The following is a 72,089-nucleotide window of genomic DNA, read 5'->3' as shown; positions in this document are numbered from 1 at the left end:
AGAATTTGGCATCAGGAGACTTAGGAACGGGTGCTTGCCCTCTGAAAGGACTAAGCTGGATTTGGCAAGGATATTTTCAGCTGATCCTATATAATCTTAATTATCCCATCCTTGCACAGCCATTCCCATTAATATCTATTATTTGTTGCCCTGGATCAGAAGGTCATGCCATTTGAAATTATTTACAATGGGATAAGGGCCTCCTAATCTGTTTCAACCACTGCAATAGGCTTTAATCCTGATTTTAAGATTATGTGCTGCAGCTTTTCTGAGGAAGCTTGAAAGTAACATTGATGCCAGAGTTACAAAAGATACAAAGATAGAATACAGGAGATACAGGGGCTAAAGCCCCTTGTAAATCTGTGTCTGCTAATATGCAAAATTAATTTCAAGCTACTTCAGGCATCTAACTCGGAGAGCGATTTAAAAGACTGAAAGTTGTGTGTTTGAATTCCCTCAAGAGTAAACCAAAAGAGATCGATATAATACAGAGCCTCACCACATGCCTATGCAGACTCCCCCATAGACACCACTCGCAATGTAAGAGTGGACTTAGCCTTAGTGACATACAGGCTTTTAGATTTTAGTAAAGGCAGTGAGATTCTTTTATTTTTCAAAAGAGTCTTGAAAACCAAATGACTGGCCAGACATCTGTCCACTCCCACTGAGTAAATGCAAGAAAAAAAGTTCAGCAGCTCCAGTGAGAAAATGTTCAGATGCACAATGAATCAAATCCAGTTTTCAGCTGCAGATAAGCAAACCATTCATTTTGGTGGAGTTATACTGCACAAAATTTGCATGTGAGTATACTGCAATGTAAATCACCTTGACTGCAATGACATATGTCACCTTGGTACTTCGCTTTTATGCAAACACTCATTCATTCTTTTTGTAACCCCACTTTAATCCTCCACACTTTCCTGCACACCGGTCAAAATAAGTTTTCTGGAAATGAATAAGTGGGAAGACTGGTACTTGGTCTATTTAACATACTCAAGTTGCTGATTGAATCTGCAGCTTGCTAATGGAACCACGCTACATGGTTTTCAAATCTCAAATATTCTGCTCTTTGCATTTTATAGAGAGAGGAGGAAGAAAAGGAGGAAAAAAAAGAAATGTCAATATCCTACATGAACTGAAAAGCAGACACTTCTGTCGAACGCATGTATGTGGTTTATTACATGAATTCAGCACTAAGCACCAGAGCCAGCAATGAGTCTGCTTTATCCTCATTAGATGATGTCAATACTCTTTGGGGGAAATGAAGCTAATTCTCTCAGCTAAATTGTATGAAGGAAACAGTTTGTCTAACAACAAACAGCTAACCTGGTTTCCAAATATAGAAAGAGATTCCTGATCAGTAAGCTCAGCAAATCTTTGCACACAAAGTGTTTTCAAGGCCTACACAAAACAGCAATACAATGATGGCAAACTGCTTTTTCCCAGACCAGACTAAGCCACTCCAGCCTTGTTATGGTTGCGTACCTGCAGAGCTTCATGGATATTGCCATTATAATCAATTATCTCTGTTGCACCTTGATCACCCTTCTGTCCAGGTGGTCCCTGTAATATATTTTCCATAAAAATTTTGAGACACCTGACAAAGACTACTCTAGACACTTAACTACTGACACATGCTTTGACTTGATTACACGGTGTTGGAATCTTGTTGTACTTACAGTATATTACTATAAACCACAAAAGTTACCATTAAACTAAAGACTGTTTTTAAAGGAAAACAGATTTTTTTTTTAAAGATAAATATAAACAAGCAAGTCAGTACAGAGTGACTTGTGCTACAGTGGGAAAGCAAACATTAAACCTCTGTGGTTAAACATTTAAGCAGTTCCTGTACTCTAGCTCTGTATTGGCTGTGAACAATGTCAGAACACCTGGTGTGTAACATCCTGCCCATGAATTGTGAACAGGAGACTCCGCCAAATAGTAGCAAGGGCTACTATTAAAGGCTAGTTAGCAATACATGTTCCACCAGAGTCAAGTGATAATTTCACAGGTTTAACTGGAGTTGCTGCTACAATTTCAATTCATAGTGTGGACCAAATCTAAGAGCACAAAACAAACAGCTGAAATGAGAAGCAGACTTACCCGTGGACCTACAGATCCTGCATCACCTCTGTCACCTGTATCACCCTATGTAAAAATAATATTTGAAAACAGATATGCCATTTAAAAATATATCACATAGTTCTTCACTTTTAAATATGTTTACCTTAAATAAACTGGTTTAAAAGGCCTCTCATTATAAACAGAATGTGGATCCTAATTAATTAAAGGAAAAATTCCTTCAAAGTCTTTGTAGTGGCAGGGTTGACAATGGTGCATTTGTTTCTGTGTGAATTGTTACAGAATGCTGTATTGGTTTGAAACAAGAAATTTCAAAGAACCAATAAAAGACAGATTACCAATTAAGTAATTTATATTATTTCTCTATTCTTAATGGCACTACTATAAAAAACTTTAAGAGAAAGCTAGAGAAATGAAACCACTCAGTCTGAAAACACTCAACAACTTCTTCAAAGGTGTGTTTCAAAGAATATAAACTTTTCTTTCTGCAATCATGACTCCACTAACTTTCCAGACTTCCCTGCTCTGAGTTGTTGCCTCCCCTACAAACACAACATTCCTGTCAGCATTAGAGTTCCTTTACTCCCTTACTGCGACAGGCTTAAGATCTTTACTGTCTTGCGCAATGCTTTTTCTTCGTGGCAATCAGTAATATGTTTCAAGTGAAGGAGGGAATTTCAAACATATTTTACAGTCACTTTCATAGCAAGATCTTATATTTTTATATTACTCAAAATTAATTTGGGTAAGAACTGCAACTTTTGCTGCTCTTGAAATCTATGAAACTTTGATACAAGTCAGGGAAGAATGATTAATTCACCACTGAGAATAGAAAATGCAGAAAACTTTAATGGGGCTAATGAAGGAATACGGAGAGCGCGATGGTGGCAGGACATAATCAAGGTTGTGCCATCTGACTTTCCCTTCATTGTTTCCTTGGCTGCAGCTAGTGAAAAAGTAATTGGAATTCTTAAAAAAAATCAAGTTCCCAACCACTAGATAGATTTCTGTGGGCCAGATTTTCAAGACAGGCATGCAGGTAAAATGAAAATTGTATACCCGTTTTTGATAAAAAGGGAATTAAATCCTTTATATTTTGGTGCATTTGGGAGGTGCCCAGGTACTGTATGCAAATGAGAGGCTGATTTACTCTTCCACTGTCACTCCGATGCTTTAATCCTCTCATCAGCTCCCTCACTTTCCAATGTTTCTTTTCTGGTGAGAATCAATGAGGTTAAGTGGCACTTATTTAATCTTATCCTTAAGCACTGTGAATGGGCTGCTCTTCAAGGATCTTCAAGTACTGCAAGCAGTATCCTACCAGCCTACATTGTCTTGTCATCTTTATTCTGACAGTAGACTCAATAACCACCTTAACAAATATATTTTCATTTTGCTTCGACTTCATTATATAACATGAAGGAGTCCAGTAAGCACAGTATTTGCACAGTGGATGAAGTAAGAGAAAGGCATATATTTTATCTCTCTCTACATCTATGTGAACCAACTGTATCTGTATAGAGATGGATGGATGGATGGATATACAGACAGATATAATCAAAGTAGCTTTTTAAAGTAGATAAAACAGTAATGTAACCTACAAGTGTTCCCTTGCAGGACTTGCGGCCATCATATCTCAGCCTGCAGTCCATGGGATACTAAATCAGTGGATCCATAAAATTATTGTGAAAACCAATTAAATCTCCACAGGTGTACTCGGGTGTTGGTTCCTGGCATATGGGAGGACTAACCCACATCAGTTACACAGAGAGAAACCAAGTTGCACAAGGGAAACCAGAGCAAAGTGAAATAGATGTTATAACAGAAAAAGAACTAGAATCACAGTGTTTAAAACACACAAGATTTTACTCTAATAGCTAAAGCTGAAAGTCAGAAGCTTTCACTTACAAAGAACACTCCAGACTGTTACAGGTTCTTTTAAACAGGAAGTGAAGTTTCTGTGAAATGTTACAAACAATTTATCCTAAAAATCATTGTGTTAATTGCTCCACTAAAGACAATTTCTTTACTACTAACCTTTGACCCTTTTGGGCCTCTAGATCCAGGTTCACCTGTTTTCCCCTGTTTGAAGGAAGATAAGAGAGGAGAAAAATGATAGAGACACGGGAGTGCGAAGAAAAAGAAATTAGTAATGACTAAGTACAGTACGGAGCAGCAGAAACACGTCATATATATGACCAAGATAATGAATCTGTAAAGGCACTGAATTTAATACTACCTAGAGTAATATATTCTTTAACACCAGCATGCAAAGGCCACAAATTCCATCCTTCCAAAGGAAAAGTAGTATTAGCATTAGTAAAGAGTAGACAGCATTAACACTGGTTTGCAGGAATGACCTATGTCATTCCATAGCTCCTGAAAAAATGATAGATAAGAGATAGAGAAGATAGTTAAATATCCTGAACCAAGGAGATTAAAATAAAGTGCTACCACAACTTCTTTTCCTAGCGGTTCAGGTGAATACAAACTAACTGGCCAAGGAGCACAGAATCCACCTTATTGTTTTCAAGATGTAGAATGAAAGGAAAACTTGATGGTATTGACACAGTGAAAAATATTAAGACAATGCTAAAATTGTTAGAAAAAAAGTTAGAATGATCTTGTTCTTACAGAATTAGAAAACAGCATGCAAAATGGATTTTCTCTGTATTCAATAGCTACAGTGGTCAAAGAGTTCAAACTGCGATGCTGAATGTTAGGGACCTGTAGGTCAGGACTTTAGCTGTAATGAATTAGGTCAACTCCATAACAGTGTATGGCAGGTAGTGTCTTTACTTTGTAGACCAAATAGGATTCCATTCAGACTGCAGTTCCACAGCTGTGAACACAAAACTGCCATTGTCTTCTGGACTCAACTGGAGTATTTGACAGCATTTTCATTTAAAAGCTCAGTTGCCAAATTTTTGTTCTATTTTTCAGCAGGAAAAGATGTATTCATAGGTGTAAAACTATTAAAACATTTCCAGCGTAAAATCAGACTGACCTTTGGTCCAGGAACTCCAGGTTCACCACGCTCTCCCTTCCCAACAGGGCCTGCCTCTCCTCTGTCACCCTATTGCAACAGATACGGATACAGATAAATAGAATCACAGAATCATAGAATGGTTAGGGTTGGAAGGGACCTTCAAAGGTCATCTAGTCCAACCCCCCTGCAAGGAGCAGGGACATCCCCAACTAGATCAGGTTGCTCAGAGCCTCATCCAACCAGGGATGGGGCTTCCACGACCTCTCTGGGCAACCTGTTCCAGTGTTCTACAACCCTCATTGTAAAAAATTTTTTCCTAATATCTAATCTAAATCTACCCCCCTCTATTTTAAAACCATTACTCCTTGTCCTATCGCAACAGGCCCTACTAAACAGCCTCTCCCCATCTTTCTTGTAGGCCCCCTTGAGGTACTGGAAGACCGCTATCAGGTCTCCCCGGAGCCTCCTCTTCTCCAGGCTGAACAGCCCCAACTCTCTCAGCCTGTCCTCATAAGAGAGGTGCTCCAGCCCTTTTATCATCTCTGTGGCCCTCCTCTGGACCCTCTCCAACTGGTCCATGTCCTTCTTGTGTTGGGGGCTCCAGAACTGGACACAGTACTCCAGGTGGGGTCTCACCAGGGCAGAGTAGAGGGGCAGAATCACCTCCCTCGACCTGCTGGCCACGCTTCTCTTGATGCAGCCCAGGATGTGGTTGGCCTTCTGGACCAAAAGGGCGCATTGCCTGCTCATGTTGAGCTTCTCATCCACCAGCACTCCCAAGTCCTTCTCCTCAGGGCTGCTCTCAATCCATTCCCCACACCACAAAATGTGCCTTCAGCACATTGCCAAATCAGCATGACCAAAGAAACCAAACCGTCAGAAGAAAACATTTTCAAGTTCATCTATGACTTTTAATGGATTGGGGAACCCTTCCCTGAGTAAATACAGAAGAGGGCTGCAAAATGGAAATGGGATTTGTAAGGTTTTTTTTTTTCTGTATTCTGAAAGGACTGGAATAAAGATTCCCAAACTGTAAGACCATTTGTAGGATCCATAATATTCTAACTTTGCCATACAGTGGCAAAAAAATATATATTTAGTAGCTCTGTATTTTCAGATTCTGGTGTGTAGTATCAAAGTTCTAATGCTCATACACACTTTCAAGTTTTTTTTTCTAAAAAAATATTTATGAAAATACAGTTTCTTCAGTCATTCATATTCTGTCTCTTGTACAAATAACTTCTGGGATTATAGCAAAGGCAATGTATGAACTTAAGTTGTGCCTGGATATACATCTGCATTCACATTGTTTCAGAGCATCTGTACAAAGACATATATATCATAGCACTGGTCCATGAGTCATAGAATCATAGAACAATTTGGGTTGGAAGTGACCTTTAAAGGTCATCTAGTCCAACCCCCCTGCAAGGAGCAGGGATATCTCCAACCAGATCAGGTTGCTCAGGGCCTTGCCCAACTTGGCCTTGAATGTTTCCAGGGATGGGGCATCCACCACCTCTCTGGGCAACCTGTTCCAGTGTTCCACCACCCTCAGTGTAGAAAATTTCTTCCTTATATCAAGTCTGAATTTACCTCCCTCTATTTTAAAACCATTACCCCTCATCCTATTAAAACTGCTCTGCTAAAGAGTTTCTCCCTGTCTTTCCTATAAGCCCCCTTGAGGTACTAGAAGACCACCATAAGGTCTCCTGGGAGCCTCCTCTTCTCCAGGCTGAACAGCCCCAACTCTCTCAGCCTGTCCTCATGGGAGAGGTGCTCCAGCCCTCTGATTATTTTTGTTACTCTCCTCTGGATTCGCTCCAACAGGCCTATGTCCTTCTTATGTTGGGGGATCCAGAGCTGGATGCAGTACTCCAGATGGGGTCTCACCAGAGTAGAGAGAGGGGGAGAATCACCTCCCTGGACCTGCTGGCCATGCTCCTTTTGATGCAGCCCAGGATGGGGTTGGCTTTCCACATTGAAAGCTATCATTTTCCACGTTTCAAGCACTGCATATACTGTAATTTAACCTGAACTTTAAACTTCCTGGCCATTTACAAAATCAGATTCTGACTAAGCATTTTATGTTTATGGATAAAAGACTCTTACTCAATCAGTACTGTCTCAGTGTCTGCTGACGATGTTGAGTTTGACATTTGCTCTAAGGGCTTTGCACCAGAGTGTTGGTCAGTTATTCTTACCTTGGTTCCCGGCAGCCCTGGCAACCCAGGTTCTCCTTGTGGACCAATGAAACCTGGTTCACCCTTTAAAAATACAATATGAGAGAAATGTGAGATTATTTATTTAGCAGTATGTAATTACAGTAACACAAGTTCTTTTGGATAGTATTTTCCCTGTATTGCTTACAACTGTCCAGCTGTGATGCAACAGTTACACAGACACACTTTTCATCATGGGTAATTCTCATCAGCATAAATTCTTGTAGCAAGTCATCACACAGTCTATGAAATGCAAATTAAGCAGAAGGTGTCAAACAGTTTTTATGAGGTTAAGGACTGTTAATATGCAACCTGGACTACAACATAACATATCAAACTAACATCAAAGTGAGACTGAAGGCAGGAGGGGAATTCTGAGTGATTCCGAAATTTAAAAAGGGACAGTTCATTTCAGTCATGTGTTATGAAGTAATTTCTATTGCAGCATATGAATGGATGGGCAGACAGGGTGAAGTTATTACAAAGCAATGACAAACGGAGAGGCCAGATGGTACTGTTGCAATGTGTTTTCAAGGGAGGTACTTAGATGCACCATCCCCAAAAAGGAGATTAAATGTGATCTCCTTTCAAGTCAGAGACTCCCAGCACTGTGGTATCTCCCTCCTCATTCTAACAGTAAAATACTTCAGTTTTCTGCACCTGGACAGCTTCTCTGGCTGTGAACAGCTGGGAAAGAGCCACAGTTCTCCTCATTCCCTCTCTATTTTGCCCCCTTCCTGCCCATTCATTTGTACAAACATAACAGACAAATAGCAGGAATCAAGCTGAGTTGCACCAGAAGCAGCATTAAGCAGAGGAGCAAGGACATATTTTATTACCTATCTCCGTGCCTGAAGGAGGATAATGGAAGATTAATAAGCCATATGTTTTCCTACACAAACTCTCCTGAACAAGGTTTCCAGCTATTTAATCTTGCATTTTTTTTCACTTAAATTTGAATCAAGAAGATATACTCACAAGCTACTGTAAATTTTAAAATCAGTAGTGTAAACCAATTAATAAAGATTTACTTATTAGTCTTTTAACAATATCCCTGAACTTAATGACTACAAGTTATCCATGTCTATGAAGCATCCCTCTTCAAATAGCTAAAAGACAGTTGTTTTTTCCTGTCATCAATTGTCAATTACTGACAACATATAGAGACAGTGAATATAAGCAGTTGGGTAATATTTCTCTTCTCTTCACATCCATAGAAACAGGTATGCTGCACGGGCGAGGAAATTAGGAAGTATTCTTGCACATTCATCTGTGCTCTCATCAGCAACCCCTCATTAACAGTTCAAAGCAAAGAAGGTCTCTAGCAAAGACCTCTAGCCAAGGTCTCTATAATCAGAGAAATCTTTCCTGTGGGTACATCAAGGGCCATAGCAAGCTCTCTGTGACCTCAATTTAGATTACAAAAAAAAATACAACTAAATAATGAGTTTTCTCACATGAAGTTCCAGCTGGCCATGGTTCAAAATATGATAACAAAGGAATAAACTAAGACAAACATGTCACAGAGAAGCGTGGTTTTTTGCTGTCACAGGAAAATAACTTTTATGTAAGTCTTTGTATTAGTGCACACCAGCAAGAGTAACATAAGGTTGTCATTGCAGATAGAAGCACTTTAATGTCAGTAAATGAAGAACAATGCAGCTTCAATCACTTACTTTAGAATGAGAAGGTACTTCATAGCCCCACACTGTTTTAATACTGACTTTACAAGGGTTAATTTACTGGCCAGCTAATTATGACTTCAGGCAGAAGAAACATGCAGTGACCGCATCATTCAGTCTTTTCAGCTGTAAGGCTTAAAAGTGTCATTCCGAGGCTGATGCACAGCTTTGGAGTCAAATTCTCACACTTTGCTCAGGACTATACTAGTTGCACACCACAAGAAAACTTCTGGTCAAAGTTCAAAAAGAAATCCCACCTTCCCCCAAAATCTCAAAAGAGATAAGAAAAAGGTGCTTTGCAATAGCTGGAGGAATTGATAATGGAAGAAGCCGGTGGTTTAATTAGCATAAGTAGAAAACAGATATTATATGACACAGAGCTTTAAAACATTATCAAATGTGGAGTGGAAGAAGTGGTGTGGTGTGTTGGCAGAGACTGGGAACTGACTGGCTGAGTAGCAGCTTTGCAGAGAAAGACACTGGTGGATGTCAAACTGGACATGATCCAACAGAGTATTCTTATCACACATGAAACAAACTGCAGTAGTTGAGACCTGGCTACATTAAGAAAAATATGCAACTCTCCCTCTGTCTAGTGCTAGTGAGGCTAAGTAGATTGAAAGACAGATCTGATTTGCCATCTGAACTAAGCTTCTAAGTAAAAAGTCAACATGTTTGGATGATTTGAAACTAAGCCATCTCCTCTCTAATATTTCAAATATCCTGAGGGTAACCACAGCATAAGGCATTAACTAAAATGGTCATTGGGAGTACTACTGCACCATTCAAAGTTAGTGGAGGTAGCAACCGTATCAGATTTGTTTCTGGCATTTCTGTCTCATTTACTCAAAGAAAAACATCTACATGAGAAGTGATGCCCATTCCTCATACCTAGTGTATCCTGCAATTATATTCTGCAAATATTGCTGTCTTCCTGCTTTGTATTATCCTTTATGCCACTCAGATAGCAAAAAAATAAATGAAAATCTGTCAAAATTAGCACTACCAATGATGCACGAAATGCAAAGTTTCCTCTCAGTAAGGCATCCTGATCTCCCTGTAATGCAACGGCAAGAGAGAGGCCATTCTGATTAGTCCATCACACAAATGCAGTGCCAGAGCCGTGGAGGACTGCGGTTAGGAGATCAAGGACTAAGGTTTTCAGTTTTTGTTTTAAACACATGACACCTATGATTTAGCTGGCACATGGCTGCAGTAAAGCCAGAGTACAGGCTTGCTCGGGACTGCACTCTGATTTGACAATACTGTAGCTCTGGGGCTCACTGAAGCATCTCCTATCTTAAGTCTCTTGCTTAAATGACCTCATAATTTGTTCCAAACTGCTATGAAATGCTGAGAGGAACACAAGGAATCAGAGTAACCAAGATTTGTCATACTTTTCTAAACATCTCACTACAAGTTCTTACAATAAAACCAAAGTTTCATCTAGTAAGAATCTACCACATGCTGCTTTGCCTGCTAAAGCAGGGGCAGGGAACACAAAATCTGGAAAGAGGCGTTAAAGAGGTAGGTTTTGAAAGAAGAGCAAGGAATTCCCCCATTTAAAATACTGTTCGGCAGCTGCATAGAAAGCCATCAACAAGTGATAACTCTTCATGCATTTCAGTTTAACCCTTTGGCACAGTTATGAAATCACTGCTTAGAAACCACCGTGTTGCACAGGAAGCCAACGAGATGAATTTCAGCTTTCAAACTTCATTGACTGTTAGGGCTTGGAGCAATTTGTATCAATCCTACAACACAGGCAACTCGATATTAAAAAAAATCAACAAGCTTGTGAATTGCTTACAGTTTACAGGACTGATTTGTTATCTTTTTAAGAATAATTTTTAATGGCTTGCTATATTAATACTTTAAGAGACTACCTCTATGTGACCTCATTTTCACCCTCAAATGTTCATCAACTGTAGAAATACTAGTGGGTGAGACAGCAAATGATACACTAATATTCACAAACCTTGTTAATGTTCATTTTCACCTCTTATCATAAAATATCTGGAACAGAAAAGGGCCCTATAATGGCATGCTGTACACCTAGCATAATGTGAGCTCCACCAGAATTTAATCGTAAAAAAGCCACCTTGTAATTTACTTCAGAGGACAGTCAATTTTTTATGCGGATTATTATCTAGACATACTCATAACTGGTTTTCATGATGATCAAAGCTTTTATGGGCTGAGGCAAAGGCTAGTTTTGATATTAGAGGTTAACCCTAAGACACAATGTTCACTGTCACTGTCTTCTTTTAACTTTTACAGAATCTGTAATTGGCTAAAACTTGGACTTTCACTTTAAAAAGGTGCAACAGTTGAAATCCCATTTGCAATGCTAATTACTGTTTTAAACATCACTAATTTGGCAAACATTTATTAACAATGTAGTTCTAATACCATATTCAGTTAGAATTAGGCTTCATTGCACAGCTGAGACACACAACACCCCAAGTACTTGAAATTTTGTTCTTACAGACAGGCATAGTCCACTTTCAGTGCCTGAAATACACAGCTCTATGCTGATACAAGCAATCAGTAGAGAACGGTAATTGTTGGACACATTATTTTCTCACAGAAGGCTCTTCCTTCTATAATTGTTCTTCTAATGAATTTAACACATATTTTGCCATCCAGATCAATGCCTGCCCCCCAAAAAAACCCTCTGTTGCAGAAAAGCACCCAAGTTATCAACTTTTCTTTAACAACGAAATAAATTCACTTGCATTTCTAAAATTACAGAGGCTATCCTACCTTAGTAAATAAAAATATTTTAAGTCATTTATAAAATATTTTGTTGCTGCTAAAGCCATAAAACACACAAGCCACTTATTCCTTTTACAGATATAAACTGTGCAAGAGCTCTTAATTTTTTTTTTTTAAAATCTTACGGCCAACTTACTGTTTTCCTTCTAAAGCACTTTCTTGCATTATTCTCTCTATGCTATAGAAATGAGATGAAACCAATCTTTAGACTACGAATTCTCTCAATGTCATTTCAATCCTTATCTAGTGCTATGCACTAGAACTAGCCAGAGAAGTTTAAATGTCAAACTCTCACCTTTATTACATAGTTCATTGGTCCTGATATATTGTATTCATTGTCAGCCCCAGTGCTGGGACCATGGCAGCTCTGTGCCTCCAGGGCTGACTGGAAGGTCTGCCACAGAGGCAGGACACACGCACCTTTCCCTGGCATTCACTTGCAACTCTGAATGTGCCATGGCCAGGACTCCTGCATGCACACATCTGGGTTGGTAAACCACGTCAAAGCATCCAGAATTTCTGTGGAGGAATCTGGTAATGTGGGTCCACCCCACAGTTTCCATACACGGAAAACCTAGTTGTGTGGGCTGGAGGAGAACCCTGAATGCTCCAACACACAAGTTGGGGGCAGGCTTGGAGCTTCCAAACTCCTGCCTGTCAGTCTAGCAGTTCTTTAAAAATTCCTGCATCTGGCATGGGGCAGCCTGCAAACTCCTCAAGTGTCACAGACCTTGTGAGAGCCCAAAGTGTCCTTTCTGACAAGCACTGATGTGGAAGGGTCCTCATTTTAATCACATCAAGAGACCAAGGTATGCTTGTCTTGAATGTTGCCCTGACTCACTCACAACATATTTAAAATAAAACCAGTGTGGTGTCCTTTCCTTGCCTAACACTACTGAAAGAATCATGCAAAGGCAGAGACAGAAAAAGAGCTAGCAAAATCCCCCCCAAACCCAGATGCAAGGCAATTTGGAGAATAACTATGAGGTTATAATAAATTTGATTTAGTTCACTGATGCCTGTGCTGATTTTCCAGAAATTGCCATCTACTGCCCTCAGAGTTGTTTCTGAGATTGCTATCAAACCAAAATTCTGCAACTCTTCCAGTCTGGAGAGGAGTGAGGGACAAATTCTCAGGAGTCTGGAGCAGAGCAATTTGGGACAATTGATAAAGCTGTGCTTGTGTCCTGCCTACATCTGCCGCACCCAGTTCCAGTGAAGCGATTTCTCAAGACTCAGTTGCCATTAGGCCACAGACGTCAGAGAAAATGGCACCTTATGCTTCCGCGCTGTGGAGGGCATTAAAGGGACTTTATGTATTGCCGATGTCCATGGGAATTTTGCTCTCGAGAGGACTACAGTATTCAGCTCATAAGAAGGAAACGAGCCAGGTAAAAGGAAATCTGATAGAAAAACCTGACCCCATTATAAGGTCTTTGTTAAAGCTTTTCATACCTGTTGACAATTGGCCCCAGAAATGCCCAGTTAAAACAGGTTGTCTGGCTCACTCATCACATTTGAAACAATATCTTTACTCCTTAATCAGTCTCTAAACTTAGAAAAACAATTCCGGTTTAGAATTTCCATATGCATGTTCGTCCTTTATGATTCATTTAGCGCTAGAGAAGTAAAACCTTACAACCTGGCTGAAACCCTGAAGCTTCACAATGAGCCCTACTTTGTACAACATCTATTGCTTTTTAGTGAGCCCAATTTTCTCATTGCTTTTAAGTTCTGCCTGCTTAGAAGGTATGCTCCTTTGGAAGGGTGCTACCAGAACCAGTAATAATTCTGATTAAGTAATAATTCTCATTAATTCTGCATGCATTAGTCATATCAAGGACTTCTTACTTAAAAACTAATTAAAATTCAAGTCAGTATGGTACCTACTTTTGAGGATTAGAATAAAAACACTTATTGTAATGAGCGTCTTGTTTTTCATTCTTTGCAATTGCTGACCTGCTAAATTATGAAGAGTCTGGGCCCAAATTGTTTCCTTTAGAAAACAGTTAGATGACAAATCTAAGGAATTTTTCTTGCTACACTGACAGATAAAGAACTTTATGGCATGCATGCATTTCTGACCATCTAAAATGGTGTATTTGAGGCACAGAAATACTTTCAGATTACTGATGTCAAGTCTTCTTTGTGGATGACAAAATACTTGATTTCTGAATACAACAGAATATTGGACTCAGATTTTTCAGCTTCTTCAAAATTTTGGATTTGGATTGATATTTTTTTTTTCACCAAAGAAAAATTAATCTATGCTATAAAACAGATGCTGTGACACAGATCCTTATAAGCTCAGTCTTCCAACTAGCAACAGCTTCAGAGGAAACAACATCCTGTGTTAGGTTTTAGCCTTTTCCAAGAAAGAAAATGAGAGCTTTCATGATTTGGTGGATATAGTTTCTGATGGATTAATAAGAACTGCACATATCTTGAAGAACACCCCAGTAAACACTCCTGACGCGTGCATACCATCCAACGTTAATGATAATTTAATTTTCTGTCCTTGATTCTCAAAATTAGTTCTGGGAAATTACATGTCTACTCTATGCAAGTGATTATTGCAATAACATATGGAAACCAGACAGTCAGGAATGAAAGAACAAAGCTAGATATACGCTTGTATAGATACTTCCACTCTGGAAACCGAATACTGAAAATTAATTGCACTGTTGTGTAATTTTTTTTTTTATTTTATATTTTACCTACACATCCATAGAGGTACTTCTGAAAACCCTCCAAATGCAGGTACTAAGTCCTACTTTTTTAGATCAGTTCCCAATTTAACCGAGAACATGCATCCTTACAGTCTCCTTTTCAGCATTTGACATACACTACAATGCACATTCTCCTCTATTCAGGCAGATAACCCGCTCTTAAAAACACTGTATGTGAGTGATGAAAGGTTGGGAATCAGTTCATACTTGGAATATTTCAAAAAAATATTATCAGCTAAGGCAAGTGCATACCAGGGAGAAACCTAAGTTTCTACGAAGCAGGGTTTGAAGCTGAATTCACAGTTTTCAATCACTGCAATTAACATATTCAGCACATTTCTGTATCCAGGATTTGGAGATGCCTGTCACAAGGTCAGCTGGTCCCTTCCAGCTCCTGAGTTCAGGCTAGAAAGAGTTCAGAGGATGGTGACTACAGGATAAAAATGAACTGAAGCCTAGGCAAGAATATTTGACTCCTGGAAAAAAAAAATTGAAAAAGTGACAATATAGGCCCTTCAGGTTTCCTGCTAAGAGTCACTATTAAGGAAGAAAACCAGGAAGAAGAATGTAAATATGGAAAAGGAAAAATGCATTAGGAAAACGTGCTTATCCTTCCAAAGGACTCCTAGGGGAAAAGGGGAGTTTGAAGAACTTTCCTAAAGGTGGTGAATGGTGTTGACTCCAAAATGGAACTACCATTTACTTTAGATTTTCCTTTAATTTTGCTGACAGATGACAACAGCAACATCTAAACACACGAGCTTCAGCAACAGTCGCCCTCTTAAATAGTAGACTAACTTCTACACATCCAGCTTGAAAATTCTGCCTTTCATTTTCTCTGAAAGTTTTCTTTTGTAACAGAACTCACTGGATGAAAGGAGTATTAGCTCTTCTAGAGCTAAAAACCTAAGTTCTGTGGAGCAGGGACTTTTTCAGTCTTTACATGGAATTAGGAAAGTCACAGGATATGATCTTTGAGTATGAAAAGAAAAAAAGAAATTTAAGTAAGAAAGTTAGATTTTGCTTTCATAAAAAGAAAAGGAAAAAAAAAAACATTACTCAAATTCCTATATCCTTATCCAGATTCTTCTGAAACCTTGCTTTGGCACAGGCCCACAGAAGTAAATCCAAAGTAGTTCTATAAAAAGATACAAGATGCAGCACAGTGGCAAGTCTACTTGAAAACACGTAAAACCTCCCCTACCTCCCAAAAGCAGAAGGGCTAAGCAGCCTTTCTTCTCATGTGCCAAATTATTCAATGGCAGTTTACTTGAACATGATAGAATAAACACTAAGTAGCACTCACAAGCTTTGTTTATTTGTTTTAAAAACAGGGGGAGAAATGCCAGAAATGCTAAAGAAAAGCCAGATCCTGCATAAAGTGCTGCTACTGAGAACAGGTGTGTGTTTTGTGAAGGCTTCCCACCGCACTGATGAAGTTGAGGACTATACTGCCCAAATGCCAGAAAATGCAACACAACAGATTTGAAAGCTGGCTGACATTAGAATGAATAAGGGTATGCATGATTTCCATTACAGTGAGTACTGCTTTGTACGTATCATCCCATGAAAGTTATGAGATAAAACAGATATGTGAAGTTTGTGTTTCATAGAAAGCATTCTGCATCTGCTTGGATTAATTTGGGGGATATCAGAGCGATGAGTTAATATTCTGTGTTTAGGAGCCTGACTCGGTTCACAAGTGACACAGTGGAACGCATTCAGGGCCTTATTAAGTTTCCAGCCATTCCTAAACAGCAACAGGTGCTTGAGAAACATTTCTCCAGCATGTCACAGACGGCTTCATCACTGTCTTCGAAATAACTGACTGCGCTTGTGTGTCCTCCATGGTACCAACTGACAATGAGGAGAGAATGAAAAAGAACAGGAAGAACTCCCAAAACATCCGCATGTGCACAGTGAATGAGTCTAGAAAAGTAAGTAATAAAAGACCCTGCTGCATACCCCAAATTCAGATATGATACTTGCATGTCCGTCCAATGTTGCTGTTCATTCAAACTCCAGTATCACATTTAACCAAGCTCTAACAGGTTCCTAGGAACATTGATTAATTAATTGAAATGGCATTATAAGAAGCTGAAACTTTCCCAGTGATTAGTATTTATTAATCCTTTAAGTAGTTTGGCTACATGTTCAAGCATACTGGACTGAATGCCTTGGGAAGCTTCTTCAACCATGAGAAGAAAGATGAGATGTCGCTGGAAAGATACAGTCTACTGCCTGGCATGGCATTTATGTTTTCTCAGACTGGTTTAGCATTTGTAGAGTGCTACGTATGTGCACAGTTACCTAAAACATTTCATAATACAGCCAGCCACTGTGGAGAAATTCATTCACAAGAAAGCAAATTTGTAGTTCAACTAACAATTTAAAGAAAAGGAGACTTCAATTCCTTACATGGTAGTCAAAGGGTGAATATTTAAGACCAGAAGAACTACATCCAAGAGTTTCCTATGCATAAAATACCCCTGTATCTTGATCTTTTTTTCTTTACATGGAGGTACTAGAAGATACTAAAGGAAATCCTTTCAAAATTAGGCAACATGGAGTCTTCTCTTGCCTCTTTCATCTGTCTTGAAGATGCCTGTACGTATCAGTCCATCAACATCGAAAGCTGTTTAGAACATAAAAGCTCTGTAAAAATGATCCTCAGACAACTAGTTTGTTCATTTGAAAACACTTGTGTGATTTCAGAGATGAACTTTTGCTATTTATTTATCTAATTTCCAGAAAATATATTACCTCCAGTCCTTGACTATTTGGGCGGTTGAACACAGGTTTAAGCTATATCCATTTATCTATAGGAATTCAAGCAATTCAGATGCACTTGCCACCTGCAGCTAACCTTCCAAACCTGCTTGGGAAATGTGTTTTACCAATAACTAAGGGCAAAAGCTGGAAAACAAATAGAATGTGTTAATTTCCAGAGCATCATAAGAAGACACAAATTTAGAGAACATTCTGTAATTCCAATAATATCAGACTGAATAAAGATCAAAAAGTGCAGCGAGAACCCTGAAGCTCTTTACTGCAAGGGATCTCAATAGAAAATTTTATAGAAGACTTCAGAGTGTGCGTGTGCATGCCTGCGTAATGTAACAGAAACTGAAGAGAACAATACTGCAGGAAGCAAGAGTAGTATCAAAATAATACCAGCAATACAAGAATATTTAGTTTTTCCTACTGGGAAAGAGATTAAATAGCTACTGCCTTGGATTGAACCCCGTCAATTTCTCCTACATGCTGCTGCTAGCGCTTTGCTTGAGTTCCCAGATGTCCATCTCACAAAGTTTGGGAATAGCCTGCAAAATCCCTGCTGACAGCTACTCTGCTGGCACACAAATGCATGAGAACTCTGTAATCCACTTAAGTGTTAGGGAAAACTTCCCTTATGGAAACTTCTTACATGTTATAACAAATTCCTACAGGCTATAATGACATTGTGCAAGGTTTGTAGGATGTCTGTTGCATTATGCCACCACTGCATATGACTATTAAGGTAAAATAGCGAAGACATATCTTAGAGAGTTTTATGAAGTCGTGATGGGAACAGACCTCAGAACCTCGGGAAAAAAATGTAATGACAACGAATAAGCAGGGGGAAAAAAAAAAAAGGTAATTGCTCCAAATAAGATTCCTTTCAATTTTGTAACCCCATGATAGCACCAAGAGATTGCAAGTTCAGTAAACTGGCCTTCCTCCATGCTCAGGTTTCTCATCCAGTCACCGTTATTTCAAAGTAGCTTTCAATCAACATCAGTTGACTGGCAATTTGTTTCTCCATAAGATATGATTCTATGATATCACTGAGGTTGTTCTTGGAAATTGATGACATGATTTTACCATGCTGATACATAAATCTTTGCTAAAACAAAGGGTGAGAAAAAGGGCTAAAGTACTGCTTTTTCTTTTCTGATGAGTGCCCATATTCCTAACTCCAATCATTCCCTGGTTTCTCATGCAACAGAAAAAGCTAAGCTTTTCTAAGCCTTTCTCTATAGACTTCTTAATTAAAAAGAGTTTACAAATGCCTTGAATCAAACAGCACCCAAACAGCACCCATCCTGCAAGTCTGATGTGACCAGATCTGCTTTGCTCTCTCCTATGCGCATTCTGTTAGCTTGCTAGTCACCATTTAGGGTGCATGCAGCCACTCAATGTGGAATTGCACTACATGGAATTTCTTCACTGAACCACCACTAGCCCCCTCTGGTCTAGATTTTTAAGAAAAGCTAGCATTCTCCTAGAGGATTAGTATTGGACCAAATTATTTCATTTTATTCTGCAGGCAACTGTACTTTTCTTCCACTGTATCTACTGAACTCTGAAAAAAAATTTTCACTGGGTAAAATTCCCATACTTATCTATTCTTCACTTCACATCTTGCCTTTCAGGAGAATTTGAAAACTGCCCTTCCAAGCCATTCTTACCACCAACAAATAAAGCTTAACAGAAATGATTTTCCCAGAGCAGACACTCAGATTTAGACTTTTTTATTCACTTGCTGAGGATATGCATGGGCATGCATGGTCTACATGAACATGGAATCCCCCAAAACCAGCCATAACTCCATCTGGTTTTGGCAGGTGTCCCCAGGATGCCGACACTGACCTTCAGCTGAGCTACCTCTTTGCTCACTGTCAAAGTAAACAGAATAGGGATTGCTGTCCAAATTCGTTATAAAAATACTGTTTCATCACACAAAGGACTCTGCTCCTATATGACCTTCACTGGTCAATATTGGGTTCATTCTCACAGAAAATGAACAACTTCCCTGGGAACTATATTTTCAGGTATTACAACATACAAACTTTAATATGCGCATTCAATTCTTCCTATAATTCGCTGGTAACACAGAAGGGACATTATGCTTCAATGCTGTGGCAATTCACAGTTCCCTTGAGAAAACCACTGCAAATGTTACATTCCGTGAGATAAATCCTGAATCCTAACAAAATAGACAAGAGTTTGGCCTCTGGTTTATCCTCCTTGTTATTGGAGAAATGATATAAACTATCTCCTGAGGTATACACAGCCCCATGTTGGAATGCAAAGAAAAAAGTCTCAAAGATATTTCGTTTTCTGAAAGAACAGTCTTTGCCACAAAGGAGAAGCAGCCCCTGTAATCTGCAGACACTCAGGATATGTGAATCTACTTGCTTTGTGCAGCATTATACAGTTACAGCTCAAACTGTGCAAGTGTCTGCAACTCCCAATGAAACCACTTATGCTAGAACTAAACCAACCACATGTATTTTGTATCAACTTACCTAAAGATCCCAGACAAACCGGAAGCCATGGACTAAACTAGGTATTAGGTCAGGGACTGTAGCTAATACTGAATAGAATCTTATTGAAACACTTTGACTTGTCAGTGGAAATCACTGCTCTGTAATGAAGTATTCTTGTCAAACACAGCCAGTTCTCCACAGCCTGTGTATAATTAATGCAGTTCTCTGGCTGGATGCTTGGTAAATACAGTAGACTACTGCTACTGGAAAGCACCCATCAAAGTGGAAACCAAATAAAACTTTGATGACAAGCCTCTTCCATTACATAAAAATATTAAAAACCTACTATATTAGATTATTTCTAAAGCACTAAAATGCAATGTTCTACTTCACGTTTTAATGTAAGATACACTATTTGCATACTCAAAGACACTTAACCAATTTTCCATGTGAAATCTTTCTGTGACAATCCCCAGTTCAATACCAGAGACTTAGAAGAAATAGCACAAGTACAGTAAGTCCATTTTAGACACATTCTTGCAGTCCCCCCCTCTTTGTGCTGTCTCCCCAGTACAACAGAGACTACAGTTTATTTACCTTTATCCCAGGGAGTCCAGGAAGCCCAGGAAGACCTGGTTCACCCTATATAGGAAAATTGCATAATATTACAGACATTCTTGAGTTATGGTCACTACCCAGTGAACACCTCTGTATATTCTGCAGCAAGATAAAAGAGCATAGGTGACTGCTAGTCAGTTCAAGCAGGACCGATACTTTTCAAAACGAGTGACTTAAATGTACAATTAGTAAGAGTCATGTTAAGAACGTAAATATCTTCTGGGAACCTTAGATATGAAGATGACACTCAGGTTGAAAATCCATATCAGGAAAGCCAAAAATGAATTAACATTAGCCTTCACCAAAGGAGAAGAAAGCAAGCAGCACTGGTTCATTTTACACACTGCCATTTCAGTTCCATACTTTGGACAGATATTTAATTCTGTTCCATTTTCAACTCTGAGCCAGATATTGTGTTGTGTAACTGTCTGATTTAGCTACAAAGCAATTCAGAACAGCTTAGTTTAAATTGTGCAATTCAAGCAGGACTGCCTAATTATTTATAACTGGACTATCATTTTTATAGAGCTATCCATAACATCATTACAGTGCTTGCTATTTATCCATGAATATACACGGTGTCATGAAGGACAGTGGGAACGCAACTTTCTATTGCTTTACCCAGAAATGTCTTGCTTATTTAAAATTGCAATGAAAAGACCTATAGTACTGCATTTGCAAGGGTAATTTTGTAACAGGAATAGAAAACCGAATGTATTAATTTTGAAACAAAGTTGATATTAGTCTAAGACAAGAATGACAGCACTTGCACAAATGGCCATATTGAGATATCAGCTAAATGAAAAGATGTCGTCTAGGGAAATAAAGATGATGAACAGAAAAAAAAAAGTGCAGTAACATGTGAAGAAAACATTATTTTAAAGGCTGGAGATTTTATTTTAATAGAGAGACGGATTCTAACCAGCACCTTGGATCTGAATATTCCCTAAACTTTCTGGAAGCTCAGGTCTGAACTATGAAGCCAGCTTTTAGCTTTATAATGAGTTGAACTATATTCCAGACTTCGTACAGTCCTGAGCTTTACAGAAATCCAGATTTCAACTCTGTGGTTTGGGCTGAATCATACAGATTGTGCTATTAAAATATTTTATATGTGTGTGTATATGCACACACTTACATACACTCACATATACATGTGTATACACACACAAACATAAACACATGTATACATAATACAGATGTTCATCAGATTACAGTACCCAAAGACAATTCCTTGAGGCAGTAATATTAAATAGACTTGAAGTGCTAATAAAATTACATTCTGCCACAAACTGAAAAACACAACAGAGGGTTTGCAAATTACTTTAGCAAATGGAGCGATTTTTAAATGTTATAGAAGGATCTGATAACAGCTTCTTTGTTCATTTCGGTTAATCCAGAATTTTAACTGTTCACATTGCCTAAAAGCACAGGAAAGATTCCAGACTCAAAATATTAACTATAAAATGAGATGAAAGAATAGAGGCTAGGAGACTATTTTCAATAGACACTATTATTTCTTGGTATGTGGCCTAACACTTTTTGAAAGAAGAAAGCAAGTTGTCAGTCTTGCAAAAGAATAATCCTTTAAAAGGCCTCCACTGCACTAATTCCTGACAAAACGCTAGCTCCAAAACCCAACCCCTCTGTCTTTCAGTTTCTTACTTAAGTAGGCGTACATATCACAATATTACTGTGATCTTTTCTCATCTAACTGTGGAAGCACTAAATTTCACTTCTAAGCACAGCATTTGAATAATTATAACTGATAATCTCTTAGTATTGTGGCAGTAGGTCACTGTTTAGTCTTGGGACAGAACTAACCCCCATAGGCCCACACATAACAAGCACAAAGGATCCAGTAAAGCCAATACAGAGTCACAGTAATCTAAAACAATTAAAATACCCCTCAAAGATACATTAAACAATGTGAAACATAATTAAATCACTAATGCTTGATTAGCATTAGTACTGTAGATGAAGGCATAATATTTTCTTTTCTGGACCTTTCTTGATACAAAAGTATGATTTATGAGAAGAATGATTTTCAAAGAAACCAAGTCTGTAACTCCATCTCATAACACTCAAGTTGGCAGGGCAACTATCATCTCTACAATACATATGGCACGCAACAGCCTTGTCAGGGCATTGAAATATTGTCACACTTAATTTCATGTAAATAATATTCAGGTGGGCAGCTCAATATTTATCTGTCCTTAAAAGATGCATAACGAATAACTGAAGAAGAGAAAAAAGTAAAATATAAGGAAGGAGTGAAGATACAGGAAGGAAACAGAAATGGGACTTAGTAGGGAGAGAAGCACTGAGACAACACAGAGGGCAGAGACATGCCTCCAGTTGAAAAAAGGGTCCTCCACAACCTCTGGTGTGGTGAACAAGTTCCTGCTAAGCAAGGGGCAGAACAGTAGACATGGGGCACCTGGCTGGAGGAGACACTCTGAATGAGCTGATGGTTCGGGCTGAGGACACAAATATGGCATTCTGGAAGCTTGTGAGGTGAAGTGGAAAGAACACATTAAGCCCCCTTTGGTATGAACAACAGGTTGAGGCTATAGAAAGTCTAAACTGCGTACCTCTCGGTTATCTACGTTACCTAAACGAGATGAAACCTGAGTGCCTGGGGGCTGAGATCCAGGAGACTGCTGAGAAATCACTGCTAGTTTTGCCTCCATGGCAGCCAGCTAATGAGAGCATGAATCTCAACAGGCTCTTAAGTGCATTTTCTAGTTTATTATCCATGCAAAGTGTACACTGCAGAATGCACACACTGAATGGTTCTGCGGATTAGATAGCTTTAAACTACTTTGATTACCTTTCCTAATTAAAAATGCATTTTACTAAATAACTGCATTTGCAACCATAACAGTCTTTGTTTAGTCTGTTATAATTGATGACAGTTATAATTTCTCAAACAAAAAGACTTAACTTCTTATTTTGTATTTATATGAAATAAAGCGTTTTTGCTTAGTCACCAAAAGACCTTGAGCATTAGAAAATGGCAGTAGGTATTCATTTCAGCTTTTGGCTGTCTGTCTGGAATACCTGCTAGCTCAACTGGTAGCTGTGCTCTGCTCCACTCTGGCAGCAGTAGGTAATTTTCAATGTTATAAGAGGCAAGAACGGTGCTGAAGGCTCCTGAGGGAAACCAATCACTGCAAAGCAAAAATCTGGTTCCCTTATTGTCTCTTCTCCTTCCCCTTTCACCAGTTGTCCCGCAAGACCTGCCTCCTACTCTCATGAAAGGCATCTGAAGGCACAGCATTTCCTCTGTTTGACGTACTATGGATTCAGGAGGAAATTCCCCAGCTTCAGAGGGCCTCAAGCAGCACAGAGTCATTATAGCTCCTGCTGGACTGCTATTTGCAGAAGCAGCCTTAGCTAGGCAGCACGCAGGGGAATTTCTTCCCCTTGAAGGAAGAACAAGGCAGCATTAGCTGATCTATGTCCTTCCGAACATGCTGCATGCCTCTGACAGTTTGATTTTCCTTACAAGTATACATGAAAAGCATTTCTAGTCAAAATATATATTTTTCCTAATGAGATGTAATAATGTACCACAGTCTAAGGGTTAATATTCAGTCAAACATGCAGGGTTAACTTGTGATCACTCAAGGAGCAGAGTCATTCTTTGTCAGTCTCACCAGCTGCAATTGGGTAAGCTTTCAATGCAAGAACTGTGCTGTGGCTAAAAGAGGAGCTGGGTTATTCTAATATTGCTTTTCATGCTAATCAGTATCATCATTCCTGTGCTTTTTAAAAATACAAAATAATCATACAACAAATGCATACAGGCCTTGGGCTGTTAAATTTTACTGCCTTGGTATCATCCCAGTATGGGTAAGTGCCACTGGTAACATCTGTGTAACATCATTTATAAAAAATCCAACAGAGAGGAAAAGGAAAACTGAACTTTTCCAACAAATACCTTTTGTCCAGGCCGTCCAGATTCACCGGGTTCACCCTAAAAGAAAAGAGATGAAAGACGTGAGATCTGATAAAATGAATTAAAAATAGATCTGAGGAAAATCATGACATTAACGGTACCCGAAATGTCTGTGACACTACAAAGTAAACACAGACCAACCACCCCTCTTCTCCCTGTACAACTGCTTTTAAACTAAATTACCTTAATTCCTGCAGCGGAAGAACCAGGGTCACCCTGATACAAAATCCACAAGAAACAGTCACATTTATTACATATACAGTTTTTCAGGAAACATATAACAAAACATGGAAGAGTATACCAAGATCATATAGCAAACTAACTATATAGCAAGATTACCTGTTCTATGTGCTGCTATATAGGAATTTAACCAATGAATTAACACAGCGTGATGCAGAAAAGGAACAGTATTGTTTTCAAGAACATGTAGAGAGATTTAGTTTCACTCATCCAAATAGCATAATAGTTAACCTCAAATTTTATAGCAAATTATGTAGATGTAATAATTGCAGATTTTGCATAAATGTACTTCATAAAGCCAGAAGATGGGACATCCTTTGACATTTCTAAATTCCTGATATAGATTAAAAATAAATTACTGCCATTTTCAAAGAAAATTAGCAATCTTTATGACCTAATTCTACAGATGGTGAGTGTTGGGTCTCAACCGACAAAGCTTTTTGTGCTAATGAAGGTTAGCCTTGAAAAAAGCCCCCAGTGACCTATGTATTCATTCCCCATCAGGACAGGTCATAGCTCTATTTCCACAGCTCTTCAGCATATTTAAACTGATAGTTTAATGCAGCTAAGTGTTATACTTTACAGGATGAGAGAGCTAGAGTAATTTATGCATTCAGGAAAGGTCCCTGTTCGAGGCAACATCTAGCATTCAAAAAAGATTCGCCTGGGTTGACTGGATTTGATAGGCAGTGATATGCACAAGGGCAGAGGATTGGTGAGTGACCTGGCCAAGGAAGCTTTTAGCTCCCAGTCTTGTACAATTGTCACAGGATCCTTAAATTTCTTGTATACTCACTTTGTTGCATTTCTTTTTTCTTAAATAACACACCAAACAAAAATGGAAAAAAAATTAATTAAAAGTCTGCTAGTCAAACTACATGCTGTTGAATATGGTTAGAGTGCTTATATCTGAAGAACTGTCTCATTATTTGTTATTCAAAATCAATTTTGATTGTTCATTGAAGGTTGCTACATAGGAGCAGCTTCAAGCTCCCCAACAACCTGCTGGTGATTTACATAGGTATCATAGGAGCCAGTACTGTAATCCACGTTGAAGACGTTTAAGCAGAACATTAAAATCTAATATTCTTTGCATTAAAATAGAAACAGAGAATACACATTCCTGATGGTTTGGTGAAGCTGGAGGAAGTGTTCTGTGAATGTCATAGTTTTAAAGTTGGTTTGGGTATGGTATCTTTTTGGTAATAGTATCGTAAAATTAAATGGTACCAGATAACCTGCTCACTGCTCTTTGAAGAACAGGAATAGACTCTGTCTACACAGTTACTGCAGCTCACTCTTGTGTAAAGAAAAAATAAAAATCAGTTTTATGAAGAGTGGACTCATGTCTGGAAACCCGAGCTGCCTCATTTTGATAGACATGCATGAGTGATACAGGCATGTACAACTGCAAAGCCTCAAGGACTTTTTATAGCTATAAAGTGGCAAAGCAACTGGTAAGAGGCATTCACCAGTTAAAATTTTAAAGGATAACGATGAATAAGGGGAAGACAAGACACAAAGTATTTATAAACTGCCTTCATGCAAGAATGGAAATTAATATGAGATTAAAGAAAAAATTATGGTACAGCATGTTCTCAGTTCTCTGATGAGTCAGAAATTTTCAAAATGAAGAAATTTTAGCAGGGGAACATGCACACAGAAGGAAGGTAGTTGGTAGAAGATTAGAAGCAAGAACTCAAGTCTGCCATTGACACTGTCTTCAAAGCAGGACAGTTCAACACAGATGGTTTCCTTCTTAAGTCACAGGCCAAGAAGCAGGCACCCAAGTCCATATTTCTGACAGCCACAAGGTACAGCAGTCCAGAAAACAAAGCTACATTAATTGCACAAACAGGAACCCATTCCTAAACCAAGTCTGAAACTGTTGTCACCAGCTCTCTCTCCCTCACCATATAAATGAAAATTTAGTATTTATCTCACAGAAACATTATTTAAGCTTTTAAATAAATGTTTTTAAGTTTTGTGAACTATGAATTAAATCTCTTAAGCATATGTATAGCATTCTGATCTAGTGCAATGGTCTCTGCACTTACTTACATAAATTTAACATCTTGTTTACTGAGCAGGAAGGGTTTGTACATGTATGTGGTTGAACACCTGAGAACTGAATAGATACTAGCCTTACCTCATCTCTGAACAATACATCCAGCAGCCCTCTTAAAAACAGTCTTCAGAAACTGAGCATTAATAAGTCTCACACTCCTCCCCATAAGTGTTTAGCTGGCAAAAACTTTCAGTATTCATCTGGTAGTGAAGTTCCATAACATAACACATCATTTTCACAGCTACCCAAACACAAGGCACAAGTTGTTGTGGTGGTTTAGCCCGAGTCACCACACAGTTTCTCCCTCGCCCTCCCCCTACCCAGTTGGATAGGGGAGAGAAATTGAGAAGAAAGGAAAAACTTGTGGGTTGAGATACAAACAGTTTACTAAAATAGCAAAGGAAAACTACAAAAATAACAGAATATAAGGATATTAATATATACAAAATATACAAAATGAACAATGTACAATTTCTCATGTCCAAATGACCGTTCCGAGTAGCGATCACAGAAACGAAAACTGAGTAGCAAGCAAAGCGGGGAGAGGGAGCTAGCAAGGTAGAGGGAATGATGCCAGCAAGTGAGAGAGATGGAAAGATGGATGCAAAGGAAGCATGCCAAGGATGCCCCCTCCCATGGGCAACCTCCACTTATATACTGAGCATACGTTTACGGCATGGTATACTCTCTTTGGCCGGTTTGGGTCAATTATTCTGTCTGTCTTTCGCCCAGCTTCCCGCATCTGCACGTTAACAAGACTTTAATGAGACTTGGAAAGCCAGACAGTGTCCTTGGTCTCATTAACAACAACTTGTATTGCTCTCTCTATCAGTTGATAAAGCAGAAAAGCAACAAGTGAAGTTGCACGAGGCTTCCCAGAGAGATTATAAACTTCCAATTTACTTGTTGCAGGACTACCTATCTGAACAACAATTTCACACTTGTGAAGAGGTTATATGCTTGAATCACATAAAAGTGGATCAAGATGATGTTACATTGTGCAGGTAGCTAAATAAGATTCTTAAGACTCATGGTACAGCATGAGTCACAAAATAAATCAAAACTAAGGAAAATAAAATTTTGATGATGTCTACTCTTTAGTGACTTCTACAACGTGTTGGTACTTTGCAACAATGAACTAACAATGTGTTAAGTGAGGCTATTGCTGATTGTCAACTGGCGAAAAGAATTAAAACAGTTTTTACCTTCAACTCTCAATTGTCCAACTAGCAATTTGGACAGAAGTTACCTATCACTATACCACATTTTTTATCTCATATTGGTTTAGACCCTCTCTTTGAGGGGAATAGAGAAGGAGAAATGTAAAAGGATATATCAGAAACGGCTACAACTCAGCAGACCTAGTTCTAACAGGTTGTGACCAAAGTTTCTGTATGATGCAAACTTCAGCAGAGAGGCGTGCTAATTAGAGAGGCTGCTGTTGTATAAAGTCAATAATTTTATGCTTAATTGAACAGAACAGTGATATTTTTTCTGCTGTTCATAAAAATGAATTCAGTCAAATCACTCTGCATCTTTACAAAAAAGCAGTCTAAAATGCATTTTTCTTTTGATCAAATTTTTATTTTCATTAGCTGGTTATACTGTAAGCATGCCTAAAGCATGCCTTTTCTCCTCTGCTAATAAGTAGTGTACCTTTTCTCCTGTGTCACCCTTTGGTCCATGTTCTCCAGTATCACCCTATAATTTAAATACATGTTATATTTTAATGATTTTATGCAAGTACACAGCATATAAAGAAGAGTCAGCATTCCAATATGATTAGCAAGCTAATTTTGTTAATGAGGTAGTCAATGTCTCTATGACACAGTCAGGAAGCATGGTTTATATAGCTGCTATTGTCTTACACAGTCTTCACTATAACTGTAATCACTTTCACAGGTCCTCAAAACCCACAAACTATCAAATAACTATTTTCCTGTCAGTACAGTCTATAGACTTCCCAGTTCCCTGTGGCTTAACAATGAAGGAATGATTTCCTGATGATTCAGCATTTTAAATTACCAGTATGTGTGTTTTTTTCCAACAAGAGGCATTCACCTAAATGCATCTCATCAAATTCAGGTGACAGTTAAACAATATCAATAATCAGCATTCTCAAGTAATTAATAGCATATACTCTCTGAGTCTGAAGTCCTTAATGAATGATTCACAAACTAGAAAAACTTTACTGAATTCTAGTTCTCCAAGGAACCACCAAAATGACTGTTATCTCCACATAAATTCTATGGATTGTTTATTGTTTAAAAGTGATGTTCAGATAAGAGTTCTTCATGGCTGGGTAGACATCTTCTATTTTAAAATAACTTTGTAAAGACACATTTCAAAAGATTAATCTATAAAAAGACCCAATTTCCATTTATAGTCATATAGCCATATAATAAGCCCAGACTACACTAAAAAATCTTCATTACATATGAGACTATAGCCCAAAAATTTCTGTGGGACTTGAAGTTCACGTAAAGTGCAAGAAATATTTCAAATGCCAAAACTATTGATAAATGTTCGGTCTAAGTAGGTTAAAAAACATTCTTGTAGGTCTTGGCCAGATAAACAGTAGTAGTATTCAAATAATGATATTTATTCAGTATCTGTCACACTGCTCTCAAAACCTTAATGTATAATTCCATTCAGAGGTCTTGTAACAGAGATCATTTTGTATATCTGAGTTGCTGACACAATGGGAACTAGCTAACAATCCAGCAGCACTTTAATTAAGGCCTTAAGGAAACATGGAAACATGAAATAGTAACTGTTAGGAAAGTCATCCCAAGTTCATTTGACATTATAAAGCATATTGAGGGCATTTATAATTACTTTTTAGGAAAATATCAAGGATAATTTTGGAAAAATATAATTATTTTAAGTAACAGAAACTCAATATATTTTAACATTTATAGTTATTTCTTTTGTGTCTGCAAACAAACAAAGGATTACTGAAGTTCTTCAACAACTATAATTTTAACCAAAGTAATGATTTCATGAAAAGAGATTCCCAGTTACATACTTCTACATGTGAGGTATACACTTCCAAGATTTTCCTGGATTACTTTTATGATGTACTCTACAAAATGTGAAATGAATTGCATTTGCAAAGTATGCTTCCAGCTGCTATTACATAGATTTACACAGATCTGGAAGTGAAATTCAATCACAGCTGCAAAGACATGGGTAAATATTTCTCAAGAGCAAATTGCACCTGAATACAAGCAACTTGCTTTTTAAAAACATGTCTCAGTGTACTCATAGAAGATGAGGCTGTGTACAGATTCCTACTCAAAATAAGGCTTACTCCACTTCTCATGCTGCCCTTGTACAGATGCAGAAGCCTGGCTCTCACTCAGTGTCTGCTCTCACCCGGGTGCTCTCCCTGGGAGAGCAGAATTACACCCACGTTTTGCAGTGTGGACTTGTTCTGCCCCCTTGTCTCATCTTGGTATGACTGTGGACGTCAGAGAAGTAACTCCTCGCTAGCTCACTGCAAGTCAGAGTACCGTTAGCGTACCATTTGCGCTGATGGTACCTCTCCAGTCTGTAGCCTAAGATCACAGGGGCAGATTCCCTTGCTCTTACTTAAACTGATCCAAGCAAGAATGGAGGAGTCCACTTTTAGTATGTGGAGAACCAGTTACCCACATATCATTCAGAGCCTGTGTAGTTCATCACTCTGTTACCGAATTGTTTTACAGATGACAGCACTGAAAGAGAAATTATGAGAAATGAGTAGATGCCTCATTTATTCAGACAGCTTCATCTTTTTCTGAGACTAATCATAGTTAGGATCAGTTGCACAGTTGCTCAACTGCGCAGCCTTTAACACATGACCACTGACTGCTTTCTGTGACTAATCCCACTGCAGTAATCGCAGATTAGTAACTTCCATTAGTAGGTATTATTTGACACTCATGAAGGCTGCACAATACGCTCAGCTTCTAGGTAGTAGTTGTAATAATTTCTTTTTAAACTCTGAATCAGTGCACTGGCAATTCTCCAAGCAGTTCTCCAAAACAGAACCACCACAAACAGAGTGAAACATGTCTCACCTTTTGTCCTCTTTCTCCAGGGTCACCCTGATGAAAATAATTGGAGCAAAGAAGTCGTAAGTTACTAACACAAGCAAAAATTGAAGTGCTAGTATTACTGTCATTAGTATGTCAATTACTGACAATTATGTCACTACTGATGACGTTGTCTCAGATGATAAAATCCAAGAAGAAAATCTTCAATAAACAATACAATACGTAAATGTAACAGAACTCAACAGACAATATATCTTCAACATAATTTTAAAAACATAATGATTTGCATGTAAAGACTTTTTTCTCCCATTTTGTCCTAGATTAAACCCTGACAAAAAGGTATATGTCTTTGTGAAGCGGCCTGCCAGGATCTAGGCGACTCTTACATTAGGTTCTCCTTATTTTGGGAATGAACAAAGGAAAAATCCAAAGGCCAAATGTGAGAGGAAAGTCTTATGATTCTGTTAATTGCTTACAAGGCTCCTCGGGAGAGACAAAAAGCCTTAAGTGTCTTGACCTAATTCATAATTGATTCAGAGCAAAGACTCTTCAGTGCTCCTTGCATTCACTGGAACAAAAATATGGCTTATAGCCATTATCTTTCAGAATTATAACTTGCTTGAGAAACTAGCTCAATGGCAAATGCACTTTTGCACACCAGCCTGACCCTGACAACTCATCTCTGCATTTCTGGCTCAGAACTACACTCTGGCTCATCTTTGCCCCTTCTGATGGCTGGCAGTTGCTAGGCAACTCAAAGACTACAGCTGTGAATACAAATTAAGCATCAACTGCCATAATTTGGCTTCTTCTGTATACAAAGTAAGAAAAGGTCATGCTCCCAAATGGTTTGTTTTCATTCCTGATGGAAAAGCAGCCAGTCAGTAAATGTAAAGAGCCTGCCCTGCATGGCTGTCAGCAGCAGATTGATGCACAGAATCAGCTGAGGAGCACATGTGCACCAAAGACGCACGCTCACAGCTGATGGGATTAGAATTTAGTCTTACCCATTCCAAGAGGCCCACATATCCCATCATCTCTAACATGTCAAGCTTTCTTTTAAATGAAGGTATCATAAGCTTTATATCCTATTTTACTCATTTGATAGTAAAACAGCAGAACAAATTATTTAACAATAAAACAAGTGCAAAGAGGCATTCTAATATAACAAACACAGGCTGAAACATGCTCCTAATGAGGCTTGTTGCTAACTTCCATAGTAGCAGGATCAGCCCTCGAGACTTAACCCTGACATTTGTCAAAGCATTGACCATAGTAATTGTTGAAAAGAAGCCTGAAACACATTGTAAGGAGCATAAACAAAGCCTTTCTAAAAAGGTCCCCAAATTCCCAAACGTTTGTAGGCATATTGCATTCACTTGGCAGTGGATGCATATGTGTCAGTGCCACTAACTGGAACTACAGATGCACAGTAGAAGAATATGCTTCTTTATGGTGAAATGTGTAAAGCCTCTTACAGCAATGATCACTGGAGGGAGCAGGGCATTAAAAGCCAGTCAGAATATAAATCCAAGTTGGAAAGGATGACTGTCATCCATACATGCACTCACACACTGTGTGCTTCTGTTTTTAATCCATTTTCAATACCAACCTTAAGTCCTGCTGCTCCCTTCTCTCCCGCTATACCAGGCAAACCAGGTTCACCCTAAAGGCAAAGAAAACAAAAGATGCATTTAAGAAAGACATGATGAAGTATACTAACAGCATTTCACCTACTGTCTCATATTGGGTAAGGAAATTTTGACAGACTCTGTGAATATGTACTCCACAGTTGGGCCCTAAAATGCCTTATTTCATCATGTAAGGTGGATTAACTCCTGTATAGATAAGAAATAATTCTACTGAAGGCTGTGGAAATACACAGGTGTCAAACTAAACAGAAAACAAAACTGCGACTTCTGATTCTGAAAAGCTGGCCAATTAACCTTAAGAGCATTTTCTTCCCAGCCAATGCTTCAGTCTTCTCTTCAAGTTAGAAATACTGCAAGAAAGGCTTATCTTAAGTGATTTTGACATTTGTGCTTCTGATCTCATACAGAAGGCAGATAACGAATTAAAATGAGAAGGACTCATTCCAGAAATTGAAGAGTTTGGAAGAATAGGCAGCTTTTAAATTTTTAAAATATACCTTACTTGTACATTTTTCATACTCTTATACCATTGGCTGAAAAGTAGATTTGAAAGATTTAAAAATTTTCAGCATTACATTGACGATCCAAATTTTGGGTATATTTAATGGATAGTGTATATATATTCTTCCACAGTTCAAAGAGTCACAAATAATCTCCATAAGTCAATCAACCAATAGGAATTATTTACAAACTTCTTTTCTTCCCCTATATTTGAAACAAAAAAAAACTCAATCAAAGTAAAAAAACCTCCCCGAACTCAAACAAACTCTTAAAAATATTTTCTAGTGTTTATTTCTCATATTTATGGAAAAAACACAGATATTCTTTATTTTACGTAAAATGACAAAGCAATGGCTAGACTATTGTAAATCATCTAGGGGGAATGGCTAATTATGTAAAACTTTCTGCAGAAGTATGCCTCAGTTTCACAATACCTGTCTTCTTTGGTAACCCTCATGTACACAACCACGTTTGCACTTGTGGCAAAGCACATTACAATAATATCAAAACAAAAAAAGATTTGAAAAAGTCTACAACTAGTTTCTTCTATAAACCCTTTGCTATGTAAATGTATAAAAATGTGTAAAAGTTAAATACAATAACTAACATAGTAATCAAATTAGAAACAATAATTCATATCAGAAACGCAGGGGGAAAATTTCATACAGTATTCAAACTCTACTCATTGTAGACACTATGAACTAACCCTCTACTCAAAATTAACAGAGAAGTTAAGACAAAGACTTGTTCCAAACACAACATGTATCTTCCAATCCTCCATAAAATCCTTCCATTAAGAAAGGACTTCTCTCTTTCATACTTCCACAGGCGTATTTTAATCATAGGTATATAAACTCAAATTCTCCATGAAAGCAGGCTCCATGTTATTTCTAAATTAGGTAACAGGATCATTAGTCACATTTTAATTTCATTAAGAGTTGGAGGCTCTGGGGAGACCTTATAGCGGTCTTCCAGTGCCTCAAGGGGGCCTACAAGAAAGATGGGGAGAGACTGTTCAGTAGGTCCTGTTGTGATAGGACGAGGGGTAATGGTTTTAAAATAGAGGGGGGTAGATTTAGATTGGATATTAGGAAAAAATTTTTTACAATGAGGGTGGTAGAACACTGGAACAGGTTGCCCAGAGAGGTGGTGGAAGCCCCATCCCTGGAAATGTTCAAGGCCAGGTTGGATGAGGCTCTGAGCAACCTGATCTAGTTGGGGATGTCCCTGCTCCTTGCAGGGGGGTTGGACTAAATGGCCTTTGAAAGTCCCTTCCAGCCCTAACCATTCTACGATTCTATGATTCTATTTCAAAATATAAACCAAAGATATTGAGGCCCTAGTGAAACTCTAGCGAGGTATTTTCCAAGCCAGATAAAAAGTGTTAGGTACCATTAAACTCACGGGGAATTAAATAGCCATTTGAGTCAGCCCTTTTTCAAGGCTCTTTTGTACTACAGTAGCTTTAGGGCTCATATAGTAGCACAAGCATTTGATATATGAGTGGTCAGGATGTGAAGCTGGTGGAGATTAGGCCAAAGTGTCCTAAAGGATTGATCTAAAAGGCACTTGAAGAAAACTACCAGTTGACAAAATGAAGCAGAAGGGACCAATGAGGCACTTGTTTCTCTCCTTCCCCACACCCCAAACAAGTTTGTTTCTGTCTCCTTCATTTTAAAACAGCTGCTGTTGGCTGACACTTTCAGGGACTTAAATCTCTAATCAAAGAGTTGAATCTGAAGCTTGCACTTTCCTCTCAGGCTTACATACCAGTGCTATGAATGCAGAGAGTGACAAAAAGGAGACTGCAAAAATGAGACAAAAGAATCATCTTTGTTTCTCTAGAAAAAAAGCAAAAATCTCAGGCTGTCACCTAGTCATAGTAAATCCCTATTCATACCAACAGTCTCATTTCTGACCTGTATGTGACTTTCCTATGGCCAATACTACACTTCTGGCACTGAAAGTATTAGTAAAAGGCTTTATCACAGCAGAAATTAGCTCTGAGAATGTGAGAGATTGAAAGCAAACCTAGTAGGACAACACAGACAGGACCTTGTGGCTTTATGCTTTTGAAGTGATTATCCTTCTGTTTCTAATGACCAGAACAGGAGCTAAAATAATTTTGTGTCATATCTACAAGGTTCCTTTCACTATTTTAAAACTCTATTTTCTTGTCCATACAAGGAATAAGGGAGCAATAAGATGAAATAAAAATGTACAGCACATAAGCTACTCTATATCCTACCTCTGGTGAACATTCCCAGTGCACAGCAAAATGAGCTTTGTGCCAGAGAGCCTCCCTTTTCACACCACGTGTCCTGTAGGCTTGGCTGAGCCTGGCTTTATGTGTAGATATCTCAACAATTCCATTAAAGCCTAAGATAAAACCCCCAAACAAACAAACAAAAAAAATCAAACCACAAAAACCCATCCCCCACCCCCCCAAAACCAGCCCCAAAAAAGAGCAAGGCCTTGACAGACCTCCTGCCAGTTAGGAAATTCCAAAAGTAGTTATGAAGCAAAACAGAAGCTAACATTTTGAAGGCAAGTAGATTGATAGCTCTTCCCTTGCTATACACTAAAACACCGCGTTATTTTAGGAATATTGGTTCCAAAAGATTATTTTGATTCTTGGCATAAAAATAATTTAAGATACTTCTGTTAGGAAGTATAGCTAATTACTTTCTTTCCAGTAATTTAATTATTTATTAATCAAAGCATATATTAAAATTGGAGTGCAAAATGCTGTATGAGTATGTTTCAGCCCCACAGGTTAGTGTTTCGGAGATGAACAAAAAATATAGCTGCCCTTTAAAAGGCTGAAGACAGTTACATTGCTGTTCAAGGAGTGATGCATGCAGGGGAAAACTAGACATCCAACAATATCAGCTGATGCAGTAATTTCAATTAGATTGCTTTTCAACTTTATAAAACAAAAGAAGCTATAAAAACTAGATCCTTAATCTCACATGTTTTTACACTCACCAGGCCATGGCTAATATCCTTCCTGACTCCTACTGCAGTTTCTCTTTAACAGCACTGACAGCAAAGGTGTTAGGCTGCAGAAAGAATTGTCTTCTGCTCATCATCTAACTGTCAAATTGAGACAGCATTTTTTTTCCCCCTTTCACAGAATCACAGAATGGTTGAGGTTGGAAGGCACCTCCGGAGATCACCTGGTCCAACTCCCCCTGCTCAAGCAGGGTCACATAGAGCAGGCTGCCTGGGACCATGACCAGATAGCTTTTAAGTATCTCCAAGGATGGAGACTCTACAGCCTCCTTGGGAAATCTGTCCCAGTACTCAGTCACTCTCACAGTAAAAAAAAGTGTTTCCTGATGTTCAGAGGGAACCTCCTGTGTTTCAGTATGTGCCCATTGCCTCTGGTCCTGTTACTGGGCACCACTGAAAAACACTTGGCATATCCTCTTTGCACCTTCCCTTCAGGTGTTGGACTATGTTGATGAGATTCCTCCCAAGACTTCTCTTCTCCAGGCTGAACAGCCTCAGCTCTCTCAGCCTTTCCTCTTAGGAGAGATGCTGCAATCCCTTAACCATCTCTGAGGCCCTTCCTTGGACTGTGTCCAGTATGTCCATGTCTCTCTGTATTGGGGAGCTCACAACCGGACACAGTACTCCAATTCTGGCCTCACCAGTGTTTTTTTTCCCATTTGAAGAGTAAATTTGTCTACGGTACATCTGATTTTAGGTCATAGCTTGCCTTTCGGCAGTCATGAACTCCTGAGAAACCATCATTCAAGGACAGAAGGACTGGAATCATTAAAACACAACATTTTTCTAAAACTTCCTAGCGCCTATGTAAAACACAACCCATGATCTCAATTAATATTATAATGAGGGTCACACTGCACTCTCAAATAAAAAGAAGATGCAAGGCCCAGAGAAATGTTGTGAGATCACCCTCAGAGCATCCCCTTGGAACTTTCCCTGACAGGAATGGACTGTGGGGAGGTGTGAAATGGTCAGTACTCAGCTTAACGGAATTGCCACTAGCCCTTCTGCCCCTTCTCCTTCACCTAGACCACACCACAGAACCTGTGCTATGCAATGAACATCTCATGGGACAATCATGATATACTGTAACAAAAATAAATTCTCCCTACTGGCATTGAGCTGGGGTATGATTTCCACATCCTGCCTCAGCAACATGGGGCTTAACTGACACCGTGACTGTTAAAAAATAGGCTAGTAAGATGCTGTGGTACCTTTTCCCAAATTTTGTGTAAAAACTGTGTAGTACTAGAAGGTGGTAATTCTCTAGCCCCTTGTCTACTGCAGAAAAGGACATCACCACCAGAAGCTTTGTAAGCAGTTAAGTCCCCAGTTACTCACTACCAGCATCCAAATTTATTCAGATCCAGTTTGCTGAATTCACAAATAGTCTCAGAGTGGTGAGAACAAAGAATTCCAGCAAATGTGCTATTGTTCTTTCACTTACCCAAAATCAAGTAGCTTAACTTGGCAGGAGTGTAATGTTCCAGTAATTTATTTGATGACCACTTAGACAGAAGAATGCTGCACACACAGTGTGACTTTTTTGCTGTTGTTTATACAGTATAGAGAAATCGCAGGGTCCGCATCAGTGGAATAATGATGGTGCATTTTCAAACAGATACATTGCGTTCTTGTGTTTGCTATCAATAACAGGAACATCTGTAACATGTTACAGGGGCTAACCTGTGGATGGGGAGCTGCCATTAACACCAATTAAATTCCACATGTTAACCTCAAATGCCCTGATAGGAGGACAGGCACTTTGGTTCCTCAAAAGTATAGAATCGTAGACTCATAGAACGGCTTAGGTTGGAAGAAACCTTAAAGATCATCTAGTTCCAACCCCCTTGCCCTGGGCAGGGACACCTTCCACTAGACCAGGTCACTCAAAACCCCAACCAACCTGGCCTTGAACACTTCCAGGGATGAGGCATCCACAACTTCTCCAGGCAACCTGGTCCAGTGCCTCACACCCTCTCAGTAAAGAATTTCTTTCTTTTATCTAGTCTAAACCTAGTCTCTTTTAGTTTAAAGCCATTACCCCTTGTCCTATCATTACATGCCTTCATCAAAAGTCCCGCCCTAATTTTCTTGTAGGCTCCCTTGAGGTACTGGAAGGCCCCTATAAGGTTTCCCTGGAACCTTCTCTCTCCAGGCTGAACAGCCCCAACTCTCTCAGCCTGTCCTCATATAGGAGAGGTGTTCCAGCCCTCTTAGCATCTTCATGGCCCTTCTCTGGACTCACTCCAACAGGTCCATGTCCTTCTTATGTTGGGGGCTCCAGAACTGGACACAGTACTCCAGGTGGGGTGTCATGAGAGTCGAGCAGAGGGGGAGAATCACCTCCCTCGACCTGCTGGCCACACTCCTCTTGATGCAGCCCAGGATGTGGCTGGCTTTCTGGGCCGCAAGGGCGCATTGCCTGCTCATGTTAAGCTTCTCATCCACCAGCACTCCCAAGTCCTTCTCCTCAGGGCTGCTCTCAATCCATTCTCTGCTCAGTCTCTATTTGTGCCTGGGATTGCCATGACCCAGGTGCAGGACCTTGCACTTGGCCTGGTTGAACTTCATGAGGTTGGCACAGGCCCACCTCTCCAGCCTGTCAAGGTCCCTCTGGATGGCATCCCTCCCCTCCAGCATGTCGACCGCACCACACAGCTTGGTGTCATCAGTAAATTTGCTGAGGGTGCACTCTATCCCACTGTCCACATCACTGACAAAGATATTGGGCTGGTCCCAATACTGATCCCTGAGGAACACCACTCCTCACTAGTCTCCACTTGGACATTGAGTCTTTGACTGCAACTCTCTTTGAGTTTGGCCATCCAGCCAATTCCTTATCCACCAGGTAGTCCATCCATCAAATTCATGTCTCTCCAATTTAGAGACAAGGTTGTCATGTGGGATAGCGTTAAGTACTTTGCACAAGTCCAGGTAGATTATGTCCGTCGCTTGTCCCTTATCCACCAACGCTGAAACCCCGTCATAGAAGGCCACCAAATTTAGCAGGCATGATTTTCCCTTAGTGAAGTCATGTTGGCTGTCACCAATCACCTCCTTATCTTCCATGTGCTTTAGCATAGTTTCTAGGAGGATCTGCTCCATGATCTTGCCAGGTACAGAGGAGAGACTAACTGGCCTCTAGTTCCCTGGGTCTTCCTTGTTTCCCTTTTTAAAATAGGTGTTATATTTCCGCTTTTCCAGTCACTGTACTGCCACGACTTCTCAAATATGATTGATAATAGCTTAGCAATTTAATCTGCCAGTTCCCTCAGGACCCGTGGATGCATCTCATCAGGTCTCATGGACTTGTGCACCTTCAGGTTCCTTAGATGGTCTCAAACTTGATCTTCTACTACAGTGGGCAGTTCTTCATTCCCCCAGTCTAGCATCACTCTAATAAACTTAAGTTATGGTCACTACTGCAATGAATTAGAAAGAAGTCTGTTCCATCAGCAAACTGCAATGTCAAAGCATGACTTAAAGAGTTATGTAGCTATTCAAAACCTTCTGATAATTTCCAGAACTGGCAGATTTTTCTTCCAATTAATATAAATTACTGGGGCAAACAAAGTGCTAACATGCCAAGAATACACCCAACCCAGCCATTCAATTCAGGACTTTCAGATAATTCAAAGACTAACCAGAAGGATGCTCCTTTGGACAACACACCAGAACACCTTTGTTCAAGTCCTGGCATTTTTGAGCTTATATTAAAAGTATAACTGTATTAATATTGATTAACTGTCTCTGTCTTTCCTGTATTTGGGCAAAGAACATCCTTCAGAACCCTGCACAATAAATAGGTGTAGTAATTTCCTGAGATCCTCTCATGGTAGGGGCAGTCTTAACGCTTACACTGAACTGTATCCAAATTGTGTAGAGCATTGCTTGGGCTGTGCTGCTAATATGAGAAAAATCTGTCAATACAAACTCATAAAACCTACTTCAGAACAGTTTGAAAATGTATCATCTACTAGAGTCCATATCAAAGGAGTCAAGGCAGTTGAAAGCATGCTTCTGCTTACTGGAGTGTTCTATACCCTGGAGGCATACACCTTCACATCCAGAATTAATCAGCTAAAAATAATGTGGCTGGAGGGTGCAGGTTTTCTTGTTTGTAACAGAAAAACAGCCTGGAGGCTGCTGTTCTGAAATAGGTTTAGTTTAGTTTTGATGAGATGCATAACTGTCTACACCAGCTGGTTGATATCCACCTCACTCTGAGAAGAAAGGCTCTGTGTTGCTATATTTTTCAGTCACTAGAATGTAATCAATTTTAAGGATAAGGAAATACAAGAGGCCCCCAAACCCAATCCAGTCTAATTTTACTCTAAAATACATAAATTAGGACAGAAGGGAAAAAAGCGGTTTGTCAGACATGTTACTGTGATTTCCATTTCAAACCAGGGTTGAATTACCTCCTTTGAACTTGCTTTTCACCCAGCTCAAAAGTAACTTAAAATTGTTTGTCTAAGAACTGGAAATCTCTCTTGGCCCACTCCCCAGCTGAAATTAAGTGGAAAGACTCTTCAACAAGACCCAGCTGGCCTGCAAACCTGTCTGAGAATTTGTGAACTATATTTAATGATGTTTCCTTCCTTTATATTTCTTTATTTGAAAAAAAAAATAGTACACACATACCCTTCCCATTTCTCTAAAGACATGTGAAAACACTACTTTCAAAATGTGTCCCCTATACAGTACAGTACACACTGATGGGGAAATACATGCAAATTACAGTAACAAGAAACATGATGAAAGCAATAAGAAATGTTCACATTCAGACTCTAGGTCTACTGATAAGAAAGGAAATTCTTCTGCGGTTTATAAAATTATTATTGTTAAACTACTGAAACAATTTGAAATGAAGGTATCTCAAGTACCTCAAGGGGGCCTACAGGAAAGATAGGGAGACATTGTTCAATAGGGCCTGTTGTGACAGGACTAGGGGTAATGGTTTCAGAATAGAGGGAGATAGATTTAGATTAGATATTAGGAAATAAATTTTTACAATGAGGGTGGTAGAAGACTGGAACAGGTTGCCCAGAGAGGTGGTGGATGCCCCATCCCTGGAAACATCCAAGGCCAGGTTGGATGTGGCTCTGAGCAACCTCATCTAGTTGGAGATGTCCCTGCTCCTTGCAGGGGGGTTGGACTAGGTGACCCTTGAGGGTCCCTTCCAACCCTAACCATTCTGTGATTCTGTGATCTATCCAGACAACACATTCTCTTCTCAATACACCGTTACAAAATACAAAAGATGTCAAGTACTACAGTTTAGGCACTCCAGACAAACTCCTACTGAAAACAAAGAGAGTTTAGTTGCTCTCTTTGCTACTCCAGAAACTGAGTCCCTTCAGGCCAAATGCAATCCTTTCTTAGGGATCTCCCCTTTTCTTGTTGTGTTGTTGCTGTAGTCACTGGGAGTGCCTATCAAATCAGTACCATTTAACAAAAACCAGAGTATGTATTCTATACTTGCACAGTTGAACTTTGCAAGAACCCCCTTGTGGCCATTCCAACACAATTAATCTAGGGATCTGATATCCCTATATCACTGCAACCTCCTGTCTCCATGCAGGTATAACTCTCTTTCATACTATTCAAGTGCCTGAGGACCTTTTGCCAGTTATCAAAAAAGGGAAGGTTATCTCCCATAGGATCTTGCCACAAAGCAATCTGCTACATGTGGATTGCACAACAATCTGCAAAGGAAAGGGAGCATCCAGAAAGACTCTCCTGGCTATCTCAGAAGATTTCTGTCCATCTCAAGGACAACATTCTCTAGCTGCAGGTGTTAATAAGGCAGCTCCTTCCCAGTTACTATTCTCAAAAAGACAAGCAGAGTGTGGCTATTGTTTCCCAAATACAGGAACAAAGAAAGAATGTAAAGACCCTTGCAAGACTACCTGTAATTTTTCATTGGATTTGGCCTAAAATAAAAAACGTGGGAAGTTTTTATGGCAATGGTTTTGCTACCACTCTTAATATAAGAAAAATCTATGACTCAACAGTCCTGCAAAAACATGTGGATCGTGTAAAATTACACTTACTCTAATAGTTAGAGATTGTCTAAGAGAAGTAGTTCATATGTTAAGGGATTAGAAAACTGTTTCAAGCGCACTCAGAATTTATGATCTTACACCCAAACCTATTGGTCAGAGTTGTCAATCGTCTCCCATAATCCAGTATTTTAATTAAAGAAGAGGTGAAGAGAAAGGAAAAGAAAAATTACAGAGGCACATATAAGATGGAGATGATCTAACTCTGTATTATTCAACTGCTTAAAGAGAGAGCAAAGCTAATTTACTGCTGACATTCATCGGCTGAAAGATATTTCAATGTCCAGATGAGGAAAGCATTCACACACACCCTTAATTTTAAGCATGTGCTTAACACTCACTGCTTTTTAAACTAAGAAAAAATACTAACTTGGAACTTAGTGCACTGCACATGCTGCAGTTTGACAGAGCAAGCTCACTGACTAAAAGGCTACCAAGACAGTAAGGCTTTTGTAAAGCCTTTTAACTACGTAACTTCTCAAAAGGGGATGACTTGCATCACACATTCAAGTCAAGTTCAACTATTCAGCAAATCAACATGAATCTGTATGACTAAACCCAGGAGTGCTGTCAGCCAGCTCGTAGTACAGCCCAGCCCTTAAAATTACTACTCTGGTCTTCATTCAACAATATCTTCTGTGTCATACTGCACTGAGAATCTGGGGTTTTTTTTCATAGAAATTGGAAGAACGGATCTTTCAGTAGCAAAAGATTAGTATGGGAGTCCTAGGCTGCACTATACTTTCTAACTTTCCCTAAATACTACTTCAGTTTAACTTGATTTCTACTGCTGTTTCCAAGTTAGTAGAATTTGTAATCTATTATTAAAAGAGATATCTTAGCACTTTTATTCCAAGGGCTTTTGGGGAGGAAGGCAGAAGAAAGGACTGTATAATATGATCCTGATACACTACCATTTATTGCTGCTTAAATGCAGTGAACAACCTGTATCATACATTTTCCTCTTGGTATTTCCTGCAAGTGTTTTTGAAATTCACTAGGAAAGTTAGTGCTTCTGAGAACAACAGACAGATAATACTGGTTACAGGCAGGGAATAATATTATTTAAACTTCACCACCCAGATTTACCAATAAAATTTAGCAATGCTGTGAAACAGTCCCACTGCTTTACTGCGACTGCTCCTTATGGAGGGCTGTTGTGAACTATGAGTCAACTTGGTGGTGGCACAGAAAGATGACACTGACTTGCCTGAGTTAGCATTTTCTCCCAGTTGTGTTCAAAAATATTTCTGTTCAATTTATTTCAATGCATTTTTGTCCTCAACTTCAATTTCACATTATTCTCCACCTGTGTTTCCAGACTCTTTTTATTCTCTATTTATAGGCTGCATTAACAATGTACTGGCACTGTATACATATCCAATGCCATCATAACTGTTTGTATCATTGGACTGAGTTATCAAAAAGTAAAAAAAAAAATCTGCAGAAAAACTTAGTTTGTAAATATTCTGTCTAAAGTTGCACACCACACCACTAACACGCATTTCTCTCTGGAACCTATCAGTCATCATCAAATCTGAACATCAGACTTTCAGCTTAATTAATTACATTTGCTGCCTGTTCAAGCAAAACCAGAAAAAAATTACTTCAGAGCACAAACCAGATTGTACAGTCTTTTCCAGGAAGCCAATTTGAAACCACAGCTCTGGATGTAAGGTTGCATATTGCTCACGTGAACAAGCCCTAAGTAGTTTTAATCAACTACATAAATAATGGCAGCGCTGACAAAGTCAGTGAACTCACCACTTGTCCGTCTCTCCCTGGAACACCAGGCACTCCGACAGAACCCTGGTGGGAAACAGATGCCAGTGTTTAGCAAATTAAACAGGTCATGAAACCTTTCATCTCTTAATACAGTACTTAGAAAAGATGGTGAATGCTTGCTTATTGTAACGGCAATAAATTTTTCAAAACCTTATTTTCATCCAAGCTGAGCTCTCTTTTCAGTTGACATTTTATACTAATTAAACATGTTCTCATGTTGTACATTTTAATGACTGTCCCACTGTACGGCCTCTTCCAGAAACAAGCTTCAGGCTGATGGCTATTTTGTAATGTTGTGGATGCTTCACAGGAAATGTAAGAACTAAAACACAGTTCCACTTAATGCTCTCGATAAATTTTGAGACTGATTCTACTGAATTGAACATAGCACTTGAAAAAAAAACATTAATGCTTCAAGAGCCATGCTTCAAGTTCAATAACTAGTAGTGGCAATCTATTTTAAGGCTTTTAAGAGATAATCTGCAACCATTCAGCCTGACAGTGCACATTACAGATACAGAAATTGCACCAGTATTACTGCAACCAAAATTTAAAAGCCAATATAGGCCAAACACAAGGAGATAAAGAAGGAAAGCAAAACACGCATTGACTTGTGACATTGGAGGAATCTTTTTACAAAGCTCTTACACTGTAAGTTTCTCTATAATGGACAACTTTTTTGAAGGAACTTGCACAATTGTTGGTATAAATGTCCAGTGAAAAACTAGGGTATGAGGAAAGCAGGAAAACTGCATGGACTTTCTCAGCATTCTTCTCTTTTTATATACGAATGGAGTTGCTTAGCAAGGAAACTGAAAGCATTATTTTTATTTTTTGTTTATAAACACCTTAAGAGTATACAAAACCATGATTGTATTTGAAAGGCTGGCACCCTAAAAAGAGGCCAGGGGATCTGGAAAAGGCAGAGGCTTTGTCAACAGTGAAATGTGCAGTTTCCCAGGACCCTTAAAAGAAATAAGCACCCTGAGAATCCCTTCATACCCTGCTGTTTCTGCGTCCTGAGAATCAGTGCATGACACTTTCCCCTCTATTCGTATTGCTTAGAGGTTTCACTAGAAATGGTTTAGTCATAGGACACCAACACCCAAAAGGATTGCACCCAAAATGGGTGGTCAATGAACAGAGCTGAGAAATTCTGTGAAACAAGAAAAGGAAGTAACCCATGAGGGCCTCAAAAAACCTCCAACATTTGAATTCCCAGGAGGCTCCAGCTCATACTAGAGCTGCAAATCAGTAAGAAATAACACAATGGCATCCCAGCATACCTTCATGACCCACAATGCTCTCCTTTTACACCTTCCTGTTGCCTCTTTTTGCTGGATGCATGGTCACAACTGCTAGCCAGTGCAAAGGGGCCCTAGTGAACGTTTTCACACCTTTGTATAATTTTTCCAGAAAACAAGACGACAAAGATCAGGAGGGTATTAAACCATCAGCCTTAATAAACTATCCTATTTATAACAGTTCCTTGTCTCAGTGACAATCTTTCATATGAGACACAGAAAGTGTAAATAAAGGTGATTCTATCACGTCAAGTAAAAGTTTATCAGATATGCAAAAGCTCATCACCACATGGGATTTGTTGATGCTGTACATGTAAAATACCCTGCTCCCTGAGTCTTAGGGTATAATTCTATAATGACAACTTAGATACCAGTACAGCTTTACAATATCACACTCTTGCATTGCCAAACATGAAAGGTAATTCTCTCCTTTAGCCTGCAAACTCTGTAGCTTGCAGCTCACAAAATTCCACCAATTTATATGCTTCGGGATTACATTTTTACATATCAGCAGGTTTTTTCTTTCTTTTGTTCAAAAAGTTCCATTTGAACAGATGCAAGCAAACCTTCAACTTAAAGCATATTATCTCAGAGGAAAAAAAACAGAGGTGGCCTCCTTCTCACATATGTTAGTACTACTTATTCCTTTACTCTTTCTTTTTTTCTTTGTACAAATATTAAGCCTGTTTTATTAAATATCTTCCATACAACTTTTTAATCTTTTGAAATCAACTAGAAAATTATTTGCCTTGGTGGTGTGTGGGTGAGATGCTGGAAAAGTGCCACTTACTAGCTGTTATTGCTGATGTATCTAGGACTATTTTAATGTTCTAATTCCATAAATCCTAAGCTCACTCCATCAAACTGAGGCAGTCACCTTTAATGAGCGTAAATAATGCTGAAACCATTCGCAGGAAGTCAGGTCTTGGGTTACAGAAGGAACAGGAAGACACTGGCAGACCACCTGAGCACTGCCAACCAAACACCATTTATCAGCAACACCTATGTCTTTTGTTTCTGCTGCTCAGATTTTTAGTCATATGGCACTGATCTACTTGAGTAAGGACATGCATTTAATCAGAAATTCTATCTCCTCACCTTTCACAACGTTTTAACTTTGGTTTCCTAGTTGTACTAGTACATGAATAAGAAAATTATAGTGACCTTTTCACCTGAAAGTTAAAGAGACAGATTGGAAACAGTCTGCTCTGCATTGCTTGAACTTCCTATGATGGGGGAAATCAGAAATCTGATGTTTCACATTATACGGCTGCATTTTGCAAAAACAAAATTCAGAGCCTAAACTAACTGATTCAATGTGGTGTACAGTAGCTAATTGCATTCACCTTTTCTGCTTGCAACTTGGCACCAGCAGGAATAATCACTTTCACGGTATTGTTGTTAGTACTATACCTTTTGTCCTGGAGGCCCCTGAGGTCCCTGCAAAGCGAAAACAATTCAATTAACATCATAACTCTAGCCAATTTAAACTGAAATGGACAATTAAAACTGTCTTATTGTGTAAGCATTCTGATACTGGACTGAAATCAGCTGATGTTTTATACATAAAGGAAAAGTAAAATTTTATGCTCAAAACGCACAATGGATCTTTTCTCTTCTCTTTTGGAACAGATCTAGCTACTAACTGGAAGACTCAGATTTTCCCCCTTCTAATCTTTTCCCTTCCAATCCATCTGCTTCTTCTAATACGGATAAATCTGTCAGCATTAAGACGACTGTGGTTTATCTCCTTCTGATACCAGCTAACAGCCAGTTGTGTGTCCACAGTAATACATCTGCTTGTCAGCAAACCCCCAAGGTTTACGCAAACAAGTATTTTTAGATAGAGAGAAGCATAAGCCCTAGAATCTCTTCACTTTCTAGTTAGCAGCATACATGACTATGTCTTACTCAACACGTGATCTAAGCTTTCCAGAGTTTTCCTACACCACTTACCAAAACAGACTCCAAATGTCTATGTCCAGGGCATCAGTTATCTGTTGACCTTTTGCATATTAACCAGTTGCATTTTGAGGGTATTTCAGGTCTCAAGAAAAATCCCTCCATCATTAAGTCTGGTTGAATACAGAACAACTGACGACTGCCTTCATAGCTCATACTTCTTACTTTTATGTTCAAGGAATGGATATTGCCTCTCCAGTTTCTAACTACTCAAGAAGCTAATAAAACCTTCTAAAGACATTCAGCTATATCAAAGTACCATTTGGGAGCCCTCAATATGAAGTTACTATCTGAAGGTAAAATGATCCTTCACTTATTAATACTGTCCCCCAAAGTAAACTGTTAAATGTGCTGCTCTGTTGAGCACTTTGTGTGTGCTGCTTGCAGCTGTCAGCCTACGGGATGGATATAATTCAAGCCATTGCAGATGTCTCTAGGAAAAGGCCTTTCCCCAGAAAGGAAGGAGTTATTGAAGAAGAAAGTATTTACACAGTAGCATAGTCTTGCTTTTATCATGCCTTTAAAATTAATCATTCTGAGAAAAGAAGCAGCAGATACTTATCAACAAATATTTTATATAATAAGCAGTTTTCCATTTCTGGTACTCAGTCCTTTACTTAGCTTGGAAATGGCTCTGGTGTCTTATGCCCATTGAGCATACAAGAACAGTCTTCAACAATATGGTCTTCAAAAGTCTTCAGCACTATGCTCAGAAAAACAATTGCAATTAAAAGCTTACCTAAAGTTTCAAATTTTACACATGATAACAAGTCTTTCTTATCCTTTGAATGCTCAGACTGTAAAACATAGCTGAATAGGAACAATTTTTCTGTAAAGCACTGCTCTCTAACCTTGGGAAATAAGCTCAAAGCCACTGGAAACTTAGCAGCTCATCCATTGAGAGCACTCATTCCTCCCCTACATAAGCCTACCGGCAGCCACTTAAACTGAAAACCTGAAATTAGATTACTAACAGAAAACTACTTCAAAAAACTGTAAAACACTCCGGAATTGCTGTAAAGTGCCTATTTTGTATGAGTTACCTGCATTCTCTGAGCAAGGCACAGAATTGCACTGAAGAGAGACAAATAACCAAGTAAGTACAACCTGGGAGAAAGAGAGGAACATGAAGGGATAAAATAAAAAAAACTCCAAGACTTAAGTTCATTTCCAGAAGTATAACTGATAGCTTCTAGAAGAATCTATACAGGAAATTCAATATGACTATGTGGATTTTTTTCCCCTGATTATTCTACTGAACTGGGGATACTGCTGTGCTGTCCACTTGATGAAGAGACAGTAAGACCAGCAACCAAAATCTCTATGTGGGTCTTGAGAGAGGAGCAGAAAGCAAGAAATATGTGAAAATTTCCAACCAGCTTCTTAGATTCTTTTGGTTTTTTTCTTTCTTTTTCTTCAATTGCTTTGTGTTCCGTAACAGCCGCAGTGGTATACTGGCCCTGCTGGTTGCTCCATACAACCAAAGGGATACTTTGCAAACGCAGACTCAGCTAAACTTCACTTTGGATAGCTCTTCTGCCACGGGATCCAGGCAGCCCAGTGCAGACAGCTGCTACCACTGCTCCCAGCCTCATTCCCCTCAAGCCCAAAGTCTCTGCTGTGCAGTGACCAGGTACGTACAAAACATGTATGTTTTCACTAGTTGGAGGCTCGACATATTACCACAGGTGATATATTGTCACTCAGTCTATGCCACTATCATCTCTGGGAATACAAAGGAGCTAAAACAAAAGCCTTTATGACAAGAGCTATAGAATTATTTCAACTCCTGTCTATATATATATATATATATATATATGTATATATAAAAGATCTACAATTGATCAACAAATCACTCTATAACAGTCTATGCAGATGATGTTGAGAGTAACTATTTGTCTTTTGCCTGTATCATTGGAAGCTGCCTGAGTTTCCATGTAAGGATGCTCAGGATCAGCTCCTAAACCACTGGTGACTAATGTTAAAAAGCTCATTTTATAAAGAGCATCTAGGCTTCAAAAATTCCAGTGAATGTTCATGAAAACTGTTTGGATTAAGTGATTGCCTAGCTGAGAGGGCTGAAAATTTTGGTTGTGAGAGTTGACAAGAATAGGAAGATAACTAAATAAAATAAAACTTAAAAATAGTTCTCACTGTTTCAAATATCATGAACACTTCAGAAGAACTCTTTACCATCATGTGCAATTGAGTAAACTAGCTAGGCAGCTATGACAAGCTATTGTAGGGCTTCACCGAATTAGGTTCTCATTCAAATAGCTCCTGAATAGGAGGATGGAAAAGAAGTTGCATTGCTCTGAAGAAATTCAGCTGCTATCTGTGTTTCTCTGTCGATGGAGAATTATTTGATAGTTTCTTAAGCACTTGTAAAACTGGATAACCAAGGATAAAAAAAAAATGTTTATAAAGTTTTCTATGTAACTGTGTTTTTAAAAGGTAAAATATTATTTCCACTATGAATGCCACTCTTCAATCACTGTTTTCAAAAATCAACAGACCTCCAGAGCTTGTATCATATCAAACCTTGCCATCATAGAAATGATTGAAGGAAGCTGGACACCTCAGTTGGGCCTTGACAAATAACTATCTGGAATAAATTTAAAAAAAAACCTGAAAAGACAGACCTAAATGTAGTTTGAACAAATGTTCTGAGTCCAGAATTCTTCCTAGACTTCCCTTCTAATGTTACAATTAATTTTCCTTTTAAGCTTACTCTGTTTCTTGTGCTTTAGCAAGCTGCAAAATTAGAAATAATTCTGCTCTGTAAAGGTTAAAGTCGCACTTTCAAAGCACTCAGGGTATGATACATTAGCAACAGTCTCTCAAGATGTTGCTAATGCTGTGAACTTCTAGTGACTCAGTTGCTTAATATTTAAAGAAATGTATGAAATAGAAAGTTTGGGCATTTTCAATTTGCAGGTCTGGGACAGCAGTAATGATTTGTTTTATAAGGTGTCAGAGTTGATGGAGAGTGAGCACAAACACCAAATTAAAATGTCTAACAAAAATATGATGAAAAAGTGAATGTTTTCATATAATGAAAAAGTTATACATCAAAATAAGTCATAATGGTGCAATACACTGTCACACAAAAACACTCTTACTCCAAAGCTTTGACAAAAAAAAAAAAAATCCTGTTTTTTTAAACTTCCATAATTCCTATGTAAAGTAAAAGCTCTTTGTAACTAGAAGGCATCTAGGAGGTACTGTGTCTATATTTCTACAGCACAAAGGAAGTTCCAAGACTGTCCCAGAGTACAGATATTTCCCCTTTGGTGCCTATAAGAATCATTAAACACTCAGAATAGAATGATAGAATCATTTAGGTTGGAAAAGATCTTTAAGATCAATGAGCCCAACTGTTAAACTAACACTGCCAAGACCACCACTAAACTGTGTCCCTAAATACTACATCTACATCTTTTAAATACCTCCAGGGATGGTGACTTAACCACTTCCCTGGGCAGACTGTTCCAGGGCTTGATAACCCCTTTGGTGAAGAATTTTTTCCTAATGTCCAATCAAACCACCTCTGGCACAACTTGAGGCCATTTCCTCTCATCCTCCCTGTTACTTGGGAGAAGAGACTGACACCCACCTTGCTACATCCTCCTTTCAGGTAACTGTAGAGAGCTATAAGGTCTCCCCTCAGCCTCCTTTTCTCCAGACTAAACAACCCCAGTTCCCTCAGCCGCTCCTCCTAAGACCCTTCACCAGCTTCACTGCCCTTCTTTGGAGATGCTCCAGCACCTCAGTGTCTTTCTTGTACTTGAGGGGCCCAAAACTGAAAACAGTATTCAAGTTGCAGCTTCACCAGTGCCCCATACAGGGAGACAACCACTTCCTTACTCCCACAAACCAATTTCTTACCAGTCTAATGGCATAAAGAACTTCAGAAGGAAACCTGAACTGACAGATGTATATGAAGAGGAAAGCATAGGTTTCATATAAAATATTCATCTGCATTTCAGTGGAGCCTGTGTTCTACCCACTGATCCGGTTTTCTCTGTGCAACAGGCACACAAGGTAATCCTGAAAACATGTTCCTGCATGGTTGAGGAGTGTTTCATAAAGATTGCAATTTCTGTAGTACTAGTATTGAAATGTGCAATGCTTTAGTAGTGGTGAATCACCTAGATAAAAGAAAGACCCGCTAAGAAAACAGATTAACTATGATGGGAAACCTCATATAACATCTGATTAAGCAGTGTCCCTCCCCCATGCTATCTACCCTAATTGATGAAAAGAGCCATAATAACTATTAATTAGTGCTCAGGCAGAGCTTCTTATTATCACTCTCTCAGTCGTTGTTGTGGTAGCCATTACTCAAGTAATGCCAGAGGTTACAAAGACTATTTTTCCTGAGATTTCCTGCAAGTTAAGGCCAATACAATTGTATTGGGGAAAAAAAGAACAGCTGCTGTGAGAGGCACAGGCTGAGAATTTCCATTTCATCTGCTAGTTCTTCGTAAACTTTTGCAGCTAAACAGCTTAAGAACAACACCTTATAAAATTTACTATGAACATGCTACTAGAATTAAACAAAGATGACTGCTGCAGAACTCTAGCCATTGAAAACAAAATCACAATTAGTAGTTTCCCAGAGGAGCTATGAAGATTCACACCAGCTGAGGAGCTGGCCTTGGCCACTGGCCTGAAAGGCTGAATTAAAGCCAGCAGCACTTCCCAGTCAGTTCTGCCTGGTCCCTGTGAGTTCATTTTGTTCATTTTAACCTAAGATGAAAAATTAATATTAATTAATTTTAAAGATGTGACATTTTGCAGACTTATCTGCAAGGTTACACTTTTCCACTGTCTTTCACAGAAATGAAAATATCCTTTGAAGAACTTCCTCCTTATTCTGAATAACTAGTAAAAGTAGTAACATTAGGTCTTATTTTCTTGAACAAATGCCAAGCAAGACTGTATAAGCACAAAACCTCTCGTTTGGAAAACAATACATCTTAAAGCAAAGGGATTTTGCATTTGGGTTAATCATTACAGTATAGGTTTCTTTTGCAAAGAGACAACTTTACCCGAATTCTCTGGTTATTCTGGACTGTTCTGTTCATGCAAAACATCTGCAAAATTACTTATCTGTCTTTAATGCCAATTTTGGGGAATAAAATAATACATGGAGTTTTTTGAGTGACAAGAAGCGGTTGATTCATACTCTGAACATGTTTAAATTTGCTTCTTTTTCAAGGACCTGAAAACATTGCAAATTTTGATCTTCACTATTTTTATTATTATGCACTAGTTTAAAATACATTAAACATAAAAGCGCCCAAAACTCTCCCATGTTGAAATGAGGAACAAAACCATCCCATGCACACCTTCTATCTTATGAAGATGTCTGTCTGTCAGTGTCAGCGTCAGCCTTTGAGATTTCCCATCACTGACTCACTTTAAGTTCTCATGAATAGTCTGAAACTAAAGAATCACAAATTAATTTATGATTCATTCTGACAATGAGAAGATAAACCAGAAAAACTCTTGTATGGTATTTAAGAGTCCTTATCACCAGGAAGAGCAGACAAATGGCACAGGAAGAAGGATGAATTACGAGAGGCAGGACACAACTTTAACTGAAAATGTTGAAAAGCTGAGGAAACTACTGGCCTTCCCTCTTGCATAGCATACATTTTGCTAGTTCCATAACACTTCAAAACTTAATGTTTTTGGTTGCCCCACTCCTTGGTCTTCTTCTGAATTCTCTTACTCCTTTCTGCACAGAAGAATGATACCTACAAATCTTGTAGAAAGAAGATCTGCAGGGCTTTCAAGTGCCATGGAAACCAAGACAAATTTTAACTGACTAGTCATTCTTACAGTCCCTCTGACATTAAAGATGCATGCAGTCATACCTTTCTAACTCAAACCTAAGCCTCCATCTCGCCTAAAAAGAAATTTAACTCACTTGGCTCAAAGAGAAAACACATTCTTTCTGATATAGCAACGTATAGAGCCAAAAAAACCTTGCAAACAGCTCTCCCCAAAACTCAGCTGCAAGGATAGAAGAGCAGTAGAAACACACTGGCACTGCAATAATCTGGAAAGATTTTCAACAGGGAATGAGAGATCCCCATAAGCACCAGTAGCTTTCCTAAACCTCTCCTCTCACTACTCTGCCCCAATCCACACATACTTAGATTGGAAATGGGGAAAAAGAGAAGCTACTCCTGTCTTCAAGGCAAATTTCCCTTGTGCACCTAAGACAGATTGAGCTATGCCATGCCAAAGCAGAACTCACACCAGAGACCTCAAACATTGTTATTCTCTGTATATGGTCCAAGCAAACCTCCCCTGCCTGAGAGGGAGAAAGGTTATTACTGCCCTCTCTCACAACATCATCTGAAACACGATTTTCTTTTTCTTCATTGACATAGAACTTAATTCAAAACAGCCTTAAGCTTCCACAACCTTCAGCAAGCATATCCAAACTGTAGGGATTGTTTCACAGCACCCGGTGCTCTCTTTGGCTGTACCCTGCCTCCATCCTGGACAAAGAACAAGATGCTACAGTACTCACTTCTTACTGGAAAAGGCCTTGGACATGCGGGCAAGTAGGAAACCACTGTACACCTCAACAAGTGGACCTGGTACAACCAGGACTGGTAGTACTTTATGAGACCCATCAACTTCTCAGTTTCAATTTCATCAGGAAGGAAAAACTGGAAGCTAACTCGTCCTTCAGACTCTTGGTGTGAAACAAATGCAAGTCCTTACAAAAGAATTCCTGCAGAAGTAACCTAGAAACTCCTCTGGGCAGAGATCTCCATTTTCATTTACTTTGAAAAGTTAGTATGTGGATAATGCAGAACAAGAATATCAGGCAGGCAAAGGCCTGTGTTCTCCACCACAAACTATTTGCTCTGGCAACACAATTTTACAGCATACTTGTTAGGAAATCAGCCATGTCTGCAGTAGTATCTCAGTTCCAAAATGGAAATAAAGAGATATCAGAGTGCAGATATGCATGATGGAAGATATCAGAAGCAGCTAAACAGCACCTGAATAATTGTAGCATTTTCCACAGGGAAGAGAGTCTGGAAATCTGTACTGGCATAAAAACTATGTCACAACAACTAAGAAGAATAAAAATAAATTAATTACCTCCCTGATACCCCGATGATCTCTACTTGATCTTTACACAACCTACCATTTAAGCTGTCAGACCGACTTTTAGAGCAGACATTTGGAGATGGAAATTCACGTAATTTGGGATCTTTCTCTAACTCAACCTTGATGATTTGATTTTTAAAACACCGTTTCTCCCTATTTAAACACATCTACATTTAGATAAATGGATCAGTAGCAGTTCTTTAGTTCTTATACACAGATGGTTACTTTAGAACAGTGGGAATCTTCTGAACATGGAGACTAAAAGGTGAAGGACGACATTTTGCTTTAAAAGCCCTCAGGGATTCTGTAACTCTGAAGATCTGGTCTTGAACAGAAGGAAGATAGTATTGAGTGAGTTTTGTCCAGAGGTGAAATAGGAGAATATTCCAAATAAAACAAAACAAACAAAAAATCTCCCTTCCCAAATATTGCACCTATTATTAACAGGCCCTCAGAAACGAAAAGGATGGAACAAAAAAGAGCCTGGAAGCATGCTAAAACACTAAGTGGTACCCTTGAGACACTTTGATTTTCGTTCTGTTAAACCATTATCTTGAAATGAAAAAGAACAGGACTTCAACTGCCTGATCACAGCAGGTATTTCCAAGTCTCAGAATCTTATTTTTTTTCTTCCAAAAGATAGTGGATTTTGTGAATTTAAAATGTTTTGCAATTCGTCAAGGTAAAATATTGTCACACCTGTTTAAAACTTCATGAATTCAAACAGATAGCAATCATATCTGCACTGACTGCTGAGCATACAATCTTCCTCCTCAGAAGCATTCAGGAATCAAAACCACATGCCATGGGCTACAATTCTGTCATCTCTCATAAAAATAAGTATGACCATGAGTGTTTAGGGAGATCTTAAGGGGAAAAAAAACCCTGCATGTTTCACAGGTCTGGGAATACGTGACAGGCAGAAAGTCCTGTCCGTGTGGCTGAAGCTGATTTACAACCAGTGGAGCTTCAATTTGTTTCCAAATGAATAGGGTTAATGAGTTCCTGATGCAACAGAAAACATCTACTCCCATATCTGGATATTTGTAGATAGGGCATTCATTTGGCTGTTACATTCTCACATACACATAGGTAAAAACCAAAACCTCAGCAGAAGAGAATATTCTGAGAGTTTCAGTATGCTGTGCTGTGTCTTCACTGTTCCATCAGGCAAAGGGCTAGGGCTATTGTCACAGAGACAGCTGGGATTTTGGCCCTTAAAACAAGTAGATGGTTCCTGTGCTGCTCAATGGTCTCAAAATGGAAACAGCTCAACTTCAGAGACAGTGATAGGTGGAGGCCAGGAACTGGGGACACCTGGCTTGGCTCTTTTTTTGTTTTGCTGTGCTCTTAGGTGTTTTATTCCCCTGTACTTCTGCAAGCTTAAGAAGAAGTTGGCCTTACATGACAGGAAAGTGTATGTAAAAAGAGGATGTTATCTTTCTCATACTTTCTTCACAAACAAGGCTTCAAATAGTTTGTAACAAAGAGAGGTTAGGAAATAGTCAGCTATAAAACTATTTGGAATTTCACATCTTAAAAAGTGTATATGACATGTATCTGTTACAGTTTCTTAGCAAACTGGAAGAGAACAGTACTTACTGCCAATCCTTGTTCTCCTGGTTTTCCTGGCTCACCCTTAAAAAAAAAAAGAAGTTAATAGTTTCAGTAATATCTTGAATTCATTTTTCTACCTAATAATAAGGTTAAAAAATAATAAAGTTAAAAATTCCATTCCTAAACAAGTATGGCAGCTTACTGTACATTAAATATATTAGGTTTTTTCGCTTTTTAAACAATTAGGCCAAATCTCAGGCATTTTAAGAGGGAAAGTACTATTTCACAATCATGTAATAGTATAGTTCCTGAGGCAACAGTTAAGTACTGGTGTCCTGACTCTGTCCCTTGGTTCCAAACATAATATTCCATTCCAGCCAGTGGTGCTAAAGGACACAGTGAAAGGTTATTTTCACATATATGCTGAATCCCACTGTTTAGATATTTCAAAATTACTGCTTTGTGCCATCACCTCAGTCAGCAGGTATAACTTACCTTTCTAAATTATAATGTTCCATAAACCCATTAATATTGCTATTTTGAAGCCATGCAATAATTACTCAGCTGTTAAATACCTGGATGGGCTTTCAAAATGGTAACTCATAATTTTTCCAATATATTCTCTTTCTGTAGGCGCAGCTCTACATAAAGTTAGAATCTATTTTCTTCCCTGTCTTCCCATATGAAAACATACAACTCTCTGTAGAGACAGTAAAGCATATCAGTCATACAATATGGGCTAAAAATATCCATCCAAAAACCAGGGTTACTATCATTTCAGTGATCCGGTTTACAGATCACTCCCTTGTAAACTCAACAGAGCATAGGGAAGTTGTACCATGTGCTGTTGTACCAGCACAGCTGCAGGATCTTTTTTAGCAGTATTGTCAAAAAGAAAACCTGTCAAAAAACTGATGAGAACTGTTCTGATGATGTTGTTCTTGGAAACCGAAAAGAATCAGAACTGCTTCTCTGGGTATGTGCTCATTGCATTTAGAAGCAAACACACAGAATCTGAAAACACACCAAGATACCCAGAAGAGAGAAACCACACAGGCACAGGTTTCTGACAGCTAATTATCCAAGCTTGTTGGACTTGTCAGCTCACTCTGAAGCCTTGCTAACTTAAGTATACAGTAATCACACAGCCTGAAATGAGCATCACAATATCCCCATAAATGCTGGGAAATAATGGTGAAACAATTTCAAGAGTTTGTATCATTTTCTATTGTCTTATTACCAGCAAAAAAAACCCTCATTATTTTTTTGCTACTTTTTGGACTCATAGAATGGTTAGGGTTGGAAGGACCTTTAAAGGTCATCTAGTCCAACTCCCCTGCAAGGAGCAGGGACATCTCCAACTACATCAGGTTGCTCAGAGCCCCGTCCACTCCTGACCTTGAATGTTTCCAAGGATGGGGCATCAACCACTTCTCTGGGTAACCTACGGTTGGAGATGGTTTGGAGGTGTTAAAGCTTCAAAGTCTTTGTGCTGGTGTCTGTGTGATGCAAAGGGAAGCCAATCGCATCCTGGCTGCATCAAGAGAAGCATGGCCAGCAGGTCAAGGGAGGTGATTCTGCCCCTCTACTCTGCCCTGGTGAGACCCCACCTGGAGTACTATGTCCAGCTCTGGAGCCCCCAACATAAGAAGGACATGGACCTGTTGGAGAGGGTCCAGAGGAGGGCCACAAAGAGGATCAGAGGGCTGGAGCACCTCTCCTGTAAGGACAGGCTGAGAGAGTTGGGGCTGTTCAGCCTGGAGAAGAGGAGACTCCAGGGAGACCTTATTGCTGCCTTCCAATACCTAAAGGGGGCTTATAGGAAAGACAGGGAGAAACTCTTTAGCAGGGCAGTTGTGATAGGACGAGGGGTAGTGGTTTTAAAATAGAGGGAGGTAGATTTAGACTAGATATTAGGAAAAATTTTTTTACACTGAGAGTTGTAGAACACTGGAACAGGTTGCTCAGAGAGGTGATGGAAGCCCCATCCCTGGAAATATTCAAGGCCAGGTTGTACGGGGCTCTGAGCAACCTGACCTGGTTGCAGATGTCCCTGCTCCTTGCAGGGGGGTTGGACTAGATGACCTTTGAAGGTCCCTTCCAACCCTAACCATTCTATGATTCTATGATTCTACATATCACTCTGTAGGAAAGCAAGTATGCTCTGGTTCCAACAGGTTCTTCTGTTGACATTCAAAGAAAGGCTTAGTAGAAGGCTGCACAACCCTTTCTTACACCCCTACTCTTCCCCGGTGCTCTCTCTGCTGGCAATAGGCCCAAGAGCATTCCCCTAACACTTCTACCTCCTCAGCTCTAAAGGTTTCCTGCCCGAAAAAGCAACACATTTTTATCTCTATAAGCTTTAAGTATTTGTAACAGGATGCACACTTCTGAGATGCAAGGCGGTGATGACACAGATGGAGATGTGTGGGCACACAGGCTGCTCCTCAGCCCTGCTACATTGTGGAAGAGAAGTAACGCTGGCTGCTGGCATTGCTCCCTGTGCCTTGCTACCTTGGCTGCCTGACTCAGGATACACAACTAGTGTATGGGCATGGGGGAAAGGAAGGGCCAAAGCATCATCTTATAGCTTTGGTGATTGTAAAGCTCCTTGCTTGAGAAGGACAGGCTGGAAGAGAAGTCCCTGCTTTGCCTAGCATGCAGAAGAGGAAATGACTGCCTTCTAATGTGGTTGGCCACTGTAAGGACTTTGTCCTACAGCTGCGTGATGCTGCAATGGCCCTATTCAAAACACAGTGCTGCTATTGTTTTGTTGTTCAGCTCTTTAGCTCAAAGGTCCATGCAAACCTTTTAAAAACACAAAGCTGTCACTACCTCATGGCTACATTTTCCCTTTACAGCTTTCCTGCTTGACTCTATATCACACAGCCATAGAGGAACAAGCATTTGAGGATCAGCAACATTAACCTGAGGGTACAGGACAGTCGCAAGAAGCAGTATGGTAACAACAGTCAGCAATCTGGATGGTTTCTATCTCAGCACTTGTTTGTATCTGTTTCTAAAGCAGTATTATGAACCGATTTTCCATAATGCTATAGGGCTTAAGATAGCCACAGCTTAAAAAACTATAAAAAGAAACTCTCTCTTGCCATCTAAAGTCAAAATCACTACAGAACTATTATAAAATGGAATGACCTCATTGCATAAAATGCATTACTTTCCTGTTATGAGAAACACTAATGTTCTCTTTGCTAAGGAGCACAAAACCCCAAGCAACACTCAGTCACATTGTACTCAGCAACACCAGCAGATTCTCCTAGCTTCTTGTACATGAATTATAAAAATGGTATAACTGCAGTCAGAAATGGGTTCTGGTTTCAGTCTCACCCTCACTACCTCAAACCAGAAGCAACTCTACTGATTGCAGTCAATTTTACCACATTAAAAGAATACAAGTGACGCCCAGATGAGGCCCAAAGCCTGATGTGCTGCAGGATTAACAAGAAATGAGTAGGTAGCCAAAGTAAAGGATCGCAATGGAAGCAACAGACTTTTAATGTCATTTCATAATCTTGAGCTAGAATTTACAAGGGAAATGCAGGTTAGCAAAAAAAAAAACCAAAAAAAAACCTCAAACCACAAACAACAAGAAAAGCAACCCTAGACTACTACAGGCCTTAATTGCCAAACCTTGCTGGATTTTCACAGGAAATTTTAGCAGAGCATTGCTGTTATCATCATGTTATATTACATTTGTACAGTTAATACAATTTCAGATGAGGTAACCTGGAGAGAACCAGAACAGGAGCATAGATATTTTCTTTCTTGGTTTTACCTAAAGAGGCCCTGCAGGGAAATTTTACGCCTTCCTGTCCTGGCCCCACATAATGAGCTATGCTTTTTCTTCAAAACACCTGTTTCTGTTTCCAGTGCTGGTCCTCACCTTGCTAGTTCCCTATGTGTCCTCTTGGCTGCAATCTTTACTTATCGAGGGTACAGGGGTGTGTGTGCATCTGGCATGTACATGTGGCATTTCATTTGTCACATCTCCTTCCTCTGTTTCCACAGTGATAATGCAGTGGCATTCATGATGAAAAGAGAGGTATTTCTTTCAAAAGAATGAAAATTAAGGAGGCTAAGAAATACAAAATCAAAACCATACTCATATTTTGCAAAAACAAAACAAAACAAAAAAAAAAGAGGTCCTGTGTTTCGTTTTTATGCATCTGTTTAAAAAGTGTTTAATCATCAGGTCACAAAATGCCAAAGTCAGTGGGTCTGATTCTGTGCCTAAAACAAACAATAAGCAATATACTGGATTCTGCTGGTTGTCCTAACGAAATAAGGGGGACATGCCGAAGAAAATGGTACTGTTCTACTTGTGTAACGATGGCAGAATCTTGAATCCAAACTCCATGATACTTTGGGTAGCATTTAGCATTTTGTTACTTTAATTCCGTGATTTTTGAGGCTAAGCCATTAAGAAGCAGGAAGTCAAGCCCAGCCGTCCTACGATGTCTCAAATTCAACTTTATCTCTATGTCTGAGCAGAAAAAATTGCTACTCATGGAGTGGGGCAGACCCTCCTCATGCAGCTATTCAACATCAGTGAGTAACCGAGAAACTTTAGTATGTGTGGGAAAACTGTCAGGGGTGGGAGGCAAGGAACCTAGATGTTACTCTTGGCCCTGCTATGAACTCTCTCTGTGTGTGAGGGATTTCAGGTACACCCTGAAATCTGTTTGTGGTTCAGCTTCCACGTCTTGCTTGCCAATCTTACCTCAGAAAACATATTTGAAACTGAGCTGGCACACACTTGAGAGGAATTTGGACACCATGACAGCAACAAACTAACTCACCGGTATGCCAGGCATCCCACGAGGACCATCTTTGCCGGTATCTCCCGGGGGACCTCTGGGTCCTGGTGGCCCTGGAGGCCCAGGGGGTCCAGCTTGCCCTTGGTCCCCCTAAATCAACAAAAAAATTCATCAACAAGTTTGCTTTAGAGGCATCAACCACACAAAAAGACATTTATTGACCCAGAAAGAGCGTAAGACAGACTGGAAGAAGCAGCCATGAGCTAGACACTGGCTGCTTCACTGCTTAGGGCAGAGATTGCACTTTTCTGTGAAGACCAGGAGGTTGTACCTGCCCAGTGCAATCAGCTACAGAGCAGAAGGCTCAAATTCTAAACTGCTTGCCCTACCACAGGACACAAGCCAAAATTTGGGGTAGCCTTGCAATATTTTACTCATTCAATTTTCCAGAGCAAGTAACTGTTTTCAGTAAGCAGCTGTTTGCTTCACAATTGGCATAATCATTACAAAGCTGAGGTAGAAAAGTTGCATGCAAGAATTTACAGCTTGCACAGCAATTTTCCAAGCCCATCAATGATGCTTCAATAGATTTAAAAAATAAACATAGAAAATAACTGCTTTTCCACAAAGTTGTACATAATTTCTCATCTGTTTTGGGGAGCTGTTTTGTAGTGACAACTAGCTAACTCCCTTAATATCTATTAATTTATAAAAGTCCATTTTTAAGAGAGTTGCCAAAACATATTACCTTCCTCATTAAAAAAAAAGACACCAAAAGTGGTGTCCAAGTTATTTAATTTCCAGTACACCACTGCAAACCACTGAAAAAAAGCTGACTGCACCTTCAATGTGCAAAGCTACCCATAGCCTTTTAGTCACTCATATCATGAATAATTTTTTCATTCCAAAACATTTTCAAATGACCAACCTGCTGTAAGAAGGCATCTGACAAAAAGGTACAGCAAAGAGTAAACTGAATGTAAAGAAGAACCAGAGTCCAGTGAGATGAAGCACTACCTTAATGAGGCGGCGTTTAATGAGCTGCTGATCAGCAGAGAGAAACCCATGATTGATTTTAGGGAACACCATCTGATCAGGCAGGTGAGGTCAAAGGTTGAAGATCAGAGATGAGAAAATTGAAGAATAGACATCAGAAGGCCCGAGAAAGAAATAAAGACATATTCATTAGATTTGTAATAGCTAAAATGACATAAACTGGTGCTTCTGCCTGGCAGAAACTGTGCATTATCTTTTGAACAAGTTGACCTCTAATGTACAGGACGTCACTTTATGAATTAATAATATACAATGAATTAACTGTGTAACTTTTTTCTCCCCAGATTTCCTGTGAGAATTTTTCACTTGTATTCATTTTTTTTTCATTACCTAAGGCTCTAAAAATCAGTATTTTATATGATGTTCTTTCAGCAAAGCTTCTAGAGACAAAGCACCAGTTCAACTTTCAGTCAGATTTTCTAACCAGCATATTGTGCCATGAAGAAGGGTGTCATTTTAATAAAGACTGGAGTTCCAGCTTGACCAGATTGCTTCAATCCTTCCTGCTTAATTTGTAAATGCGCTTTGAAAAAATCTGTATGTGCAGATTAAACCCCTGATATTTACCACAAATAGCTGACTGTGTATGTAACCAATATAGAGTTCACTGGCATCTTCTGCACTCGTGTGTGCCTCAGGGAAGCAGAGCTACAGACAAATCTCATCTGAAAATAGAATACCGACCAAGATCACACAGAACTTGGGTGCTGCTGGGGGTAACACCGCACACAGTTACAGATTTGATCCCATGCTCTGCACCAGGAGTGGTTATACCAATGCAAAGGCAGTGAGGGTTGACTTAGGTCCACCATAAGGATTCATTGGGATCCCATGGTAAAAACAATTTTTCATGTGCACTTCTATGCTGATACAGAGAGACCTGACTGAACAGGTACGTGTCAACCACAAACCTTGACGGTGAGGATCTGATTACTGTGCAGAGCAGCGACTGTGGGGAAGCCTGGTAGACCCTAGGGACACAGCACAACATGGTACCAAAACAGCACAACACAAACGTCACAGAGACAATTTACTAACAGACAAACAGAACGAACACTATGTTTAGTATTCCCCACATTGCCTACTGACAGAAAACAGCCTCTCTGTCATATGGGAAACAGAATTAGGCTTGCACCACGCTGCAGATGCAGGTTGTTACATTACAACAAGAATATAAAGAGATTTTAGAGGGAGCAGTCCCATAAATTGTTACGAACGTTCGATAGTTGTTAGACTATCAGCCAGTGGATGACTGAACCATTTTAAATTAAAACGTGCTACAGAAAGTACTTCAAGAGAGCTACACAGAAAGCTTTGGCTCTGGACTGCTGCAGAGCTTGACAGCAGCGATGGTGGATTTTGAAACGCTTTGTACAATTAACATCCTGCTCCTCACATTCTGTTTAACATACGACATTCAGCACATAAACTGGTAGTACATACACAATTATAAACACTGAACAACAATCTACTGCTAGATTTTGGGCAGTCTGGAATGGTCAAGGTCAACGTTTTCAAGACACAGCAGCATTTTCATACCCAGGGCAAGTTTTCTCCCTCAAGCACTGTGTGCTGCATATAGTTTCTCACATTCTGCTCTACCAACATTTGCAGAACTTGTACTTTACTGGTGCTAAAAAGAAGAGTGTGATAATTGTGGCCTGCTGTGACAATACAAGAGGTAAATCTTGCTCTCAGTTCAACATCTTGTACTGCCTTGTAGGCTGTAAACTAGACATTCTGATAAAGCTGAAATGCTATACAGTCGAGCAGTGAACTCCTAAAGAAAGAAATCTCCAAATCCTCTCCTGTCCTTTAGCATAGCACACTGACTGAAGCAGAGGCTTGTTCAATGGCTGAGAGACATCAGGCTGAGGAACATAAAATAAAATACAGTCTGGTAGCTCTAAGGTCCCTACTCGCAGGCACACACACATGCCACCTCTGTGAGGCGGAGCTGGTGGCACAGCCCCTCTGTAAGGCCTGGGGTGTCTGGCTGCAGGGTTGCAGCTTGGCACCTCCAAAAGGGACGGCTGCACCTGGTTCTGGCTTCCAGACAAGGTGGCTTCCACCAAGTCCTGCAGGGAGGCAACCCATGTTGCCTCAGTGCACAAGCCCTTTGCAGCCCAGCTGGCCCGGTGGAAAGCACCATCAGAGAACAGCAGACTGCCAGCTCTCTCAGCTGCAGCAGATTCTTTTAACATGGCAAATATTTGCTCTATTCGTCTTCACATGCAACCACATCAGAGATCCTCTGGATCACAAAGACCACACTGGTCTTTTCCAAAAAAAAGGCAGAGTAACTTTCTGATGCGTACATGTCCTTCACTAGCACCCTTGAGTTGCATTAGCAGCTTTGTTCCTAATATGCAGCCATGAGACAAGGAAGCTGAGATCCTGTAAGTGGACCCCATAAAGCCAGCAGCATTTTTACCAGCCCTCCCATTTGGTTCTGACGAATGATGGTGTGGCTAACTGCATTGCTCGTTGACCCGAAATCTCCTCTTTAGAAACAAATAAAAAGAAAACAAAATCAAAAAAAGGCTAAACCTCCCAACATTTAAAGAAACTCACTCCTGAGACACTGCTAAGACTGGAATGATGTATCATTTAGAAAACAGATGTATCAAATTTGCATTTATCTTATTATGGAATGTAAGTTAAAGAAGTTATTAGATGGTAATGTGCCAGAATCTTTACATCTGTGACTCATTAGCCCTGCTGTGCATATGGTCCATTCCTCTTCTAGATAAAACTACGATACCCATGTAATGGAAACGAGTACAAACAAGAAACCTACAAAAAGAACTAAAATATGAGCAGCAAGCAATAAGCTTTAAATCTCACTTATTAAAAAAAGGGAAAAACAGAAAATCTTTTAATAACTTCATTTTTACTCATCAGCCTTTAGGATTACAGTACAATAATTTCCAGTTACCTCTAAATGTAGCATATTTGCAATTTGACATTTTAAAAAGTGGAAACTCAAAACTCATATTAGGTTTTATTTATTTCATCTTGAACACAAAGGAGACCTGACAATTAACTGAGAAAGACATTTAATTGGATAATATACTGGTTTGCCATGAAATATTTTTTTCCTTGAGAATAAAGGAAAGAATTTTGAAAGTTTTGTGTAGGTCCACACAAAAAACATTTACATAGAGCACTTCACAGTCCAGCCCCAGCATTCTTAATGCCTCCCAACACCACACAGGTAAGTTCAAGAGTGGCTATCAGTACTGCAGTTTTCTGCCCATATAACATGAGAAAAGGGGACAACCCCATTCTTCCATCAGCAGCTTAGCAACTTCTTTCAGCTCGTTCCCAAGTAGGACAAAGCATTCTTTCCTTTGCCCAAAGCAAGCATAATCTCTGACCTAATGGTCAGAGACATGCAATGCTAGCTTGGACCTGGATCATCTCCCCATATGTAACACACATATTTGGAGCGAGCCAGAAACACAGGAATATTATTAAAAGGAACCCAGCAAAGAAACTGTCATGGGTGCATAGTTTTCGCATGTGTGGAAGGCTTTAGAAGGCATTGCATCTTCTGGCATCCATGAAAGATAATGTTGGCACACAATGAGCTTCTAAAAAGGCATAAAAAGAGCTATCCTTCCCACAAAATGAGTTCTCTTCCTTTCCTGTCACTCTGCTATAAATATAGCTGCAAATATCCCCTAGATCTGTTTTATTTTTTCTCTATCTAAAGCTGTTCTCAACGATGGAATCAAGTTACTCAATTTTCTCTTTATTTGGTTTGATTCTCGAACAGCACATAGGAAGGGCTCTTGTTCTACACCCTGGGAGGCCCTCACAGAATACAAAACACTACAGTAATCAACAGTGACCACTGGCCCACTAAATTCCTCTGCTGACAGCAACTCAAGCTCACCCTGAAATGCTAGCTGGTTACATTTTCTAAATTAGCACATTTGCTGCATGCCTCGCTGCAATTTTTGCCCAAATGCCAAGCAAAACACAATGCTTGGTGGAGGCTAACAGGCATGTGACCACATAATGCAGTGTCCTGCTTACCCACCTGGAAATGTAGATAAAGCCTACTTGTCCCCGTACAATGGCTACCGAGAAAATCGAAGGATACCAGTACATCGTACCATTCCCTATGTCTGATTTTTCACTTAGATGAAATAGTTCTCCTGTTACATCTATCACAGCCTTCAAAGATGTAATTCCATCTAGCAGTCCTAGATTTTTCATGATACATTTAGCTTTGTGCATTGGTCTACATGAGGTCAACATTACAAGACCATTACAACCTTGTTGTACAGCAAGTACAATAACATCAAGCGACAGCATTACTGGTTTCACACTATGCTGTGTAGACTCCATTTCGACTATTGCATTTGCTTAGTATAGTAAATGCCACAGTCCTCCTTAGGATTTTCCTTCTGACCTGCCAATAAACCCAAGCTGCACAAGCTTACATGTTCTTGTGAAGACATGGTAAATGAGACAGGAATTACCACCTGCTGTTCACTTGCACTTCCTAAGGTTACAGCCAGCTGCTGCTATTTCACATCAAATCACACAGGCTTCAGGCCAGAGTGATCCTGACACTCTTTATGGCTGCTTTACCTTCCCCCAACATCACCTCCAGTTCTAATTAATTCCTCAGACCGAGTGCCAGTCCTGCAGCTAATTATTGTACCTGCCCTGGAGAACAGTGTTCAGTATCTCCCTGTACGGTGCCATGGACTCTCAGCAGGAGCTCTGTTATATAATCCCTTTTATCATAACTGCTGCTTTCCCTATCAGCAAATCTGCTAACTAAAACAGTGCACCACAACAAGACAAGGATCCAGGAATTTCTTTTCACTTAGGCAATCATTTGGCAAAGAGTTTTAATTTGAATACATTATGTAACGATTCAGACTTTTTATGAAAATAATAAAAATGTAATGTTTAAGAACTAGCACAAATAGATCACTATAAAAGTGTTATTTTCTATAATGACCTCTGTATTTGCACAGTGAACTCTACCTGATACTACACTCAAAATTAACAAAACTGAAAAAAGCCAGTACTTCTCTATTTTGGTCCTAGTATTAGATGAATTTTCAGTGAGGCAAGTATCTTTTCCACACAACTCAGTTACAAGTTCTGAGGAGTGATCACCATCTGACTTACAAAATATCCTTCCTGAAGGCAAACCTACAACTCTCACTGAAACTGGTCATAGGGAACCAGTTAACTTCAACATCCATTGGTCCTCCCCAAAATCAGGTTGGTTCTCACAGCAAAAATCTTCTGTCGTGGCTTATGTTTCTTTTCAAATTTTATAACCACTGCAGTTATGTGAAACAGGTAAGTGGTTCAAGCCACTTCTATGATACTTATTAGGACTCGACGTAATATTTTTAAAGAGCTGTTTTCAAATTGGTCTAACTTAAGTGTTCAGTATTGCAGCACTTTTGTGGGACAGCTGCAGTTTGAGATAAAGGGACTATATGATGTTTTCTCAGTGACAGGACAGGACTGTAGAAAAAGGAACAGGATGTACAGAGACTTCCTTCCTCACCATTCCTCTGGCATTACTAAAAAGGGGCAAGATGCAAACCAACTGGTGGTGAGTGAAGACATGCACTGCCTAGCTCTTAAGACAGGAACAACAACATCCTCGTCTTGGGAGCAGGTATGTGGCACTCTCTCTAGAGTGTCACAGCTGTTCTGCATTCCCCAGGGGAACCACAGGAGCCAAACATCAAAGGCATATCTTGGCCCTGGAGAGTCATCTGAAGCCAAAGGGACACTCCCGTGAACTCTGAAAGGAGGCACATCACAAGTCTGAGCGTCCCAATGCTTCCGACAAAGTTGGCAGCCAGTACAATCTGAGTTCTTTCCTAATCTCTTCTAGTTACAGAACTCCAAGTTACTTCGCTCCAATTAGTTACCCCAGTTTCAGCTTAATGCAAACCAGGGGAGCCATAACAGCCTAATACTAGTGAAGTAAAATAGATAATTAGTCCCAGGAATGGAGTAGGTAAATACCCCTGTTGCCTTTTGGCAGATAAGGAAACAACACCTCAGAAGTTAAATTAACTGCTCACAGACAAATTGGCATCAAACCAGATGTCTGGCAGTTTTCTCAATGATGCTGCTTTGGTGAAAGTTATGTTAACAGAAGGAATCATGAACATTTTTTTAGCCTTCTTATTGTGGCACACAAAGAGTAAAGCTTGACACAGTGGTTAGATATAGTTTATAACGTGAACTATAATTTGCTTTATACAAGACAATTAATAATAGAAGAAACAACCACGTGGGTAGTCATACTGGTAAAGCATGAATTTAAGGCAGTACTGCATTTGTGCTATATGTCTGAAGTAACAGATAGTAAACCAGAAAATATGCTTTTATACACACATAAGAATATTACTTAGGGGAATACCATCACTATATCACCACCTATGCTGCAGCTTTTGACAGCATATTCACATAAATGAAACCAAATAATATTTAATTAGAAAAGAAAAAGCTGGGGACAATGGTAATTTATGTTAATGAAAGCTACCCAGTCCTATTAAGGCAGATAAAATTCATGAGCAGCATTTATAGAAGAAAGTAAGAGAAACTTTTGTAGTACAAAATTAAACATCAATCAAGGATAGTCCTGGAATAAATTCATGGCATATGTTTGAATTATGTAAAATTATATTTAATTAACATAGTGCTCTGACTATAATAATATATATTTTTGCTTTGATGAGATGTTGAATGAGGATAAAAATTAGCAGCATGCACTGTGTAGAACAAAGTTTCCTGTTACATCACTGATTTACCTACATTTGCTACAATTACAAATGACTCAAAAAAATGAAGTCTTGCTTTTGGTGACGGCAAGAACTCGGATTAATTTATACTACCAATTTTGTGAAGCAAAACATACTGATTAAGACGCTCAGTACTAGCTGTTCCATTCCCAAACATTCATCTCTGAAGATCTACTGCCATTAATCAGGGCACAATCTCTACTTGGACAATATATCCTTTGCAATTCTACCATTAGGAAATCTTCAAAGGCTTTTTTTTTAAAACTTGGGTAGAGTTGAGCAACTGAAACTGAGCAGTGGAGAGACATAAGCATTTATTCTAATAGTCCATAGGCTAAAACTGATCATTTTTAATTTTTTCATAGCTCAGTATAGTAATGCAAGTCTCCATGGACATGTCAAGTGTTTCTTGCACTGGTATTGGGGAAAGCTAGTTCTGCATTTGACCTAAATGCTTAGCCTACCAGAACTTTAGAGTAACAAGTAGAGATGCATAAAGTCATCAAAATAGCATTTCTTCAAATAGGATCAGGACTTTTGAACGGATCCACCACTACCTTATCTGTGGTCTCACATGACCAAAAGCTGTATTAACCTGCTGCTCAAACTCACATTCAGGGCATGGATTTTGACGTCACTCACACTTCTGGAATGATGGTTTGGCTCACATCTTCTACAGGCAGTATGGGCATAAGTAGATTAAGCCACCTGGCATTAGGAACTAGAGCCCTTATGCCATCTCTGTATAATGAAGGAGACTGATCAACAAATTACTTCTGAATACCTAAGAAAACTCCTCAGATTCTTTAAAAAAAGACAAAAAACCCCAGACCCAGTATTCTAAAAATACAAGTGCCTGACTTCTGGGAGGTATTTTCAGGGTTGGGTTCCTACTGATTCATTAATTTACTGAAAATATTTTAAAGAAAACCTGAACGTCAAACCAGTTCAGTATATACTCAACATGTCCAGTGACTATGAATAAAAAGTTTTGAGATAACTGATTACTGTTTTTACAGTTTTGGAATTATTTCAGAAAGAAGGATCTCTCAAAAATCTCAAGGCCCAAGGTGAAAACTTGGGTGTGGACAAGCAACAATTTCTTGTTTCACAAATATTTTTCTTTTAATTTCAGCAGGATTTTAAAAGTTTAAGAACTCATCTTGACCTGGATAGTCTTTATACTTTAGTTTGGTTTCTTTTACCAATGAAAATGCCTGGAGGAAGGAAAGCAGCTTCTATAAAGGATAAGGGTAATTTTGAAATTTCAGTCATAAAAATGACTTCGAACAATAAAAATCTTTGCTAAGCTAAATGCTAGTTTCAAACCAATATGTAAAAATATAAAAACAAAGAAACTTCAGGCTTCTTATCTGTAAAAGATGAATTAGCTTTAAAATGTCCATCACTTTTAGATATTATATCCAGTTTGTCTGCAAACTTGTCAAATCCAAATATTAATGTCATCCCACAATCACTTTCAGGTATAATATTTCTCTAATATAATATGGCGTAGTATTATCTCCAAAACCACTTATTTTACATAGGCAGTGACGGAAAACTAGGTGCAAAGGAAAACAACCAGGTTTAAATGAGTTTAGTTTCCTTTGGTGCCTGACTGACTTACACATATAATTTCCACTAATTATGTCGTAAATCCCCTGGCACAGCAAGTTCAGCAAGTTCACCCTTAAGACAGTCATCAGAAGAGATAACTGCTGTACCATGAAAGATAAAATGGTCAGAGGCTTTGTAAGACTTACTACTTGTGAAATACACAAGGCAAAAAAGGAGAAGCTGCTGTACAACACATTCAAGTGCACTTCAAAAAAGATAAAGGGAAAACCAACAAGCCTGAACAAATTACCTGAGTGATACCCATATACTTAAAAAGAGGTACGTTACTACAATAGGCATTGACTAAACAACCAGTTAAGGTTCTGATAGCCCACAAGGTGCTATTCACCACCTCTTCCTCTCTACTGCTGACTTTCTTTTCTATATTCAGATAGAGAATTCAGTCTCAAATGCTGGCTGCTGCTGCAGATGTAACTTTGTGATGCCCTTAAACGTTAATTCCTTATGTTGGATATCTTTTGCTTTTTAGCTGCACTTGATTTACCAAAACCACAGAGCAGCCACAACCATGATTTGTACAGTTCAGTGAGGACTCTACTGCCCTCCAATACAGGGGGCATGTCTTGGCAAAGTGGGACACAACAGTCTGTGTGTAGCAGATATTCCACTGCTGTCCTCCCAGGTGTTCCACCTACAAGGTAACACTGAACAAACTTGCATCTTCTTGTTGGGTATTGCTAACACTTCCAGCCCAGGGACTAAAAGCCACATACACTTAACCACTTCCTAGTTCTTACACAGAACCAGCCAAAATACACAGCCCAGCATGGCTTCTGAGAGATACTAGATTTGCTTAGAAGTCAAAAGGAAATTTTTACATTCTTCAGAACCTTCAATTTGTGTATTTGTTAGATACATGCTAGATAAAACAAGTTCCTCACATTGTTACTCTCTCCTTCCTTTGTATTTCTTTAAAAAGTTTTCCAGTTCTTCTTTTAGAGTTTCAACTGAAAGAATGTTTAAAGTTGTTCACTAATAGGCCTCTGTCTTTATTATGTGCACTCATATCACCAAGCATAACAGGACACCTAATTGAACCCTACAGGTAATACAACACAGGTAGCGCCAACACCAAATTCAGCTATAAAAGCATGTTGTGACTTAGATAATCATACTGACTGCAAAAGGTAAAATAAAATAAATTGAAAGAAAATAGCAGAATAAAATAAAATTGCAAATTCAAAATATTTAACTTAGTTGACAGAAAAAAAAATCATGGAACATGCTGTTATGGAAAAACTTACAAATGTGTAACCAAAGAGAGTCACTATATCATCAGAACAATGTAACCAAATGTTTTCTAATGAAGCACAGATGTAAAGAAGAATGAACTGGCACAGCCAATCTATCTGAACTTTCACCCCGTGTTCCTCCATTTTTCTGTTGAAATAAACATGATATTTAAAAATTAAAAGAACCATTATATTTCTACAACTAAACCATGTTCTGTCTAACTGTCTGAGTGTATTTACGAGGTGATAATAGTTATTATTAAATTATTAAATACACACGTGTCAGGAAAAAGAGCTAATACATGCATACATGATATTTGTTTATAATTTGCTAAATACTAGATACTTTTTACATGAAATCTAAAACCCACTGGCCCTCTGCATTGTGGAAGCCCATGCAAGGCGTGAAAACATTGCTGGGGAAACTGAAAGGTTTGGTTAGGAAAGCCAGCTTTTATACAGCACAGCAAAACCACTGTGAAACCTGCTTCCACCCATAATGGAAATTGTATATTTTAATGCATTACTTACTATTGTTACTCAAATCCTCCCAGATACTATCTGGTCATGTTCAGTATTACTGTCCTGCAGACACTTACTTCAACATGCAGGGTAAATGCAGCTAATAAGCATAATTAGCTCAGACAGTGTATTTAATTTAGTTTTGCACTAAAGACTAATTGCCTACTCAGCGAAGGGGAAGTGTAACATTTTTTTTAAGATGCTTACCCGAGGGCCCTGATCACCTTGATCTCCCTGCAAAGTGGAAAGATGAGATGATAGGTTTAACACAGCATCTGTGTGCTACCCAGCTCTCTTACATAATCTAACATTACACTGCGTCAATACAAACGGTCTCCTTAGTTCATGCTGGGAGGGCTTTCCAGTCACCTTGTAAGTGTCACCCGTACATCAACTCACCTTCTCGCCTTTT

Source organism: Chlamydotis macqueenii, chromosome 4 (genome assembly GCF_036417535.1).
Source record: "Chlamydotis macqueenii isolate bChlMac1 chromosome 4, bChlMac1.mat, whole genome shotgun sequence".
Taxonomy (NCBI): domain Eukaryota; kingdom Metazoa; phylum Chordata; class Aves; order Otidiformes; family Otididae; genus Chlamydotis; species Chlamydotis macqueenii.
The sequence above is the reverse complement of the archived record's forward strand: the minus strand, read 5'-3'. Positions refer to the sequence as shown.